At 40.7% G+C, this 72089-nt stretch overlaps 1 long non-coding RNA gene across 1 annotated transcript; it reads right to left on the bottom strand.

Moving 5' to 3' along the window:
• Nucleotides 1–21379: 21379 nt before the first annotated feature.
• On the bottom strand, nt 21380–62780 carry LOC142071571 (uncharacterized). The gene is made up of 3 exons (XR_012667681.1): nt 62707–62780; nt 34418–34518; nt 21380–24362 (listed from the first exon to the last, which is right to left on the bottom strand). It is a non-coding gene; the product is annotated as an uncharacterized LOC142071571 (long non-coding RNA).
• Nucleotides 62781–72089: the final 9309 nt, after the last annotated feature.

Here is a 72089-nt window from a genome sequence, read left to right as displayed (position 1 = left end):
GAGCTTGATCTATTTACCTTAACAAAGAAAAGGTTAAGGAGAGAATTGATCAGTCTTTAAGAACCTACCTAGAGAATAAATATTTGACAAAAGGCTCTTCTAGAGGACAAAAGTATAACAAGATTAAATGGCTGGAAGATTAAGCTATCAAATTCGGCTTGGAAATAAGGTGTAAATTTTTACAGTGATGGTAATTATCCATTGGAACTACTTACTAAGGGTTGTGGTGGACTCTCCATCACTGACAAATTTAAAATCAAGTCTAGATATCTTTCTCAAAGATATGCTCTAGGAATTATTTTGGGAAAATTCTATGCCTGAGTTACACATGAATCAGATCAGATGAACAGAATGGTCCAATGGTCCAGAATCTATGAATCAATAAAGTATGTTTGAGAGAGTAATTTCAGAGGACATTCCTTCTCAGATTATGGCACACTTCAGAACATTATTTATACAAATGCTCTCTGAAAGTATCATTGAATATGTTGTTTTAAGTGCAAGTGAATTTTAGATTATTCTCAGACTTTTATTCACATCTAACATTGAGAACTTTCCTTCTTACTTTTTTTCCACCTATGATTTAGGGCCTCTCAATTTCCCTTCTCTCATGAGATCCTTCCATTCTGGTTAATAACTCCTCTGGTACCATAATGAATCTTTCCCTCATCGGTCCTAATTTAAACTATTTTTATTGTTTTCTGCCATGCACGTTAAGTTAGCTTGGAAACTCCCCTGCCGGTTTGTGACCTTGTTCAAGAAGACAGTCTGTTAGTAAATAATCAAGTTCTTTTGCCAGCTGAAATCTGAAAGTGCTGCCCCATGATTGTATGATGAGAAGAGGGGGCAGGAAGAAAGACAGGAAACAAAACTCAAAGACGAGTGAGGTAATATCTTTTATTGGACTAACATCTGCTGGTGAAAGAGAGAAACTTTCAAGCTTACACAGAACTCTTCTTCAGGTCTGTAGGAAACAAAATGGTAATTTGGGATTTACCTTTAAATAACATTTGCTAATGAACTATTCCAAACACATTAGAAACCTGAGGGAATACTTTCCCTGTCTCAGTGGTTTAGATGTTGTTAGTTAACACTTTTCATTTGTTATAATCACTATGGTATTCAAAACATGAGTTCTGTGACTGCTAACAAGGGGGACAAGGTGGGTGGGGTAATAACTTTTATTGGACCAACTTCTGTTGGTTAGAGAGACAAGCTTTTGAGACACACGGAGCTCTTCTTTACCTCACCCACCTTGTCTCTCTAATATCCTGGGACCAACACAGCTACAACTATACTGCTAACAAGCGAGTTAAGGAAAACCTCAAGTCCCACTACTGTGTAGTGCCTAGCAATTTCAGGAAAAGCAAAAACTATATATTTAACCAAAGTATTTTTTTTAAGTATCAGTTTCATAAACCTACTTTTCTATTGCATTGAGCTTCACTTTTGGTACAAAAAAATTTTTTGGTTTTATGTATATATGTCAACTAGCAAAGGGCAAAATTCACAAGATTCAAAGGTTGGTGTGGGTCAAACAAACTACCCAAAGTAGGATGCTTTTCCAAATGTACCCATTGTGATACAATATTACAGCTACATATCAGAGCTCACTTAGACTGTATGTACTGTATGCTTAACCAATGGGCTCAAAGTAAACAGCATTAGTATAAAGAGGCAGCAACAATATGATGAGCAAGCACAAGTGTGATCTACATTGAGTGCTGTGGTCATCAGAGCCATCCTGCTGCCAGCAATTAAAAAAAATATATCTATTCAACCAGAAAGGCATCAGTTCTTTAATGCCTGGTGAAGTATTTGAAAAGCATCTGCTTACTCCAGTCATGGCAGTTGAACAAAATGAACCCCTTTTATGTGCAAAGGTGGATTATTAACATACCTCCCAGCAAAGTACAGAAGGAAAATAGACTTCTCCAGGTTCACTCATTCATTCATTAAAAACATTTGTGTTTTTATGTTCTTTTCACTTCTGTCCCTTGAATGCCTCAATTACTCTTGCTTGCCCTTGCGAACAAGTGGTATGAATTTTAACCAGCTGCAATGTAATTAGAGCTTTAAAAAAATACTTGCTGTTGAATCTCCTTTTATTAAGGGAACAGCTCATACCAACGCTGTGTGAAACTCCTGCCTTTGCGGAGCTTGGATGCCATTGCCGTGGACTGAAGCAAACATTTTTATTTTCATTTCCACCTCAGCTGACTTTCCTCTGCATTCCTCTCCCCTAGGTATGCCTGTGCCTCAGTTCTAAGAATAATTAGCAACACCCACTGGTCATAGGAGGGTTGCAGCAACCTAACAGCAGTATCTTGCCAACGCCAGCTGTGCTTCAGTATTTATTTATTAAGATCACAATATTTACAGAGGATGAACTTGCTGAGATGGCGTAAGGCTGAATACAATTGCAGCAGCTGAGTTTCAGCTTGATTTTTAAAAGGAAATACAACCCATGCTGGGTAACAGTTCTCTCTCAGAAGACAAAAGGAAAGCCTCTCATTCCACCTCCAAATTATGCTTTTTCTGAGTATTATGTTTAGAATCACTGCAAGTGGGAGGGGGCTGTTGCAGACATGCATTGCAGTGCCTATGTGATGAAATTTGCTTGTCCAATAGATTTAATGGGTGAGGCTAGAGATGTCAGAAATGCAGGAGAATGACACAGCAATGAGATAGGGAGGCAGACTTCCCATTTACAGGTTTCAGAGTAACAGCCGTGTTAGTCTGTATTCGCAAAAAGAAAAGGAGTACTTGTGGCACCTTAGAGACTAACCAATTTATTTGAGCATAAGCTTTCGTGAGCTTATATCATCTCATTACCTGTCTTGTCAAGGTTTGCCACTATGGAGTTAAGCAACACGTTTCCTGATAGACGAGGTGGGTGAGGTGATCTACTTTATTGGTGAGAGAGACAAGCTTTTGAGCTTACACAGAGCTCTTCTTCAGGTTCAGGAAAGGTAATCAGTGTCACAGTCAAGTACAAGGTGGGACACAGTGTTTAGCATAAGTATTTAACGCATATATCAAGGGACAATTCAAGGTGAAGTGGCCTGTTAACACCTCTCCAGTCATAACCAGCAGGCAGGGAAAAAAAGATGGGGTAGGGATTAAGTGGGTTACAGATTGTTGTAATAAACCATAAATCCAGTGTCTCTATTCAGTCCAAGAATTTTAGTGACTAGCAAAGTTATGAATTTAGGCTCCCAAGCTCGTCTTTTGAAGGTGTTGTGCAGGTTTCCTTTGAGGATGGGGACTGAGAAGTCATATATAGAGTGACTGTTTGGTGCAAATTGTTCACCCAAGGGCAATGTGGTGTTTTTGTCTTTCATCATTTTTCTTTGTGAGTTCATTTGATAGCATTGCAATTGTCTTGTTTCACCCACATAGTTGTTATTGGGACATTTAGTACACTGGATGAAGTACAATACCTGTTGTGATAGGCATGTGTAGGACCCATGGATCTTCAAAGGTCTGTGTGACTGAAAGAACCTTTGTATTCATACCCTATACACTACTGTAATAATCTTTGTACAAAATATGCCTTGTGAGGTATCATTTGAAAACTAATATCTCACTAGTCAATAATATCAAGGTGAAATGTATGTAGCAACATTATATGTAAAATTATGAAATCCCCCTCTATGATTTATTAGCACATGTGCAAAACCACACAGCCCTGTCAAAGCAGAAGTTATTCATAGATTCATAGATATTAAGGTCAGAAAGGACCATTATGATCATCTAGTCTGACCTCCTGCACAACGCAGGCCACAGAATCTCACCCACCCACTCCTGAGAAAAACCTCTCACCTATGTCTGAGCTATTGAAGTCCTCAAATCATGGTTTAAAGACTTCAAGGGCCCTACCAAATTTACAGCCATGAAAAATGTGCCACAGACTGTAAAATCTTGTCTCCCCTGTGAAATCTGGCTATTGTAGAGGGGTCTCAATATTACCATCCTTACTTTTGTGCTGCCTTCAGAGCTGGATGGTTGGAGAGCAGCAGCTGCTGGCCAGGCACTTAGCTCTGAAGACAGTGCTGCTGCCAGCAGCAGTGCAGAAGTGAGGGTGGCATGCAGTGTTCTCTCTAATTTTTTACATCCCCGTGAGGAATTAATTTTGTTACGTGCACCAGTATGGAGGTGATATGTGACACACTGTCTTCATATTGGTGCACATAACAAAATTAATGTGGTGGGGGTGGGGCCGAGGAGTTTGGAGTGTAGGAGGGGGCTCAGGGCTGGGGCAGAGGGTTGGGGTGTGGGGGGATGAAGGCTCTGGCTGGGGGGTGTGGGCTCTGGGATGGGGATGAGGGGTTTGGGGTGCAGGAAGGGGCTTAGGGCTGGGGCAGACGGTTCAGGTGCAGGGGGATACGGGCTCAGGGATGAGAGGTTTGGGGTGCAGGCTACCCCGGGGCTGCGGTGAAGAGAAAGGACTGTCCACCGGCACTCTCTCGCCACAGTAGCTCGGGGCTGGGGGAGAGGCTCCCCTCCTGAGCTCCTGCACAGGGCTTAATAGGCAGCTGCATGGCTGCACAGCCACGCAGCTTAGAGGGAGCTTAAGTGGCATGGTATTGGGGACAGTCATCACTTTTGGTGCGGTCAGGGCCAGCCTTATGGGTGGGCAACCAGCCCAGGGTGTCATAGTCAGGGGGGTGCTGTGATCACTCCCGGGTGCTGTGATCACTCCCTTCCACACACACAGCCAGTCCAAGGCCTGGAGCCAGGGAGGGGGAGGGGTGCCTGGGACAGGGGCTCCTACCATGTGTCAGGCACTAGCTGCTAGTCCCAGCCAGGCTGGGAAGGAACGGGACTTCCTCTTCCAAGCTGCAGGAAGCTCCATGGCTACTGGCTGGGAGCCCAGCGCTGAAGGCAATGCCGCTGTCAGCAGCAGCACAGAAATGAGGATGGCATGGTATGATACTGCCACCCTTACTTCTATGCTGCCGGCAGCAGTGCTGTCTTCAGAGCTGAGCTCCCAGCCAGCAGCCACCACTCTCCGGCTGCCAAGCTAAAGACAGTATCATCACCAGGAGCAGCACAGATGGAAGGGTGGCATGGTCTGGTATTGCCATTTCTAACTTTCTCTCTTTTACCTGAGTTATCTTAAAATCCCATCTGCTTTTGTTAATAAACTTGTGTTATTATTTTTTATCTAAATCACTACAGTGCTGTATTTAAACTGAACTGTTTGGTAACTCCAGTTAAAGTAGCAATCTATTGAATGATTACTCCTTGCGGGGGCAACAGATCTTAATATCAGGTTTCAGAGTAACAGCCTTGTTAGTCTGTATTTGCAAAAAGAAAAGGAGTACTTGTGGCACCTTAGAGACTAACCAATTTATTTGAGCATAAGCTTTCGTGAGCTACAGCTCACTTCATCGGATGCATACTGTGGAAAATACAGAAGACGTTTTTATACACACAAACCATGTGGGGGGGGTGTTGGGGGGGGAAAGAAAACCTGGATTTGTGCTGGAAATGGCCCACCTTGATTATCATACACATTGTAAGGAGAGTGATCACTTTACATAAGCTATTACCAGCAGGAGAGTGGGGTGGGGGGGAGAGAAAACCTTTTGTAGTGATAATCACCCATTTTTTCATGGTTTGTGTGTGTAAAAACGTCTTCTGTACTTTCCACAGTATGCATCTGATGAAGTGAGCTGTAGCTCACGAAAGCTTATGCTCAGATAAATTGGTTAGTCTCTAAGGTGCCACAAGTACTCCAGATCTTAATATCTGAATTGTCCAAGAGAGGGCTGAACACAGCAGACCAGATTTGGGGGGGAAAAATTGCTACTGGGAGCATGTTGGAGTCACCCTGCAAGTAGCAACCAAGGCTGGTGGAAGCCAGTATGTGACTGGTGTGTTGCTGACAGGCTGCTGGGGTCAGAGGTGCTGGAGCAGGTCTGGCTGCAGCTATATGCAGACAGTCAGGGTGTGATCTTCCTGCTGGCAGGCTGCTTGTGAGTAGTCCAGGTTGGGAGCTACAAAAGCAAAGCATGATGAGGCACCAAAGTTTGTGGGGCAGGTAGTGACACAACGCCTCACTGATCTGGATTGCATTCCAGAAAGTGTGAATGTGTTGTCGGGGGAGGGGGGGGGGTTTGATCATCATAGCAGTGGAGGTATGTCTACAGGTTTTTCATCTATTGCTCTGGCAGTGGGTGAAATGAGACAATCACTATGTTCTCAAATGAGCTTGCCGAGAAAAATGATAAAAGACAAGAACACCCTATCACCTATTTGTGAACACTTTTCAAACAGAGCGATCACTCTGTATCTGACCTTTCAGTCCTCATCCCCAAGGGAAACCTGCACACCTTCAAAAGACGAGCCTGAGAACTTAAATTAATAACTTTTCTAGACACTGAAAATCATGGACTGAATAGAGACACTGGATTTGTGGCTCATTACCGCAATATAACACACTTAACCCACAACCCCCACTTTTATTTTTCCTCTCTGCTATGACTGGAGAGGTGTTAATGGGCCACTTCACCTTGAATGGTCCCTTGAAATGTGTTAATTTATGCTAAGCAATCTGCTCCACTTTGTATTTAGCTGTGACACTCTGAGTCTGAGTCTCCCAGACCTGAAGAAGAGCTCTGTATAAGCTCAAAAGCTTGTCTCTCTCACCAACAGAAGTTAGTCCAATACATGATATTACCTCACCTGCCTTATCTCTCTAATAGCCTGGCTACAGACCAACCATGGCTACAACAATGCTGCGTACAATAGTATGACACGGTCTCCCACAGTATTCTTGTCAGCAAGTTAAGGAAGTATGGGCTGGATGAATGCACTATAAGGTGGGTAGAAAGCTGGCTAGATTGTCGGGCTCAACGGGTAGCGATCAATGGCTCCATGTCTAGTTGGCAGCCGGTATCAAGTGGAGTGCCCCAAGGGTCGGTCCTGGGGCCGGTTTTGTTCAATATCTTCATAAATGATCTGGAGGATGGTGTGGATTGCACTCTCAGCAAATTTGCGGATGATACTAAACTGGGAGGAGTGGTAGATACGCTGGAGGGGAGGGATAGGATACAGAAGGACCTAGACAAATTGGAGGATTGGGCCAAAAGAAATCTGATGAGGTTCAATAAGGATAAGTGCAGGGTCCTGCACTTAGGATGGAAGAATCCAATGCACCGCTACAGACTAGGGACCAAATGGCTCGGCAGCAGTTCTGCGGAAAAGGACCTAGGGGTGACAGTGGATGAGAAGCTGGATATGAGTCAGCAGTGTGCCCTTGTTGCCAAGAAGGCCAATGGCATTTTGGGATGTATAAGTAGGGGCATAGCGAGCAGATCGAGGGACGTGATCGTTCCCCTCTATTCGACATTGGTGAGGCCTCATCTGGAGTACTGTGTCCAGTTTTGGGCCCCACACTACAAGAAGGATGTGGATAAATTGGAGAGAGTCCAGCGAAGGGCAACAAAAATGATTAGGGGTCTAGAACACATGACTTATGAGGATAGGCTGAGGGAGCTGGGATTGTTTAGCCTGCAGAAGAGAAGAATGAGGGGGGATTTGATAGCTGCTTTCAACTACCTGAAAGGGGGTTCCAAAGAGGATGGCTCTAGACTGTTCTCAATGGTAGCAGATGACAGAACGAGGAGTAATGGTCTCAAGTTGCAGTGGGGGAGGTTTAGATTGGATATTAGGAAAAACTTTTTCACTAAGAGGGTGGTGAAACACTGGAATGCGTTACCTAGGGAGGTGGTAGAATCTCCTTCCTTAGAGGTTTTTAAGGTCAGGCTTGACAAAGCCCTGGCTGGGATGATTTAACTGGGAATTGGTCCTGCTTCGAGCAGGGGGTTGGACTAGATGACCTTCAGGGGTCCCTTCCAACCCTGATATTCTATGATTCTATGATTCTATGACCTGATGTGCATCTATTCAGCAAGTCAGTAGCTTTCTAAATCATCTGGAAAGAGTGGCTAGGCAATCTCAAGATTATACCTGCCTCACTAAGAGTTCTATATAGGATGAATTGAGTAGGTCTATAACCCAAGGACTAGATTCTACCTTTAAGGAACCACTGTGAGTAAGGTACATTTCATAGGGATGCTACTCAGAGGATGCATCAGGTGGCAATGTTGTACCCCTAGTTACAGACATTCATAGAATACAACCCCTGTGCATCCAGCCAAGTCTGCGTTCAGTGACCAGGATGGAGTAGCTCTGGCTGACTACTCCCATTCCTCTCTTCCAACTTGTTCCTGTGAATGGAGGAGTTAGCACTCAGGGGCAACCCTTCAATGCTTAGATTCATATTTCAGGAATCCCAAATGAAGCCCCTAGAGTCAAGGCACAATCTTGTCCTAAACCTTCCCATAGGTAACACAGAAATCCTCCTACATGAAAATTGAGTCCAAAGCACTCTTTAGCTGCAAAATTTCAAACACAGTACACATCCTGACATGAAGCTTTTTGCAATTTTTTATTTTAATTAAAAACAAATACCCTTAATAAAAGAGGCACTGAATTTGTTTTGCAAGGAGTGCACACCTCAGACAAGGAAGCCCAGGTATTTAGTAGAGTTGGTTGAGAAACAGGAAAGTGATTTTGTGAAAAATGTCAATTTTTTTGTGAAACCTCATCAAATTTGTCCATTTTTGTGAAAAATGTCATGCCTCTAAAAATTGTTCAAAGTTTTTTTTTTAAAGCAAAATAACTCCTGAAATGGTTATTGTAAACTTTGATTAATGAATACCCTGGAATTCTCAACTGTTTCAATAAGATTTTTGAGAAAAAGTTTAAAGGAAAAGGGAAAAAATCCATGAAAATTTTTGAAAAACAAGTCGTTCATCTTCAAGCACTTTGAAACAAAGAAAGGTTGAAAATTTGGAAATTGCAAACTTCATTTTGATATTCAACCAGCTGTACTGAGATTATTAATCCAAATTCTGCACTAAGATTCTTAATTTTGACATGGCCTTTACTGTCATGATCATCACAGTAGTATCTGAGCCTCAGAAACACTAGTACATGTATCTTCATAACATGCCTGTCAGATAGAAAAGCATTATTATCCCAATGTTAGCGATGAAGAACAAACGCAGACTAAGACAAGATACTAAATGCCTTCCAAGGCTGCCGAATTTCTGAGGCCTGTAGATAAATGATCTCTGTGGAGGACCTTTTGGGTGGTTCTACTTCAAATTATTCTAGATTATAGAATTTACTTGTGTTATTTGCAAATATTTTGCAAGGCCACTGCAATTCCTTTTTATATATATTTTTTTTCTTAAAAACGAAAAATTAGATACAAAGAAAAACTACATTAGGAGAATATTAAGGCCACACAGTTAAACAGTGAGAACTCAGGAAGTGCCAAAGTTAAAGTTGCATGTGTAAACTTAACTCTGTCTGTCTGTGTATACACATTACAATACAATGTTCAATGCTGTTGTCATGTACTGTTCCTGAAACACAGAGTTTTTTTTCCTACGGCTTTTAGATACACATGTACACCTTGTACCATTGTGCACTACTCTATGGATGACTGAAAAAATGGAAGTCTTTGGAAGTGATTTATACGAAAAAGTACACAGTAAATAGTACCTTCAGAACACACCGCAGATTAAGAGCCCAATCTCATTAACACTTAGGTTAAAATGTGAAAAAGCTGTGAGATGATCTTTTTGTGTATTAATGTAGGAAAAATAGTATATGATCATATTATAAAAGACTAAGGGCTGGTCTATAGGACAATTTAGTGCCTGGCAAGCTGGGATATGAATCTACAGCACGCCAGCCTGCTGTGTGGACCCTGCTACAGCACACTAAAGTTCTGCAGAACACTTTGATCTACTGTTGTTTGAAACAGCAGTGTGTCAAAGTGCACTGCAGAACTTTTAGTGCATGGCCCCGAGTCCACATGACCAGTGAGTGCCTGTCAGGCTAGTGCTCTGGAGGATTACACTCTAGCTTGCTGCACACTAAAAGTATGTCTACACTGCAATAAAAACCCATGGCTGTCCCATGACTCAGGCTCACACGGCTCTGGCAAAGGGACTGTTTCATTGCTGTGTAGACTTCTGGGCTCAGGCTGCAACCCAAACTCTGGGACCCTCCCACCTCACAGGGTGCTACAGCCCAGGCTCCACCTTGAGCCTGGAAGTCTACACCGCAATTAAACAGCTCCACAGTCAGCCTGAGTCAGCTGGCATAGGCCAGCTGTGGGTATCTTATTGCAGCGTAGACATACCCCAGAATCACCCTGTAGACTTGCTCTAAGACAATATTCATAAAGAGGCATAACTGAAATTGCATATTCAATCTTAACTTCGGTGTTTTCTGACATCTAAGGGTATGTCTACACTACGAAATTAGGTCGAATTTATAGAAGTCGTTTTTTTAGAAATCGTTTTTATATAGTCGAGTGTGTGTGTCCTCACAGAAAATGCTCTAAGTGCATTAAGTGCATTAACTCGGCGGAGTGCTTCCACAGTACCGAGGCAAGCGTCGACTTCCGGAGTGTTGCACTGTGGGTAGCTATCCCACAGTTCCCGCAGTCTCCGCTGCCCATTGGAATTCTGGGTTGAGATCCCAATGTCTGATGGGGCTAAAACATTGTCGCAGGTGGTTCTGGGTACATATCGTCAGGCCCCCGTTCCCTCCCTCTCTCCGTGAAAGCAGCAGCAGACAATCGTTTCACGCCTTTTTTCTTGAGTTACCTGTGCAGACGCCATACCACGGCAAGCATGGAGCCCGCTCAGGTAACCGTCACCGTATGTCTCCTGGGTGCTGGCAGATGTGGTACTGCATTGCTACACAGCAGCAGCAACCCCTTGCCTTGTGGCAGCAGACAGTGCAGTAGGACTGGTAGCCGTCATTGTCATGTCTGAGGTGCTCCTGGCCACATCGGCCAGGAGCGCCTGGGCAGACATGGGTGCAGGGACTACATTAGAAGTGACTTGATCAGGTCATTCTCTTTAGTCCTGCAGTCAGTCCTATTGAACCATCTTATGGTGAGCAGGAAGGCGATACGGATTGCTAGCGGTCCTATTGCATCATCTTCTGCCGGGCAGGCAAGAGATGAGGATGGCTAGCAGTCCTACTGCACCATCTTCTGCCAAGCAGCCATGACATGTGGATGGCTTGCAGTCCTTCTGCACCTTCTGCTGCCAGCCAAAGATGTAAAAGATAGATGGAGTGGATCAAAACAAGAAATAGACCAGATTTGTTTTGAACTCATTTGCTCCCTCCCCCCATCTAGGGGACTCATTCCTCTAAGTCACACTGCAGTCACTCACAGAGAAGGTGCAGCGAGGTAAATCTAGCCATGTATCAATCAGAGGCCAGACCAACCTGCTTGTTCCAATAAGAACAATTACTTAGGTGCACCATTTCTTATTGGAACCCTCCGTGAAGTCCTGCCTGAAATACTCATTGATGTAAAGCCACTCCCTTTGTTGATTTTAATTCCCTGTAAGCCAACCCTGTAAGCCATGTTGTCAGTCGCCCCTCCCTCCATCAGAGCTAAAGGCAGACAATCGTTCCGTGCCTTTTTTCTGTGCGGACGCCATACCAAGGCAAGCATGGAGGCTGCTCAGCTCACTTGGGCAATTAGGAGCACATTAAACACCACACGCATTATCCAGCAGTATATGCAGCACCAGAACCTGGCAGAGTGATACTGGCCGAGGAGGCGACGTCAGCGCGGTCATGTGAGTGATCAGTACATGGACACAGATTTCTCTGAAAGCATGGGCCCTGCCAATGCATGCATCATGGTGCTAATGGGGCAGGTTCATGCTGTGGAACGCCGATTCTGGGCTCGGGAAACAAGCACAGACTGGTGGGACCGCATAGTGTTGCAGGTCTGGGACGATTCCCAGTGGCTGCGAAACTTTCGCATGCATAAGGGCACCTTCATGGAACTTTGTGACTTGCTTTCCCCTGTCCTGAAGCGCATGAATACCAAGATGAGAGCAGCCCTCACAGTTGAGAAGTGAGTGGCGATAGCCCTGTGGAAGCTTGCAATGCCAGACAGCTACCGGTCAGTTGGGAATCAATTTGGAGTGGGCAAATCTACTGTGGGGCTGCTGTGATGTAAGTAGCCCACACAATCAAAGATCTGCTGATATCAAGGGTAGTGACCCTGGGAAATGTGCAGGTCATAGTGGATGGCTTTGCTGCAATGGGATTCCCTAACTGTGGTGGGGCCATAGATGGAACCCATATCCCTATCTTGACACGGGAGCACCAAGCCGGAGAGTACATAAACCGCAAAGGGTACTTTTCAATAGTGCTGCAAGCTCTGGTGGATCACAAGGGACGTTTCACCAACATCAACATGGGATGGCCGGGAAAGGTACATGACGCTGGCATCTTCAGGAACTCTGGTCTCTTTCAAAAGCTGCAGGAAGGGACTTTATTCCCAGGCCAGAAAATAACTGTTGGGGATGTTGAAATGCCTATAGTTATCCTTGGGGACCCAGCCTACCCCTTAATGTCATGGCTCATGAAGCCGTACACAGGCAGCCTGGACAGTAGTCAGGAGCTGTTCAGCTACAGGCTGAGCAAGTGCAGAATGGTGGTAGAATGTGCATTTGGATGTTGAAAGGCGCGCTGGCGCAGTTTACTGACTTGCTTAGACCTCAGCAAAACCAATATTCCCACTGTTATTACTGCTTGCTGTGAGCTCCAGAATATCTGTGAGAGTAAGGGGGAGACATTTATGGCGGGGTGGGATGTTGAGGCAAATCGCCTGGCTGCTGGTTACGACAGCCAGACACCAGGGCGGTTAGAAGAGCACAGGAGGGCGCGGTACGCAGCAGAGAAGCTTTGAAAACCAGTTTCATGACTGGCCAGGCTACAGTGTGAAAGTTCTGTTTGTTTCTGCTTGATGAAACCCCCCACCCCTTGGTTCACTCTACTTCCATGTAAGCTAACCACCCTCCTCTCCTCCCTTCGATCACCACTTGCAGAGGTAATAAAGTCATTGTTGCTTCACATTCATGCATTCTTTATTCATTCATCACACAAATAGGGGGATGACTACCAAGGTAGCCCAGGACGGGTGGTGGAGGAGGGAAGGAAAATGCCACACAGCACTTTAAAAGTTTACAACTTTAAAATTTATTGAATGCCAGCCTTCTGTTTTTTGGGCAATCCTCTGTGGTGGAGTGGCTGGTTGGCCGGAGGCCCCCCACCGCATTTTTGGGTGTCTGGGTGAGGAGGCTATGGAACTTGGGGAGGAGGGCGGTTGGTTACACAGGGGCTGTAGCGGCGGTCTGTGCTCCAGCTGCCTTTGCTGCAGCTCAACCATACACTGGAGCATACTGGTTTGATCCTCCAGCAGCCTCAGCATTGAATCCTGCCTCCTCTCATCACGCTGCCACCACATTTGAGCTTCAGCGCTGTCTTCAGCCTGCCACTTACTCTCTTCAGCCCGTCACTTACTCTCTTCAGCCCACCACCTCTCCTCCCGGTCATTTTGTGCTTTCCTGCACTCTGACATTATTTGCCTCCACGCATTCGTCTGTGCTCTGTCAGTGTGGGAGGACAGAGTGAGTTCAGAGAACATTTCACCAAGAGTGCATTTTTTTTCTTTCTAATCTTCGCTAGCCTCTGGGAAAGAGAAGATCCTGTGATCATTGAAACACATGCAGCTGGTGGAGAAAAAAAAAGGGACAGCGGTATTTAAAAAGACACATTTTATAAAACAGTGACTACACTCTTTCAGGGTAAACCTTGCTGTTAACATTACATACACAGCACATGTGCTTTCGTTACAAGGTCACATTTTGCCTCCCCCCACCGCGTGGCTATCCCCTCAACCCTCCCCACTCCCCGTGGCTAACAGCAGGGAACATTTCTGTTCAGCCACAGGCAAACAGCCCAGCAGGAACAGGCACCTCTGAGTGTCCCCTGAAGAAAAGCACCCTATTTCAACCAGGTGACCATGAATGATATCTCACTTTCCTGAGGATAACACAGAGAGATAAAGAACGGATGTTGTTTGAACGCCAGCAAACATAAACTGCAATGCTTTGTTGTATAATGATTCCCGAGTATGTGTTACTGGCCTGGAGTGGTAAAGTGTCCTACCATGGAGGACGCAATAAGGCTGCCTTCCCCAGAAACCTTTTGCAAAGGCTTTGGGAGTACATCCAGGAGAGCCGCAAAAGCCAGGGCAAATTACTCCTTTCACATGCTTGCTTTTAAACCATGTATAGTATTTTAAAAGGTACACTCACCGGAGGTCCCTTCTCCACCTGCCGGGTCCAGGAGGCAGCGTTGGGTGGGTTCGTGGGGTACTGGCTCCAGGTCCAGGGTGAGAAACAGTTCCTGGCTGTCGGGAAAACCGGTTTCTCCGCTTGCTTGCCGTGATCTATCTACAACCTCATCATCATCATCATCTTCTTCGTCCCCAAAACCTGCTTCCGTGTTGCCTCCATCTCCATGGAAAGAGTCAAACAACACGGCTGGGGTAGTGCTGGCTGAACCCCCCTAAAATGGCATGCAGCTCATCCTAGAAGCAGCATGTTTGGGGCTCTGACCCGGAGTGGCCGTTGGCCTCTCTGGTTTTCTGGTAGGCTTGCCTCAGCTCCTTAAGTTTCACACGGCACTGCTTCGGGTTCCTGTTATGGCCTCTGTCCTTCATGCCCTGGGAGCTTTTGACAAAGGTTTTGGCATTTCAAAAACTGGAACGGAGTTCTGATAGCATGGATTCCTCTCCCCATACAGTGATCAGATCCCATACCTCCCGTTCAGTCCATGCTGGAGCTCTTTTGAGATTCTGGGACTCCATCATGGTCACCTCTGCTGATGAGCTCTGCATGGTCACCTCTGCTGATGAGCTCTGCATGGTCACCTGCAGCTTGCCAAACAGGAAATGAGATTCAAAAGTTCGCGGTTCTTTTCCTGGCCAGTGCATCTGAGTTGAGAGTGCTGTCCAGAGCGGTCACAATGGAGCACATAGTACCCCAAATTCAACCCGGCAAGGCCGATTTAAGCGTTAATCCACTTGTCAGGGGTGGAGTAAGGAAATCAATTTTAAGAGCCCTTTAAGTCAAAAAAAAGGGCTTCATCATGTGGATGGGTGCAGGTTTACATCGATTTAATGCTGCTAAATTCGACCTAAAGCCTTTGTGTAGACCAGGGCCAAGTGCTTAACCATGTAACCTTAATGTTCTGTTAATACATTTTTTGTGTGAAATTGAAATGAGATAAGCACCACATGTCATCAAAAGTGCAATGATGCTGTCTCAGCTCCTGTTAACAATGGTTCATCTTTAAGTGACTACTTCAAATGCATATTTAAAGTTACTTAGGATATATTCTTTTTCCAAAGTGGGCAGCTTCTCTGACTTTAATCAGTATTAAGTGATTAGCATTCTTGAAGATGAACGTGAGAAACATTATTTAGTATGGTTCACCTGTCCTCCTGTGCTGTGCTGAGAATGATGTTAGTGCTTATGAGCCTTGTTAAACACTGAGAAGAGAGAGACATTACCATAGATTCAGTTACCATTAGATTTCTTTTAGTTAGTTACCTTATAAATTTCAATTTAATGGCTACTTCACAGGCAATATTGTGTACATACTCTCTGTCTCTGTCTCTCTCTGCATTAAGTAAACATTAAGTTTGTGATTTTTATTGAGGCTGTGTCAGGAGATTCAGAGTTAAGTCTCCACACAAACTGGCAGGTGGCTGGTTGGCTCAGGGCTCAGAAGCCCTGGGATATAGTGTTTTTCACAGCTAGATTCGGATTACAAAATCTGGCCCACATTGCTATCAGCCACAAGAAGTTACATTTAGACCTTGTTTTCTTGTATATATGAAATTAGTTGCTTTTAGATCATTTCTTTATGCTCAAGTGTCAACATCACAACAACAAATATCTCCAGCGAATATCATTAAAGTAGTAGGTTGTTAGCAGCCTCAATATAGAAGCCAAATATTGGGCTGGACCACTACATTTTCTTTCCCCCCACTTCTAGTCAGAGTTCAGGCACACAGGTGGGGTACACTATGGAAGCTGGGATATTTTTTATTTAATGAGAGAATGTGTTATGATTGCTGTTGAGGGCCCCACACACTTTCTAGAGGGGGAAGGGGTGCCTTTATAAATGAAATTTCATATATTTTATTTCAGTGATGTGGAATGTGATATACCTGTGGTTTGCATTAAAACTTTTGAAAGAGACAAAGTTGGTGAGGTAATATCTTTTATTGGACTTCTGTGTGTGAGAGAAAAGCTTTTGAATTTACATAGAGCTCGTCTTCCAGGTCTGGGAAATGTACTCAGTGTGTCATAGCTAAATACAAGTAGTTAATATATGTTTCCAGGGACCATTTCAGGTGAAGTGGCCCATTAACACAGGAGAAAAAGGGGGAAAAAAGGCAAGGGGAGAGGGCTGTTAATGGGTCATAGATTGTTGAAATAAACCATAAATCCAGTGTCTCTAATCAGTCCATGATTTTCAGTGTCTAGCCAAGTTATGAATTTAAGCTCCCAGACTCATCTTTTGAAGGTGTTGTCCAGGTTTTCTTTGGGGACGAGGACTGAGAGGTCAGATGTGGAGTGATGGCTTTGTGAAAAGTGTTCACCCACAAGTGATATGGTGCTTTTGTCTTTTATCATTTTTCTGTCGGAGTTCATTCGAGAGCGTAGCTAGCGATTGTCTCGTTTCACCCACACTGTTGTTATTGGAGCACGCAGTGCACTGGATGAAGTACACTGCATGTTGTGAAAGACATATGGAGGACTCATGGACCTTCAAATGTGTGTTGTGGAGGGTGTTGATCATTGGAGCAGTGGAAATATCTCTACAGATTTTGCATCTGTTGTTCTGGCAGTGGGCAAAACAAGACAACCACTATGCTCACGAATGAATAAGCTATCCACTATGAGCAGCAATGTACAAACCATTACAATGGAATAATTATTCAAAAAAGGGAAATGGGAGAATTCAAGTAGAAAGCAAACATTTAAAAATGTTAAATGATAATACATGATGTGACCATTCAGGAACCTGCAACCCAGTACATCGTGTTCACTATGGTATTTCCATATATTCATTACTTCAAGTCATTTTAAAACTGTATTTCTTCACACATGGCAAACCATCCATTCCTCATTCAGGACTAAATAGAATGTATTCAGTCTGCAGTTGTTGTTGTTGGTGGTGGTGTTTTAAAGCTTCTTGTGACCTATCTGTGTACAAATAAAACATCTGGCCAATTTCCTTAACATTTATGGTGGATTATCTATGAATGTAAATAGTTATGATTCTATAGGATATACTTAATGCATACTGTGTTGAGTACATATAATGACAAGTTTCAGAGTAACAGCCGTGTTAATCTGTATTCACAAAAAAGAAAAGGAGTACTTGTGGCACCTTAGAGACTAACCAATGTATTTGAGCATGAGCTTTCGTGAGCTACAGCTCACTTCACGAAAGCTCATGCTCAAATACATTGGTTAGTCTCTAAGGTGCCACAAGTACTCCCTTTCTTTTTGAGTACATATAGTTTACTAAATTCATTTAAATGACTCATCATCTATGTTCTGTCATAACCACAGCAGCACACAGTACTACAGGATGTTACTTATGTGTGTCTCCGGTTCAGAAAAACAGGGTATGATATTGTATTAATTGTGAAAGCATGTGATCATGTATTTAACCACATTACAATGGTAAAAGATTTTCCTTAAACTTAAAAGATGCGCATATCTTGAGATAGACCCCGAGCCTGAAAAGTTTACTCCTAAAATGTGGAAGTTTCAGAATATTGTGAACAACTGAAAAGGAGAGAGAGAATGGAAACCATTACACAACCTTAATTATACAGTGGTTGGTATGACTTCTGTAATAGTGCTCCTACCACACTATCTGACAGAGAATTAAAAAATAGTAAACTGTAAACAATAAGGCTACACATCAGGGAGTTCTGAGACATTGTGTAAAATGAGTGGTTTAATGGCATAAGAATGCTGAGATGTTTGGCTAGCCTTAGTCAATGTTTTCCAATAGGATGTATGTATTTTCAGGTTGTCATAACATTGGTAATATAAACTGTAATTTTATATCACACAAAATATTTCTCTTCTCAGAAGCATGTTTGTTTTTACAAGATTCTCTTATGCTGGATGATCTTCTAGATCTTAATAAGGATTCTATAGAAGTTAAAAAACCTCTACAGAAATTACTTTAGAAGCCTAGAAAATTTAAGAAATACTTCAATCTCGGCTACTGAATTTTATAGGTTTATTTAAACATTCTATAGAGAGACTAATCAGTCATTCCCTGTAATTCTACAGGAGTTTTTCTAAGGAGAGAAATACATGGGAAAACCAAGTAATCTTCATGGAACTGGCACTAGTTGCTCTGCATATTGTGTTCCTGATTACAGCTGTGATTCCTGGCTCTAAGGATGCCCTAGGTTTTCTCTTTAAAAAAGTCATATTTCATGGCTCCAATATCACAACCATGCATAGACATCTAGTGACACCATTTCTAGATCTGATTTTTTTCCTACTGTCAGGTAGTGGAGAACAGCAATATGTCGTATGTATTAGGATATGATTACGCTCACTATATTTCAAAGTAACAAATCAGTTTTCAATGCATCTTAACATATAGAATTGCAAATGAATGACAGTTAACTGTAAGAGAAAGGAGAGCTGTATGCAATGGGGTTTTCCATTTCAATGAACTCTGTGAATAGAGATTGACTTGAAAATCAAAAGGGACAGTTTTAGGGCCAACTGATATGGAATGTGTTTTCTTTTATCTTTTTCCCTCAAAGTCTGATGGACAGTTCTTATTCCAGAAAAGAAGGAAGAGAATCATTCTCATGCTTAACCACTGAATAGGAAGAATTATTATTTTGAAAACAGTGATCAATATACTTTTTTAAACCAAGGTTGGAGATGGAATCATGTGGGGAAACAAAATGCAGAAAAAACCCATGGCCTTTCTGAGTAACTGACCAATTATTTTTCAGTCAAGTGGGAAGCCAGACTTCAAGCTTCATGAGCATAGTGGGTTTTCCCATTGACTCAGTGAGCATGAAACCACTGCTTTTTTATTATTCTTGCAGTCTACATTAAATTAATGTACTCTAGAGGATTGTGCTGTTCACATACATAAACTAAGAATGATTACAAAATAGATGGACACCGTCTCATTTTGTCTGGAAAAAAAAAGATTTTTAAAATATCAGAAACGAATATAAATTGGATAACTTTTAAAAGTAATTAAGCATTTCAGTGATGCAGTTAATTTAAAACTTAATAAAGCAATAATTGTAGGATACATATTCATTAAAAAACACTTCATGAGTATATTAAATACATGTAAATGTTGTCACATTAGTCAAAAATTACACAAACAATACAAATGTCTTTTTAAATAATAATAAAAAAATCACACATTTAAAACAACCCATACCCAAATCATAATATAAATATGAGAGACCATCATCAATTAATTTGCTCCCATATATTTATGATAGGATCAGAAATGAAATTTATTGAAATCAATACACTGAAAATCTTGATTTATCAGGATTCTAATGATGAATTCCTTTGAGTCATTGAACAATTAGTTAATGTGCAACAGTCAGTTTTATTAACTTTAGAAACTCCATCACATTAAAAAGAAAATTTCAAGACAGGTAGGCCAGAAATTGGATCCACCATATACATGGTTTAAGTGAATAACAGTTAACTGCATGGTGCATAAAACTACAAGAGGTCTATAAAAAGTATACAGTTTTGATCTAGCCTCTAAGTCATATGTAATCACTTAGTTTCTCATTATGCCAGTTCCCCATCTCTAACATGCGGATAGTATTTATGTGTATTACAGGAGTCTTATGAGAATAAATCCAGACATATATGGAAGGTTCTCAGATACTGCAAAGATGATTCATTCTCAATGAAGGACAGGTAGGTGGGTGGGTGGAGGTCCTTGATTATATGTTGTGAATTCAGAAATAATAATATACAGCATCTATAATAATAATTTGCTTTTATATATCATCTTCTGTCCAACAATCTCAAAATTACTTACAAACAATAATGGTTTAAGTCACATGAAGAAGGAAGTACTATTCCCATTTCACAGAGGATGACTCACACAAGGGTAAGACCTGCATTTTCAAAAGTGGGCTCCTGTAATGAGGCAGTACTTCCTACTGGTCAGTTCAACTGCCAGGCTTTTTAAGAGTTGAAAGGTTTTGATTATAGATACAAAGACCTGGAAGATACTGGGAAAGAGAAAGTGGTCTAGGAGTAAAGAGTGTTTGGGAGGAAATCCCATTGCTCTTTCTTTAGGGGCCCAGGGTCAGGAGCCTTGCAGAGATGGCAGGGCAAAGCTCCCCTCTCACCCAACCAGCTGGGGATGAGCTGAGAGAAGGGGACCAACATAAATGCTGCCTCCTCCCTTATAGCAGGGCAGATACCTGCAGACATTGAAGGGAGTAAGGAGGCTCCTGCAGGGCCCTGATGGACAGACACCAGCAGGAGAAGGCTGCCAAACACTCTAAAACTGAGGACTATGTAGGGCCAGCCGGGGATAAGGTAGGTAAGGTCCTACAACCGAACTCCATGAGGAGAGCTAGGGACTTCTGGTAATGAGATGGATAATAATTACTTGAATTACCCAGCTCCAGGAAGAGGACTGGGGCTCCTGCCATAAGAAGACACAGACTGAGAAGTAGCCTTAAAACAATAATTGCTTTAATTACCCAGCTCCAGAAGGAGGGCTGGGGCATCTACCCTAAGGAGAGACATAAAGACTGAGAGTTAGCCCTGAGGGGACAAGAAACAGAGCTTAGAGGGCAGGCTTCAGAGGAACCCTGAAAGACCTTTTTTTATTTAGGACTTTTTGTTAAGGACTCTTTTGTATGACTTTTTCTAATAAAAAAGACCCTACAAGGTTATTATTCAGTTAAGCCTCAAGAATGCCTGAAATGGCATTATTGGCTTCCTGAGAAGAAAAACGGAGGCAGGGCATACCTGCAGCACCCCACAGACTCAGCAGTGGTTGCTACAGGGCAAGCGCAGCTATGACTGTTCCTCAGCCCTAGACTTGGTGCTGACTTTCAGTGGTGTTGAGCCCCAACCAAAGTCAGAAGGGGCTCAGGATCTCAGACAATGATGCCCTACATATTTTTATTTTTTTATTATTTTTTCCAAATTGTGTAGTCAATATTTGAAGACGTTTAAAAATTTGGTTTCAAATAACATATCCAATGGTCTGCCATAAATATAAAGGAAAGGGTAACAACCCTTATGTATGCAGTAACATCAAATCCCTCCTGGCCAGAGGTACAGAATCACTTACCTGTAAGGGGTTAATCAGTTCAATTAACCTAGTTGGCACCTGAGGAAAGAAGATTTTGTTTGTGCTCTTTTTTTTGTTCCCTCTTGGGACAAAGAGAGAGAGAGACAAAGCAGGTAACCCAGCTCCTACTGAAATGATACACCTAAAATTAAAGAAATTGTAAGTAATAACAAGGAAATGCATTAGATTATCTTTTGTTTTAGCTTGTGAATTTTCCCTATGCTAAGAGGGAGGTTTATTCCTGTGTTTTGTAACTTTGAGCCTGGAGGGGAATCCTCTATGTTTTAAATCTTTTTATTACCCTGTAAAATTACCTTCAATTCTGATTTTACAGAGGTGTTTCTTTTACTTTTTTCTTTAGAATAAAGTTCTTCTTTTAAGAACCTGATTGGTTTTTAGTGTCCTAAAACCCCAAGAGTCTGGTCTGTGCTCACTTTGTTAACCTATTGGTTGGCATATTATTTTCAAGCCTCCCCAGGAAAGGGGGTGAAGGGGCTTGGGGGGATATTTTGGGGAAATAGGAACTCCAAGTGGTCCTTTTCCTGAATCTTTGTCTAAATCACTTGGTGGTGGCAGCAATACCGTCCAAGGAAAAGGAAAGGATTTGTGCCTTGGGGAAGTTTTTAACCTAAGCTGGTAGAAATAAGCTTAGGGGGTCTTTCATGTGGGTCCCCATATATGTACCCCCAGAGTTCAGAGTGGGGAGGGAACCCTGACAAGGTCAGATAACAAATTAGGGGTAAATCTGGGGACAGAATTAAGGTCTTTGGACACCCAGGATTGTTCCTGTTCACAAGGCTGACTTTTCCTTTGGGACTGTAGTGACAAGGGAGCCGCAGGTAATCAGTCTGGCCTCAGAATTCTCATCAGAGCAAATCTAAACATGGCTAACAATATATGGCCTGCAATCAGCACAGTACACACTTTGGCAGCAGAGCCAGGTAAGAGCTGTGTTCTCAGATGAGACTTGTATATACTTATTTTGGGTGTTGTTTTGAATGCTGTGCATAGAAAATTGTGCAAAAATAATTTTGTGTTACATGATGCAATCAGAGCTGGGTATGACCTTCAGACTCTTGGGGTGTTTGGATGCAGAGTTAGGGGCTTGGGAACATCTCTAGATTCATCAGATGGGTATACCTGTGGTTTTCCCTTTTAACATTTCCAGCAATAAATAAAACTCACCCAACCATCACTACAAGAAAAATTAATCATAAATCCCCAAATGGACTAATAATTTTGCCAAATGTCACACCAAAAGCATCCTCCTTGGACTTAAAACCCATGTGATCAGTTTTCTCCACAAAGGAACATATGTGCTTATAAACTAATCACTGACAGAGACCTCACACTGACTTTATGAATGTGGTGTTATAATATATATATGCGGATGATATGAGAGAGAGAACTCTGATCTTAATTATTTGACTCACCATAACTTCAGTTTAGAATGCAAATTAAGTATTGGAGCAGTTTTATATTTGAAATACATAAAAGCATTATAAAAATCTGTTTGGCTTCTGTTCTAATGGGCTTTAAGTTGGCATCTTGCACTTTCATTTATTAAATTCTGACACCTTCTACCATTTTAACAACATTATTAGCCTCCTTACATGAAGTAAATGGTCTTCAAAGCTATATAAATTAAGTGTCTGATAATGTGTTCAAATGGGCAACCTAGGAACAAAGACAAGAATCAATGCTAGAGTTCAAAAAATGTCCACTAACAGCCAGCATTTAAAAAATGAATATTTTAATTGTTGATACATTTTTGCAATATTTTCTAAGTGCTGTATATTGTCTTTGTATGAAAACTCTTTTCTGTTAAAAAGATGTGTATACATAGAATTAAAGAATGACTGGATATTAGTCATGACACTTCATTGTATGCTGCCATAGGTATCCCAAAAACCTAATCCCCAAAAGATTTAAACTGTGATAGGTTAGGATTGGAAAGTGAAAGATTCAGTTAAGAAATCAATCCTTTTCAAGTTATGAAGTGGGCAAGTATACAGATATTATTTAGAGATGTTTGAATTGTTTATGAAAAATTACATATGGATCATATGCAGTGAGGGGGACATCTTAAATTATATTCAGATGAATGGACAGATGTAGCCAAAATAAAGCTGCAACTCTATTAGCTTTAAAAAGCCAATGGAAATTAGATGAGATTTAAATCAGCTGTATGCTACCCAGCAGTCACTCTCCATTGCTGGCTTCCAATACTGGACCCACAGAATTATGGTCCTCATAAGCCATCAAAGGGGATGAAATGCAGTTTCACCCAGAGACAATAAGGGATTTGGCTTTTCAGCCAAATTCACTTGCCAACCCCTCACCCCCCAGCATGCACAGAGATTAGAGGAATAGACAAAGAAGGGTGTCTCAAGATGCACAAACCCTCAGAGACCTCTCCCACTGCCTGTTTAACATGCCAAGTTGCCACAACAGTTAGGCTGCCAGCTTGGTTTTGCAATTACCAGCATCTGTGATGGACTACTGGAAATAAACATTTAATATAAACTGTAAGAAAACCAGGCATCCTGGCTGCAAACAGGAAGCTGGAAAAACCCCAATCACATTGGTCAGTTTTGCATTTTGGCAGAAATACCTTTCTAGCCCTAAAAAAGGAGATTGGCAAAAGCCTTCAATATTCCAGTAAACCTGACATCAAACCAAAGCAGCCAAACGCAAACCATACGTTGGAAAGGTGGGTAGCAGCAAACTTAGGCTGCAGACCTCACCTGGATGGGAGACTCCAGGGACAATCAAATGAACCATTAGACCTCAGCTCCTCCCAGCACTATAAATGAGTCAAAAGGTGGGGAGGAAGCCTGTACATACAAAGTCCACTCTTCTCACCATGCTAGAAACCACACCCAAGAAGGGAGTGGGAAGGAGAGAATTGCTGTCTTGCAGTTTCACCAGCTATGGGCAGGAAATGTTGCAGCTGGCGTTGGAGAAGTCGCTGTATGCCTCATCCCCAATTGTCCAGTCCAATTTCCATCCTGGCTAGCAGGGCAGACCTTTTCAATAAACAACATTCTGTTATATAGGGTGTATATTAGGGCTGTCAAGTGATTAAAAAAATTAATCATGATTTAAAAATTTAATCATGATTAATCAAACTGTTAAACAGTAATAGAATACCATTTATTTAAATATTTTTGGAAGTTTGCTACATTTTCAAATATATTGATTTCAATTACAACACAGAATACAAAGTGTACACTGCTCACTTTATATTTATTTTTGATTACAAGTATTTGCACCATAAAAAAACAAAAGAAATAGTATTTTTCGATTCACCTAATACAAGTACTGTAGTGCAATCTCTTTATCATGAAAGTTCACCTTACAAATGTAGAATTATGTACAAAAAACTGCATTCAAAAATAAAACAATGTAAAAATTTAGAGCCTGCAAGTCCACTCAGTCCTAAGTCCAATCGCTCAGACAAACAAGTTTGTTTAAATTTGCAGGAGATAATGTTGCCCGCTTCTTGTTTACAATGTCACCTGAAAGTGAGAACTGGTGTTCTCATGGCACTGTTGTAGCTGGCATCACAAGATATTTATGTGACAGATATGCTAAACATTTGTATGCCCCTTCATGCTTCAACCACCATTCCAGAGGACATGCGTCCATGCTGATGATGGGTTCTGCTTGATAACAATCCAAAGCAGTATGGACCGATGCATGTTCATTTTCATTATCCACCAGCAGAAGGTTGATTTTCTTTTTTGGTGGTTCAGGTTCTGTAGTTTCCGTACCTGAGTGTTGCTCTTTTAAGACTTCTGATGGCATGTTCCACATGTTGTACCTCTCAGATTTTGGTTGGCACTTCAGATTCTTAAACCTTGGGTGGAGTGCTGTAGCTATTTTTAGAAATCTCACATTGGTACCTTTGCGTTTTGTCAGATCTGCAGTGAAAGTGTTCTTAAAACAAACAACATGTGCTGGGTCATCATCTGAGACTGCTATAACATGAAATATATGGCAGAATTTAGGTAGAACAGAGCAGCGGACATACAATTCTCCCCCAAGGAGTTCAGTCACAAATGTAATTAATGCATTATTTTTTTAACTTTCGTCATCAGCATGGAAGAATGTCCTCTGGAATGGTGGCCGAAGCATGAAGGGGATACGAATGTTTAGCATATCTGGCACATAAATACTTTGCAATGCCAGCTGCACAAGTAACATGCAAATGCCTGTTCTCACTTCCTGGTGACATTATAAATAAGAAGAGGGCAGCATTGTCTCCTGTAAATGTAAACAACTTTGTTTGTATTAGTGATTGGCTGAAGAAGAAGTAGGACTGGGTGGACTTGTAGGCTCTGAAGTTTTATATTGTTTTGTTTTTGAGGCCAGTTATGTAACAAAGAAAATCTACATTTGTAAGTTGCACTTTCACAGCAAAGAGATTGCACTACAGTACTTGTATGAGGTGAATTGAAAAATACTATTTTTTTTATCATTTTTGCAGTGCAAATATTTCTAATAAAAATAATATACACTTTGATTTCAATTACATCACAGAATACAATATATATGAAAATGTAGAAAAACAACCAAAATATTTAATAAATTTCAATTGGTATTCTATTGTTTAACAGTGCGATTAGAACTACGATTAATGGGTAAGGGTAAAAGGAGTAAAAAACAAGGGTGATGTCATTGTAGCGATAACATGTAGACCACCTAACCGGGAAGAAGAGGTGGATGAGGCTTCTTTTTAAACAACTAATAAAATCGTCCAAAGCACAGGACATAGTGATGATGGGGGTATTCAACTACCCAGATATCTGCTGGGAAAATAATACTACAGGGCACAGATTATCCAACAAGTTTGTGGAATGCATAGGATATACTTTTTTATTTTAGAAGGTGAAGAAAGCAACTAGGGTAGAAGCTGTTCTAGATTTGATTTTGACAAATAGAGAAGGAACTCGTTGACAATTTGAAAGTGGAAGTCGACTTGGGTGAAAGTGATCATGAAATTACAGAGTTCATGATTCTAAGGAATGGTAGGAGGGAAAACAGCACAATAAAGATAATGGATTTCAGGAAGGCAGACTTTAGCAAAGTCAGGGAGTTGGTAGGTAAGATCACACAGGAAACAAGTCGAAGGGGAAAAACAGTTCACAAGAGTTGGCAGTTTTTCAAAGAGACATTATGTAGGGCACAAGAGCTTACTATCCCACTGCATAAGAAAAGATAGGAAGTATGGCAAGACACTGTCCTGTCTTAACCGGGAGACTTTCAATGGTCTGAAACTCAAAAAAGAATCCTATAAAAAGTGGAAACTGAGTAAAATTATGAAGGATGAATATAAACAAGTAACACAAGTATGTAGGTTCAAAATTAGAAAGGCCAAGGCACAAAATCAGATTGAACTAGCTAAAGACATAGAGGATAACAAGAAAACATTGTGCAAATACACTAGAAGCAAGAGGAAGACCGAGGACAAGGTAGGTCCATTACTCAATGAGGGGGAAAAGACAATAACAGAAAATGTGAAAATGGCAGACGTGCTAAATGACCTTTTTGTTTCAGTTTTCATCAAAAAGTTTAATAAGCAATGGACATCTAACATAATGAATGCTCATGAAAATGTGGTAGGATCAGAGGCTAAAATAGGGAAAGAACAAGTTAAAAATTACTTAGACAAATTAAATGTCTTCAAGTCACCAATGCCTGATAAAATATATCCTAGAATAACCAAGGAGCTGACTGAGGAGATATCTGAGCCATTAACGATTACCTTTGAAAACTCATAGAAGATGGGAAAGACGCCAGAGGACTGGAAAAGAGCAAATATAGTGCCCGTCTATAAAAAGGAGAAGAAGGAAAACCCGGGGAATTACAGACCAGTCAGTTTAACTTCAGTACCCAGAAAGGTAATGGAACAAATAATCAATCAATCAGTTTTCAAACACTTAGTTTGATACTATCTCACATGACCGTCTCATAAACAAACTAGGGAAACACAGCCTATATGGAGATACTATAAGGTGGATGCATAACTGGTTGGAAAACCATTCCAAGAGAGTAGCTATCAGTTATTCACAGCCAAGTTGGAAGGGCATATTGAGTGGGATACCACAGGGTCTGTTCTGGGTCTAATGAAGATATTGAACAGAACCAATGATTTAGATAATGGCATAGAGATTGCACTTAGAAAGCCTGTGGATGATACCAAGCTGGGAGGGGTTGCAAGTGCTTTGGAGAATAGGATTAAAATACAAAGTGATCTGGACAAACTGGAGAAATGGTCTGAAGTAAACAAGATGAAATTCAATCAGGACAAGTGCAAAGTATTCCACTTAGCAATGAACAATCAACTGCACACACAAAAAATGGGAAATGACTGCCTAGGAAAGAATACTGCAGAAAGGGATCTGGGAGTCATAGTGGATCATAAGCTAAATATGAGTGAACAGTGTAACGCTGTTGCAAAAAAACAAAACAAAACAAAAAACCCGGACATCATTCTTGGGTGTATTAGCAGGAGTGTTGTAATCAAGACACAAGAAGTAATTCTGCCACTGTAATCTGTGCTGATAAGGCCTCAGCTGGAGTATTGTCTCCAGTTCTGGAGCCACATTTCAGGAAAGATGTGGACAAATTGGAGAAAGTCCAGAGAAGCGCAACAGAAATGATAAAAGGTCTAGAAAACATGACCTATGAGGAAAGATTGAAAATATTGGGTTTGTTTAGTCCAGAAAAAAGAAGACTGAGGGAGGACATGATAACAGTTTTCAAGTACCCAACATGTTGTTACAAGGAGGAGGAAGGTAAATAGTTCTCATTAACCTCTGAGGCTAGGACAAGAAACAATGGGCTTAAATTGCAGCAATGGAGATTTAGGTTGGACATTAGGAAAAAATTCCTAACTGTCAGGATAATTAAGCACTGGAACAAATTGCCTATGAGGTTGTGGAACCTCTGTCATTGGAGGTTTTTAAGAACAGGTTAGACAAACACCTGTCAAATATCATCTAGTTATTACATAGTCCTGCCTTGAGTGCAGGGGACTGCATTAGGTAACCTATTGAGGTCCCTTCCAGTCCCACCCTTCTATGATCATAATAGTTCTATGATTCTATAGATTCTATAATTCTATAATTCTATGATTATTGTACTGTGACCAGATTGCATACAATGAAATTACCTCCAATAAAATATTGCAGGAGAAATTGTGATCATTTAACCTGTTTCTAATAGTGGGGTAAAATAAGAGCTGGCAAAATAAGACTCATCCGGTAGCCTTTATGTTTGCTAATCCAGAATTCACTGTTGTGGATCTCTAGTCCTTGATAGCGATCTATACAATACATATCAAACCTAACAACAAATTGTAAAAATGTAGGGCTAGATGGGACCTTGAGAGGTCATCTAATCCAGCCCACCTCCCACTGCACTGAGGCAGGACTGAGTATATCTAAATCAGTGGTTTTCAACCAGGGCTACACAGAGGTCTTCCAGAGGGTACATAAACTTATCTAGATATTTGCCTAGTTTTACAACAGGGTACATGAAAAGCACTAGCGAAGTCAGTACAAACTAAAATTTCATACAGACAATGACTTGTTTATACTACTCTTTAGACTATACACTGAAATGTAAGTACAATATTTATATTCAAGTTGATTTATTTCATAATTATATGGTAAAAATGAGAAAGTAAGCAATTTTTCAGTAATAGTGTGCTGGGACACTTTTGTATTTTTATGTCTGATTTTGTAAGCAAGTAGTTTAAGTGAGGTGAAATTTACAGAAGACAAATCAGAATCTTGAAAGCGGTGCAGTAGTCTGGAAAGGTTGAGAGCCATTGATCTAGATGATCCCTCACAGGTATTTGTCTAACCTGTTCTTAAAAACCTCCAGTGATGGCAATTCCACAGTCTCCCTGGGAAACCTATTCCAGAGCTTAACTACCCTTTTAGTTAGAAAGTTTTTTCCTAATATCTAACCTGAATCTGCCTTGCTGCAGATTAAGCCCATTACTTCTTATCCTACATTCAGAGGACATGGAGAACAATCGATCACTGTCCCCTTTATAATATCCCTTAATATACTTCACGGGTTTTTGTTTGTTTGCTTGGTTTTTTTTAAATAATCAGATCCCCCCCCCCCACGCAGTCTTCTTTTCTGAAAACTAAATATGCCCAGTATTTTAACCTTTTCTCATAGGCCAGGTTTTCTAAACCTTTTATCATTTTTCTAGTTGTCCTCTGGACTCTCTCCAGTTGTCACACATCATTCCTAAAAAAGAAAAGGAGTACTTGTGGCACCTTAGAGACTAACAAGCTTATGCTCAAATAAATTTGTTAGTCTCTAAGGTGCCACAAGTTCTCCTTTTCTTTTTGCGAATACAGACTAACATGGCTGTTACTCTGAAACCTATCATTTGTAAAGTGTGGCACTCACAACAAGACACAATACTCCTGCTGAGGTTTTACTCACCAGTGTTGAGTAGAGGGGGAAAACTACCTCCCATGTTTTACATATGACACTCCCGTTAATACAAACCAGAATACTATCCATTTTCTCCACTGCATCATATTGTTGGCTCATATTCAATTTGTGCTCATATTCAATTTGTTCAATTCATATTCAATTCAATTCAATTCAATTCAACTATAACCACCCAGATCCTTTAGAGTAGAACTGCTGATTACTCAGTTATTTCCCATTTTGTATTCGTGCATTTAATTCTTTTCCCTTCCTACATGAAGTACTTTCTGCTTGTTATTATTGAATTTTATCTTGTTGATTTCAGACCATTTCTCCAAGTGACCATGGTCATTTTGAATTCTAATTCTGTCCCCCAAAATGCTTGCAACCCCTCTCAGCTTGGTGTCATCTGCAAATTTTATAAGCATACTTTTCACTCATTTATTGAAGTAATGAATGAAAGTGTTGAATAGTACCAGACACAGGACAGAGCTCTGCAAGGCCCCACTATATATGTCCTCCCAGACTGACAGAGAGCCATTGATAATGACTCTTTGAGTATGGTTTTTCAGCCAGTTATACACTCACTGTATAGTAAGTTCATCTAGACCACATTTCACTAGTTTGCTTATGAGAATGTCATATGGGACTATGTCAAGATTCTTACTAAAATCAAAATATATTAAATCTACTGCTTCCCAAGACACTAGCCCATAAACCTGTCAAAGAAGGGAATTAGGTTTGTTTGGCATGATTTGTTCTTGAAAAATTCATGCTGGCTATTACATATAACCCTATTATCCTCTAGGTGCTTTCAAAGGGATTGTTTAACCATTTGTTCCAGTATCTTTTTAGGTATCGAAGTTAGGTGGAATGGTTTATAATTCCCTGGGTTCCCTTTATTCCCCTTTTAAAAGTACTCCTTTTCTTTTTGCGAATACAGACTAACACGGCTGTTACTCTGAAAACTATCTTTTCTCTTCTCCAGTTCTCTGTGGTCTCATCTGTAATCCATGAGTTCTCAAAGATAATCACTAATGTTTCCGAGATTGTCTTGACTAGTACTCTAGAGTGAATTTCATCTGGCCCTGCCTTCCTGAAAATGTCTAGCTTATCTAAATATTCTTTAACCTATTCTTTCCCTATTTGGGTTTGTCTTTCTTCCCCCTTGTTGCTAATATCATGTTAGGCATCTAGTCACAACTAACCTTTTTAATGAAGACTGACGCATAATAGGCTATTAAACATCTCAGCCCTCTTAATGTCATAGAATCATAGAATAACAGAGTTGGAAGGGACCTCTGGAGGCCATCTAGTCCAACCCCCTGCCCAGAGCAGGACCAATCCCAACTAAATCATCCCAGATAGGGCTTTGTCAAGCCTGACCTTAAAAACTTCTAAGGAAGGGGATTCCTCCACCTCCCTAGGTAATGCATTCCAGTGTTTCACCACCCGCCTAGTGAAAAAGTTTTTCCTAATGTCCAACCTAAATCTCCCCCACTGCAACTTGAGACCATTACTCCTTGTCCTGTCATCTGCTATCACTGAGAATAGTCTAGATCCATCATCTTTGGATCCACCTTTCAGGTAATTAAAAGCAGCTATCAAATCCCCCCTCATTCTTCTCTTCTGCAGGCTAAACAATCCCAGTTCCCTCAGCCTCTCCTCATAAATCATGTGTTCCAGACCCCTAATCATTTTTGTTGCTCTTCGCTGGACTCTCTCCAATTTCTCCACATCCTTCTTGTAGTGTGGGGCCCAAAACTGGACACAGTACTCCAGATGAGGCCTCACCAGTGTCGAATAGAGGGAAACAATCACGTCCCTCGATCTGCTGGCAATGTCCCTTCTTATACAGCCCAAAATGCCATTGGCCTTCTTGGCAACAACGGCACCCTGTTGACTCATATCCAGCTTCTCGTCCACTGTCACCCCTAGGTCCTTCTCTGCAGAACTGCTGCCGAGCCATTCGGTCCCTAGTCTGTAGCGGTGCATTGGATTCTTCCGTCCTAAATGCAGGACTCTGCACTTGTCCTTGTTGGACCTCATTAGATTTCTTTTGGCCCAATCCTCCAATTTGTCTAGGTCCCTCTGTATCCTATCCCTACCCTCCAGCGTATCTACCACTCCTCCCAGTTTAGTGTCATCCGCAAACTTGCTGAGGGTGCAATCCATACCATCCTCCAGATCATTAATGAAGATATTGAACAAAACCGGCCCCAGGACCGACCCTTGGGGCACTCCGCTAGATACCGGCTACCAACTAGACATGGAACCATTGATCACTACCCGTTGAGCCCGACAATCTAGCCAACTTTCTACCCACCTTGTAGTGCATCCATCCAGCCCATACTTCTTTAACTTGCTGACAAGAATACTGTGGGAGAACGTGTCAAAAGCTTTGCTAAAGTCAAGGAATAACACGTCCAGTGCTTTCCCTTCATCCACAGAACGAGTTATCTCATCATAGAAGGCAATTAGATTAGTCAGGCATGACTTTCCCTTGGTGAATTCATGCTGACTGTTCCTGATCACTTTCCTCTCGTCTAAGTGCTTCAGAACTGATTCCTTGAGGACACGCTCCATGATTTTTCCGGGGACTGAAGTGAGGCTGACCGGCCTGTAGTTCCCAGGGTCCTCCTTCTTCCCTTTTTTATGTAATGTCATACATTACTAAGTCTCCTTCCCAGCTAAATAGTGGATTTGCACTTTCTTTCATCTTTCTCCTGCTCCTAATGTGTGTCTAGAACCTCTTCTTATTGCTTTTTATGTCCCTTATTATGGTAACTCATTTTGTGCATTAACCTTTCTGATTTTTGTCCCTAGATGCTATTGTGCTATTCCTTTGTACTCATCCTTAGCAATTTGTCAATGTTTGCACATTTTGCAGGATTCCTTTTGGAATTTTCAAGTAATTAAAGAACTCCTGATAGATGCATGTTGCCTTCTTACTATTCTTCCTATCTTTTCTTCACATCATGACAGGTTGATGTGGTGCCTTAAATATTATATCTTAGAAACTGCCAGTTCTCCTGAACTCCTTATCCCCTTAGATTTTCTTTCCATGGCACCTAACGTATTAAAGTCTGCTTTTTTTCAAGTCCATTGTCCTTCTCTTGCTGTTCTCACTACTTCCTGTCCTTAGAATCTTGAAATCTATCATTTCACATTCACTTCCACCCAAATTGCCTTCCGCCTTCAGATCCATTACCATCTCCTCCCTGTTAGAGAGAATCAAGGCTAAAATGACTATCTCCCTGGTTACTTCCTCCACCTTCTAAAACAAGCAGTTGTCTCTAGCAAGGTCCAAGAACTTACTGGAAACTTGTGTTTTGCTGCAATACTTGTCCAACAGATATCTAGGTAATGAAAGTCCCCTATTACTGTTAGCTCTTGGATATTTGTTATTTGCTTACATGATTGCAGGAAAGTCTCTGAACAAAAATGTCAAGTTTCTCTGCTCTTAAAACAAAATCTCACTTGGAAGCTTCATCAGGAGATCTCTTATAGTGCCAAAGCTGTGTTATTGTACAAGAACAGGCAACCACTGATTCAATGTGTGATTGTGGATGCTAAGGAAATATGTATCTTAGAATATGGGAGGTACGATGAAGTGGAAATTTTCTGTATTATTTTTGTGAATTACATGCATGGCAGTGATTTACTTGACTAGGGATTGCTACCCAAAGGGAGCATAAGAGTTAAATCTGTTATTGGAGGCACAGCAGGAGAGCGTGTGTCCTGTAACTGTCTGGGATGGAGTGAATGGGTTGTTAGCACACTGGCTAAAAGGGACACATATCCGTGGAGAATCCTGAAATACAATGGGAGCCTCAAGGACTGAATAATTAACACCTACCAACTGGAACCTCTGGCAGGCAGAACAGGAGCACAATGGACCAAAAGATGTCAGGTGGTTGTGTTAAGTACTGGCCTCTGGATAGACACATAGTCCCGCTCTTGTGGGACTGAAAGAGATGGTGGAGAGAGCCACAAATAGATTCCACTGCAGCTTGGCTGGCATGGACTATGCCTTAACCTTTATTTATCTATGCTAACCTAAGGATTTCCTGATGCTATGTTCCAGATGACTAATAAAGCCTACTATTTTGAAAAGGCTGCCTGGTGTCACTGCAAATACTTGCTGCGGTGCATTGGTCCCTGAAGAGTGTAAAGTCTCTGACCAGGAGTCTATCTCAATTGGACTCTCAGTACAGAGCTCACAATGTGAAACAGGAGTTCTGGTGCCCATAAGCTTAGTCTCAGAGGCACTGAGGCATAATTCTGTATTCAGGGTAGGGTTTGAATAGTGGGGGAACATTACTGAACATTGAGGGATTGGGGAAACATTGAACAATGAGGATAAAATGAAATGTTGAATAGCTGCTCATTTGCAGAGCACCATCCATTCTGTGCACTGAATGAGGCAGAGGGTTCTGTAGAAAAATGTGTGGTTATGTAATTAAAGACTGAAACATAATGCATGTAATAGTAATACTAATAACTCCTAGCTCTTACAAAGAGTTTTCATCAGTAGATCTCAAATGCTTGACAAAGAAGGTTAGTATCATCCCCATTTTACAAATAAGGGAACTGAGGCACACAGAGGAGACAGTACCTTGTCCAAGGTCACTCAGGAGGGTCAGTGTCAAACACAGGAAACCAGAACTCAGGTCTCTTGAGTCTCAGTCCAGTGTTATGTCTGGTAAGCCGCACTACCTGTTGTGCATAAGAGGCTGAATTAAGGTTGAATAGGCATTATGGCATTTCCTAATTTTTGAGTGCTTGACTTTGAAACCTTAATTTTTGATGTAATTTTTTGTATGTATGAGATTAGATGATCCAAAATCAACACTATAGCACAATTTAAAGCAATATGCATATGAGATATTATAGAAATCAACTTTAAACTGCAAAGACATTTGTCTCCAACATGAAAACATATGCATTAAGGAAACATGGGTTACATTTTTTAGGGTACATTAAAAAAATTATTTATCCCTCAAGACCACAACTTTTTTGGGGGAATTATTTTCAGAGGCAATTTGAACTTGAAGAATTTGTGTGGTTTTCAATAAAGTTTAATTTCTAATGTAATTTCTCATTGAATTTCTGAGTTTTTAGGAAGCTGGCCATTATATACAAAGCCAATACACTGGAGAGACTTAGATGCCCAAACATCTTTGATGATCTGGCCCTAACTCCCAAATAATAAATACTTTTGAGGATCTGGGTCTTAGCCAATACAATATACTCCATTTGCATTTATCTTCTTTGATCTGTATCACAGTGATTTTATTACCTGTAGTCAATAGCTATAACTGAAACCCATGCATTACAAAAGTAAGTGGAACAAGTAAATTAAATTTTGGGACTCTTTGTAGTATAGTTACTCATGTGCAACTTCCATGAACTTGACTGGGAGCTGCACATGCATATATGTGAGTAAAATATACCATTGTTGTGACTTGCCCAAAACACTGTATAAATACGTGCAAAAAGAATGGCAGTCTAATTAGTATACAGTTCAAGTTTCAAATTTTATTTGCTCCTTCAGCCTTCTCTGGCTCAGTTTTTGATCTTCCTCTAATCTCTGTGCTCTCACTCAGAAGTGGCTGAACTCCAGCTATTTCTAAAAATAAAAAAATATAAAAAAAATAACTTTCAGCTGACAATATTCAAGATTTCTTGTATGCCTAGAACAAAGAGTACTACTGCACTGGGGACTACTTAAAGGTCAATTTTATAGTATCAGATAATGTTAGAACAAAGCAAATAAACAGGATGTTCTTGGATGAAATGACTCAGAACATTTTAAAGCATACCGTATTAAACAAATCATACCAGTCTTCAGCACATCATTATCTAAGCTGCTCATGACCTTCATCAAAAAGTGGATGAGTTAATTGCCTAACCTGTATTCTCCCACAAAGAAAAATTACAGGTCATACCTACACTCATCTCCTAAAGCATTTCATCCATTGTGCTAAATTCTACTTTTGTTCATAGCTGTTCAGCAATTCTTTAGGCAACAGTGCTCTGCTAGCTTTAATGTGAGTGCAATTTAACCTAATATGTGCCCTGGAATAACAAGCATAGGCCCTAATCCTGCGAACACTAACATGTGCTTAAGTTTACACAGTGCAAATAGTTCCATTCGCATCAATGGGACTACTCAGGAAACATAAAGTTAAGCACTTCCATTAATCTTAGCAAAATTGAAAGCTTAAACTCTGTGTAAATTAAATGGGACAGACACAAACATTTACAATCCATTTATTAGCCCTTTATTAGAATGAAGAGTGCTAAAACCTAGGAAATAGAGCTGTAGAGAGCTGCAGAAATATTTCCTCAATTTTTTTGCAGTTATGTTTTAACCATATTTATGCCCCTGAAATACTGTGAAAATATTATTTTTTATGTGAGAACTTATGCAAAATATCACTATTTCTTGGTTTTGCTGTGTTTTTTTTCGAATGACCCCAATTTTTGCTTGAAAATTTAATGAAAAATGTTGAATTTTCAACAAAATACAAAATGTTCACACTTCAAATATTTCCGATTTCATTGTGAATGCTTTGACCACCTCTGAAAATGTAACATTTTTCATCACCTTTGTTGTCAAGAATAGGTTTTCTATGGGTCTGTACTGTCTGTCATAATCAGTCTATGCATTATATAAAATAAGCTTGAGCTCTGATCCTTCAAAAACGTATACATATGGTTAATTTTATACACTGTAGTCCCACATGAAAACACAATATGAACAGTTAAGCTTGTGTGTAAGCCTTTACAAAATAGGAGCCTAAGACCCAGATCCTGCAAACACTTCTGCATTTTAATTTAGCTTTAATGGAACTTCTCAAGTTCTTAAAGTTAAGCATGTCTCTAAAGTCTTTCATAGACTGAGAGTTTGGTATTCACAAAAATTTGGAAGCAACATTAAGTCTATGCTCTAAAACCAAAACTCTCCCTAGGAAATTACACTGGATTTCCCTTTGATGTGCTCTGATAATATCAAAACTTAACATCTGAAGTATAGCTTATGAAAATGGATCAATACAAAGGCTGTGTTGTCTAGTGACTAGTGCAAGCAACAAACATCCCGGTTGTAAAATTAGGCAGAATAATGGATCCAGTACTCCCTCCAACTGATTTAGGGAAATATGGATTCTGATCAAATTCCAGATTCAAACTTGATGACTTTAGCTAATCTCTGCTTAAAACAGAATGTTTAAGAAAACCAAATACTTCACCTGAGAGGCAAGGCATGTAAATTACAAAACCAAATTCCACCTGTAAAGCAAATGTGGAAACTTTCACTTACCTGGGTATTGTCAATATCATAGAATCACGGAATATTAGGGTTGGAAGAGACCTCAGGAGGTCATCTAGTCCAACCCCCTGCTCAAAGCAGGACCAATACCAACTAAATCATCCCAGCTATGGCTTTGTCAAGTCAGGCCTTAAAAACCTCTAAGGATAGAGATTACACCACCTCTCTAGGTAACCCATTCCAGTGCTTCACCACCCTCCCAAAGAAATAGTGTTTCCTAATAGCCAACCTAGACATCCCCCATGGCAACTTGAAATCATTGCTTCTTGTTCTGTCATCTGCCACCACTGAGAACAGCCAAGCTCCATCCGCTTTGGAGTCCCTCTTCAGGTAGTTGAAGGCTGCTATCAAATCCCACGCCCCCGCTTCTCTTCTGCAGACTAAATAACCCCAGTTCCCTCAGCCTCTCCTCATAAGTCATGTGCCCCAGCCCCCTAATAATTTTTTTTGCCCTCCCCTGGACTCTTCCCAATTTGTCCACATCCCTTCTGTACTGGGGGGACCAAAACTGGTTGCAATACTCCAGGTGTGGCCTCACCAGTGTCGAATAGAGGGGAATAATCACTTCCCTCATTCTACTAATACAGCCCAATATGCCGTTGGCCTTCTTGGCAACAAGGGCATGCTGCTGACTCATATCCAGCTCCTCGATATCCAATAGTCTCTTTGGTTCTTGATACATTGAGCATATAGCGGTGAGAGTGGACACAAGATAGATATACGTTTTCAGTGTCAGATGGGTAAAAAAAGGCCAATGCCATTTTGAGCTTCAGATGCAAAGGCATATGTTATGAAGAAAAGAAGCAATAGCCTCTCTTTACATAGTTGTGGTTAAAGTAGACCTTGGATAATGATGGCATCACTGCCTAAAATATCTATAAGACCATGGACCACAATCAGATATCCACCCCAAACACACCACCAAGCTCATCCATTCCATCCTCACTCATAATTTCACATTCAATAAACCCTTTGCCCAAACCATGGGAACAGTCATGGCTACTAGGATGGCTCCCCAATATGCCACCCTCTTCATGGTCCACTTCAACAGAGTATTTCTAGAAAAATGCACCATGAAACCAATGTTATACCTGAGATACTTCAATGATATTCTCATCCTCTGGACAGATGACCTACACTCCCTCATAGATTTCCACCACAAATTCAGCAACCACTACCCACCAAACATCCTCTAGAATACTCTCACACTAACATCAACTTCCTGGTCACCATTATCAGCTTCAAAGACTGGAAACCTACAGACAACTATATACAAGAAACCCACTGATCACCACACTTACCTTCACATGTCTATAACCAGTCTGAATACACCAATAAATCTACCCAAGTGCCCAGATGCAGATACCACACAATATGCTCTGAAGAGAACGTTTGGGATACATCCTTTGACACTCTTAACACCACCTTCACCAAACAAGGACATTCTGCCAGAGAAGTAGATTGCATCATGGAATGGACCACACAAATATCACAAAAGAACCTTCTTCAATACAGAAAAAAAAACCCTCTTAACACACACCCCGAGTTGTCACCTACTACTCCACAGTAGAATCCATAAGGTGGATCAATAAACAGTTACAATCCATACTCAGTGGGGACCACGTCCTGAAATAAACCTTTCCTAAACCCCCTCATCTGGCCTCCAAAACCCTCCCCCACCACCCTCACCAAGTTCATCATCAGTAGCAAGCTTCCCATAGACCAGGACACACCTATTCAAAGTGGCACCAGACCCTGCCAATACAACATATGCAAAACCTGTGGACACATCTCCCAGACAGAAAACACCGTTCAGGATCCTTGGTTCCTACATATGCAAATGAAGTACCTCATCCAGTGCACTGAAAGCTCCAATAACAGCTATATGGGTGAAAGAAGACAATCATTACGGTCTTGAATGAACACACACAGAGAAATGTTAAAAGACAAAAACACCCTATCACTTGTGGGGCAGCTCTTTTCACAAAACAGTCACTCCATATTTCTTCTCAGTTCTCATCCTCAAAGGAAACCCGCACAACACCTTCAAAAGATGAGCCTGGGAGATTAAATTCATAATTTTGCTTGATACTAAAAAATCATGGACTTAATAAAGGCAATGGATTTATGATTTATTTTACAACAATCTGAAACCATCTAACTCTCCTTTGTCCTACAACTGCAGAGGTGTTAACTTCCCACTTCATTTGAAATAGTCTCTTGCAACATGTTAACTCCTTATGCTAAACAATCTGCTCCATGTTGTATATAGCTGTGACACTGAGTGCCTTTCCCAGACTAGAAGCAGAGCTCAAAAGCCTGTCTCTTCCACTGATAGAAGTTGGTCCAATAAACGATATTACCTCATCCATGTCATCTTTCTGGGATAATCTGGGAAATTCAGTGTATTGCAGTGATATTAGGCAGGGAAGAACAACAAAACGGAATAGCAGAGTGTATTGAATAAATTATGAGAAAAATAAATGTCCTGCAACTATGTATGCCTTTATTTAACTTTTTAGCATGTGGGTAGTCCTAGTGAATGCAAAGGGGCTAATCATGTGCATATATGTGTTTATCGTATCCAGCCCTACAAGGGCTCTGTCTGTTTATCTTGGCTAAAAGTGACACAGCAGGGTCATAATAACAATCTACAAATATTTGAAGCATGTAACATCGAGGAGAAAGAGGAAATATTTTTTGTGATATGCGGGGGGGGCTAAGGGAATGAAACTAAACCAGAGAAATTTTAGTCCGGATACCACTAAAAGCTTCTTCAAAGTGAGAGCTGTTACATTGTGCAATAGTCTTCCTAGGAAGTGGTTAAAGCCCAATCTCTTTTAAGATTAGAATGGTCACAAAGAAGAAAGAAAACTGTCCTGAACAATCCTGCATTGGCAGGGAGCTGGACTGGATGATAACTGCTATAAATAGCTGTCATTGTGGAAGCAGCTTCTATAACCGCATGTCCCACTGACGAGAGCCACCAGCAGTATAAAGTAATCACACAGAAGAAAATTCGTATTCCAATAGCCCACCAGCCAGTGCTTCTTTCCCCAAATATTCTGCCCTGTGTGTGCAGCAGCAACTGGCAATTTTATTAGAAGCTTCTATGAACAGATGCTCATCTTCAACTCACTTCCAGCAAGTCCCTCCCTGCACCAGCTTGAGCTTTTAGTAGCACATTCTGGGGCATAATTGTACATAATTCCACCCACATCACAGAGCAGGAAAGGGAAGAAACAAAAGCACAAAGATGCAGTTAAATATGTCAGGAAACTGTTTATTTCTGCATCGCCTGATTCACCCCCAAACAGTAATATATTAGATCTGTTCTGCAAAATATTGTTAGCCCTGAATTAAAGGGTTAATTATCTGAGTCTACAGCACATGGATTAATTTAAATATTAGATACCTATTATGATGCTGTTAGCTACAACTGTCTGGAAACAGACAAAAGATGATGGATTGTTGCAACTAATACAGTGCACCTGCATTTTAAATGTGCACCTACCAAATTAAATGTACAAATGTAATAAGAAAAGCCAAAAAGGAGTTTGAAGAACAGCTAGCCAAAAACTCAAAAGGTAATAACAAAATATTTTTAAGTACATCAGAAGCAGGAAGCTTGCTAAACAACCATTGGGTCCCCTGGACGATCGAGATACAAAAGGAGCACTTAAGGACGATAAAGTCATCGCAGAGAAACTAAATGAATTCTTTGCTTCAGTCTTTACGGCTCAGGATGTTAGGGAGATTCCCAAACCTGAGATGTCTTTTGTAGGTGACAAACCTGAGGAATTGTCACAGATTGAAGTGTCACTACAGGAGGTTTTGGAATTAATGGAGAAACTGAACAGTATCAAGTCACCGGGACCAGATGGCATTCACCCAAGAGTTCTGAAAGAACTCAAATGTGAAATTGCGGAACTATTAACTATGGTTTGTAACCTGCTCTGCCCAGTAGGCTAGATGACCTATGTCCCAGTTCCTAAGCATGTGACAATATTGGGGTCAGGAAGTAGTAAGCTACTGTACCCAATGACAGGAAGATAGCTAATGTAACACCAATATTTAAGAAGGGCTCTAGAGGTGATCCTGGCAATTACAGACCGGAAAGTCTAACGTCAGTACTGGGCAAATTAGTTGAAACAATAGCCAAGAATAAAATTGTCAGACACATAGAAGAACATAAATTGTTGGGAAAAAGTCAACATGGTTTCTGTAAAGGGAGATCATGTCTTACTAATCTATTAGAGTTTTTTGAAGGGGTCGACAAACATGTGGACAAGGGGGATCCAGTGTACTTAGATTTCCAGAAAGCCTTTGACAAGATCCCTCACCAAAGGCTCTTACATAAATTAAGTTGCCATGGGCTAAGAGGGAAGATCCTTTCATGGATTGAGAACTGGTTGAAAGGCAGGGAACAAAGGGTAGGAATAAATGGTAAATTTTCAGAATGGAGAGGGGTAACTAGTGATGTTCCCCAAGGGTCAATCCTAGAACCAATCCTATTCAACTTATTCATAAATGAGCTGGAGAAAGGGATAAACAGTGAGGTGGCAAAGTTTGTAGACGATACTAAACTGCTCAACATAGTCAAGACCAAAGCAGACTGTGAAGAACTTCCAAAAGATCTCACAAAACTAAGTGATTGGGTAACAAAATGGCAAATGAAATTTAATGTGCATAATTGTAAATTAATGCACATTGGAAAAATAACCGCAACTATACATACAATATGATGGGGGCTAATTTAGCTACAACTAATCAGGAGAAAGATCTTGGAGTCATTGTGGATAGTTCTCTGAAGACTTCCACACAGTGTGCAGCAGCAGTCAAAAAAGCAAACGGGATGTTAGGAATCATTAAAAAAGGGATAGAGAATAAGACAGAGAATATTTTATTGCCCTTATATAAATCCATTGTACGCCCATATCTTGAATACTGTGTACAAATGTGTTCCCTCATATCAAAAATGATATACTGGCATTAGAAAATGTTCAGAAAATTGCAACTAAAATGATTCGAGGTTTGGAATGGGTTCCATATGAGGAGAGAGTAAAGAGGCTAGGACTTTTCAGCTTGGAAAAGAGGAGACTAAGGGAGGATATGATAGAGGTATATAAAATCATGAGTGGTGTGGAGAAAGTGAATAAGGAAAAGTTATTTACTTGTTCCCATAATATAAGAACTAGGGGCCACCAAATGAAATTAACGGGTAGCAGGTTTAAAACAAATAAAGGAAGTTCTTCACTCAGCGCACAGTCAACCTGTGGAACTCCTTGCCTGAGGTGGTTGTGAAAGTTAGGACTATAACAGGGTTTAAAAGAGAACTGGATAAATTCATGGAGGTTAAGTCCATTTATGGCTATTAGCCAGGATGGGCAAGGAATGGTGTCCCTAGCCTCTGTTTGTCAGAAGGTGGAGATGGATGGCAGGAGAGAAATCACTTGATCATTACCTGTTAGTTTCACTCCCTCTGGGTCATCTAGCATTCGGTCACTATCGGTAAACAGGATACTGGGCTGGATGGATCTTTGGTCTGACCCAGTACGGCCATTCTTATGTTCTTATTTAATTAGAGTCTGATCCTGAAATGTGTTCTGTACACTACTTCCATTTATTTCAGTTGGAGTTATGCAAGTGGAGGGCTAAATGTCAGTTATATGAAAGATATCTGCCAGACTTCTTCCCGGAATATTACTAGCCTTATCGCTTACAAAGTTCTTTGAGATCCTTTTATGAAAGGCAACTCATATAAAGTTTTAACAGTTGTCAGGAAAACTCCCATGAATTACAATAAATTAATCAATTAGAGTGAATTCAGATTAGTTATTTAACAGCAATTTTAAACATTGTGAAATATTATCAATGGTCCCCACAATGGACTCTGCATTCAAATCTCCATTTAAAATATAAGTTGGGTGTGCTCATTAAAACCACTATCAATTGCTTTACAGTCAGAACTACTGCATTTCTACAGATGAATTCTTTTAAAAATACACACACACACAAATCCTGTCCAAAATGCCAGTTTTAATGACCCACACTTTAAAATCAATGCTCCATTCATATTCAATCAAAACTGTTCCTGTAATACATAGAATTTCTGATAAGCAAGACCCATAAGTTGTCGAAGGACAACCAAAAAGTATATTTCTTTCATTCACTTCATCTGTCAGAAGCATAAAGATAATTTCTGACCAGAATCCTATAGAAGATTGTGCAAAATTATTCCGAAGGGCCTAGATTGAACTGTTATTAAATGTGGGCAGCTACTTCAGAGATAGAAGCACTAGCTCTGAAATGTGAATTCTTAAATGTACCTTAACAAATCATATTTCTGACTAGTGATACACCAAAGTTTTGATTTCACTATTTAGAAACTCAAAGATTAAAAAAAGCAGCAAACATAGGAAGGTCTGAGGACGGAGACTGCAAGATTATGAAACAGTGCAATGACAATTACCCTAAACAGTATTTGTAAACTGTGTGAAATCTGGACTCTGGTACGTAAACTCAGTAAGAACTCTTGAGGGTAGAGTATAGGGGACATAAGAGTTTCATGCATTCATGAATATTTTTAGAAATTCTGACCTGAAGATTCCATTTTATTCAAGTTTCAGAGTAACAGCCGCGTTAGCCTGTATTCGCAAAAAGAAAAGGAGTACTTGTGGCACCTTAGAGACTAACCAATTTATTTGAGCATAAGCTTTCGTGAGCTACAGCTCACTTCATTGGATGCATAGTGTGGAAAGTATAGAAGGGGTGGAGGGATAGAAAACCTTTTGTAGTGGTAAACACCCATTTTTTCATGCTTTGTGTGTATAAAAAGATCTTCTATACTTTCCACAGTATGCATCCGATGAAGTGAGCTGTAGCTCACGAAAGCTTATGATCAAATAAATTGGTTAGTCTCTAAGGTGCCACAAGTACTCCTTTTCATTTTATTCAAATGAAGGAAGAGCCTAGTACACATATGGGTAATACAGTATATATTGGTTGTAACATACAGAAGTAACCCAGGATTAGTGAATACTAAGGAGCTGTTGGATAGGAAAAAGTGTGTTTTCTTGAAATGGGCAAAGTAGTTAAATATACCCCCCTGTGACAGATTTCTATTACCAATCTGCCGCTGCGTCAGGTGATCAGGCTGACGCAGGATCGTTGGCGGGGGAGATGACGAAACACACCAAGTGCCTAAATTTTAAAGCTTTAATGATTAAAATAATAAAATAACAGCAGAGAGTGATGGGTGCTCCCCACATCACTCAGAGGAAGGAAGAAAGCGTTTGTGCCCCAAGCCCTAACGCACTTTCATACTCACACATGCACTACCCGAGACTGGCCAGGCCTGGGTGTAACGTAAGAAGAAGAAAAAAAAGGGTGGGGGGGTGGTTGGGAGTTCTTGTCCTGGGCCCAGGTCATCCAAGGTCCGCTGCAAATCTCTGAATTGCTCCAGCTCTCAGGAGGGTTTTAAGTCCTGGGCTCCTTTGGGGATGTTCCATTCTGCGACCTCTGTTCCTGGTGCTCTTTGTGCCAGTCCAAACTGGCTTTCTGTGGTCTCTTTCCCTTTCCCAAAACACCTAGGCTTCAGGGACGCCTGGCTCGTCTCCCCCTCTTGTTGTCTCGTCTGTGTTTTCAGACTCTGCAGCTCTGGGCTTTGTTTTCTTCTTCACTGGCCTTGCTGTCTTGCAGGTGTGGGTCTGTGCAGTTGGATTTTCTTTCTCACAGATGCTCGGGCAACTTTCAAGCCCCCGTCTTTCCCAAACATCAGCTGTGAGCTGCGACCTTGTGCTGGCTGGGGCCAGCATCTTATCTTCTAATTGAGCTAGCTGAAATGTTGAATTAACTTGTTCTCTGTTCTCTTCTTCTCCCCCCCCCCCCTTCTCGGCCTCTTGTACCCTGTAAAGGAAACTTCCACTCCCCACTCACACACCTTTGACCCTCCCCAAAATGCTTTGCGATGCTTGCAACAGCATTAGCAATATACAGTGCTGATCTGCCTTCCCAGGGGACTCCCTGAGGGGAGGGGGCCATTGGGTTGTGACACCCCCACCCCACCCTCAGTTAAATCCAGAGCTGTTATAGATATCAACATCAGCAACTTTTGTATGGAATTACGTGGTTAGACTTTAATGGATTACTACAGAGTGGTCAGTATCCATAGGTCTGATGGATAGATATTACAGACTTCCTGTGACAACAATAGTGCATGGAATAAAATACATCCAATTCCGAATAGTCCATTAACAACATATGGAATTCCATAGTTATGGAGCTAGGACCAGAGAAAGGCACATGTGGCTTCAACAGAGGTAAATGCTTTATCAGAGCCAGATTTAGGAAATCTGGGGTCCTGCACACATGCCCTCCCCAAACCCTTCCTCTGCTAAGATGCTTGTGGCATACAAGAACCTTTAATTGGGCTGGTGAGGCCCTTCTCTTTGGATAGACTCCCTGCCACTGCAAACTTCCCAGACCACTGCTCCCTGTCTTCAGGCAGTCTGGGGTCCTTCCTGGAGAACTAACGCTTCAATACTCAGCCATCCAAACAGAGGGGGTGAAAGCACCCCAGAAAAGCCAGAATGGGGTGACATCAGCAAGGGGTGTGGATGTGCATGCATGCGTGTGCGCACGCACACACAGTCCCTCCCCCTTCACCTGCTGAGCTGATGTCATTGGAGCCTCCTGCTGGCAGCAATGGGTTTCAGAATCAATGGCCCAGTAAGATGATTGGAACACTTCATGACTCTCAGAGCTACTGTTACAAGCTGTCTGTAGACTCAGATAGACATTACTGTATGTCAAGGTTCCTCCCCCACTCTGAACTCTAGGGTACAGATGTGGGGACCTGCATGAAAAACCTCCTAAGCTTATCTTTACCAGCTTAGGTCAAAACTTCCCCAAGGTACAAAATATTCCACCCGTCGTCCTTGGACTGGCCGCTACCACCACCAAACTAATACTGGTTACTGGGGAAGAGCTGTTTGGACGCGTCTTTCCCCCCAAAATACTTCCCAAAACCTTGCACCCCACTTCCTGGACAAGGTTTGGTAAAAAGCCTCACCAATTTGCCTAGGTGACTACAGACCCAGACCCTTGGATCTTAAGAACAATGAACAATCCTCCCAACACTTGCACCCCCCCTTTCCTGGGAAATGTTGGATAAAAAGCCTCACCAATTTGCATAGGTGACCACAGACCCAAACCCTTGGATCTGAGAACAATGAAAAAACAGTCAGTTTTCTTACAAGAAGACTTTTAATAAAAATAGAAGTAAATAGAAATAAAGAAATCCCCCCTGTAAAATCAGGATGGTAGATATCTTACAGGGTAATTAGATTCAAAAACATAGAGAACCCCTCTAGGCAAAACCTTAAGTTACAAAAAAGATACACAGACAGAAATAGTTATTCTATTCAGCACAATTCTGTTCTCAGCCATTTAAAGAAATCATAATCTAACACATACCTAGCTAAATTACTTACTAAAAGTTCTAAGACTCCATTCCTGGTCTATCCCCGACAAAGACAGACTATAGACAGACCCTTTGTTTCTCTCCCTCCTCCCAGCTTTTGAAAGTATCTTGTCTCCTCATTGGTCATTTTGGTCAGGTGCCAGCGAGGTTACCTTTAGCTTCTTAACCCTTTACAGGTGAGAGGAGCTTTCCCCTGGCCAGGAGGGATTTCAAAGGGGTTTACCCTTCCCTTTATATTTATGACACTGTATCACTTACATTTGGCTAGAGACTTAAAAAAAATAAAATAAAAACTCAGATTCTGATGTCATCAAGTGACTCCTAGAGGAGGGATCCTAGAGATACATTTACAGGGCCTGTGCCTATATTTGGTCATGTGCTTTGTTAGTACTGACCAGAATTGACACAAATTGCACCAGGTATAATGAGACCAACAGATTCAACTATTTACGTGTTTTATTGCCAACCGTAAGCAATATAAAATATTGACTCAGCACCTCCCCCCCCAAAATCGTGAGATTGGCTTGAAATAATGAGTTTTTTAAAACAAACAAATAATACGTTTTGCATTCTTTTTATTTGCCTTTCTGTTTTGGAGACTTTAAGGTTCACGTAGTCACATTTTCACACTTTTCTCCACAACCATAAGGGCTAGAAACCTTTTTAAAGAAAGTTTGGGTTCTTACCTAGTAGCACGATTACAGGAGTTGGGCCTTCAGGGAGAACATCAAATATAGTGAAACGCACAATAAAACTGAGACTGTTGGGAACCCTGGAAACCACCACCACGCTGACAAATAGCTAGTTACAATAGCACAAACATTAATGCAAAAAAATATAAATGAAACATGTTTTTGCACTATTGGGCCCTGTGATGATTAAGAAAATCTTTACTCATATAATCTTCACTTATCAGAAAACAAGAAACTGAAATGTTATTTTAGATGCACGAGCACATTGCATATTAAGTCATCCTAAATATGTAGTTGAAATTCTCTTTAAAAAATATGGAGTTGTACATGTGATTTTGTATATTGGATAGAAAGTATTAGCAGTGTGTATTTTTAAGAAAGGACTGCCTAGTAAAGTGTATAAGCCCTGAAGAGTAGGAAGGTCATTATATGACCTTTGATCACAGAACAGAGCAGACATCCTTACTCATAGTAACAGCAAGTATCAAGTAAAGGTTTTTCATATAGTGAAAGAAGTTGTGTGAACGTTCAGCTTTCCATAAAATACTAACACACAGCCTTGAATCAAACCCCAACTATATCAGATAATGCATGGTTTCCATAGTAACTCAAGTATTTCAAATAAGGGGGAAAAGTAGACCAAGATATAATCCTCCCCCTTCGGACAAGCAGAAAAAGTAATAATACAAACATGCAACATGAACAAAATATTTGATGGTGTGATGTGGTGTAAAGTTGTATTGGCTAGAGATTTAAAAAAATAAAATAAAATAAAAACTCAGATTTTTAGGGAAGACCTGGATAATAGGAGTGTTAATTATGAGATCATCCCAGATTCATAGCAATAAAAACTTAAAAGCATCCCCCACACCATTACATATTCCCTCTGTATGTATCTCTGTTAAGTTAGCAACTGAGAAAAATGAAAACAAAGGGATATATTTTATGTACAAAGCACTGAAGACATCCCTGCATTGCCTGTTCCAGTTTCATACATATCTGACATATCAAATCCTTGGAAATCTTCCTAAGGTCTGCAGCCTCATTGCTTGGAAACTGAAACATTTACATGTATAACGTTCATATTACCAGTCCCCAAAAGGAGATAGACATTATTGGCATGCATCCAAATTAATATTTTTATTGTGGTATTAAAAAAAAAAGATAATAAAGCCCAGCCAACTTAGCCCATCCTTGAGTAGCTGTATATTTTTCTCACTGAGCAAAACTCCTATTTTCCACACTGGTCTAATATGTAAAAATATTCCATTGTCTCTGCAAGTCTTCAGAGAATATGTGAAATAAAGCACTTTGTTTCAGATCTGAATATATTCCCGGGGATTCATGGACCAACTCTGGCATGGCAATCCTAAACAATGAAAATGAATAAGCTCATCTGGAGGATGAGGGGAGAGAAAAACTTTATAAACATTGAAGCTTATTGGGTATTAAATAGGCATAGATATATGTCATGATTGCTTTACAAGGCCATGTTTCTAATTATCTTTTGACTGCTATTGAGTAGTCACCATTTGTGTGCGCATGTGTGTGTGTTTTGCTTGCTCCAAGACAGAAGTGACAATTTAAATGTTATATATAAGAAAAAAACAGAATCATCATTTTGTCTGACAATTAAGGTTGTATCTGTACACACCCCACACAACCAAACTTTTGAAAGAATAAACATTAGAAGCTAAGGAAAAATTCTACAGCATCCCTTATCACTTTCACATTGTCTACAATGTTGACAATATTACATTCCAACACTCCATAAAGGAATTCATGCTTATCTCCAACAGATTCCAAATAGCAATATGGACCACAAATTCATGAAACTTGAGTTCTAATTTAAAATCTTAATAGTGACCTTATGCTGTCTTATATCAACAGATCAGTGCATTCAACTGTCACGTATCTATTTTAACATTAAGTTATTCTTCTTTAACATTTCTGAAATTGCCATTAAGGTTTTTCAGTAGACAGTGAGTCTCATGAAGTTGAAGTGTGTCTATATAGCTTTTCAGTAGCTGTTGGACATAGAAGTGAATGCCTTATGTAGTGTAAGTGGCAAGAAATAAAGCAAACTTCCCCCTTAACTTCCTATGGTCATACTTTTCAGGATTTTAATGGGTGGGGTACATCCTGATGCAGCTTAACTGACCAGGCAAATGAAGATCTTGTTTGCGCTAAATTTCCAGGGGCTGTTCTTTTCATACAGGAGTGGTGTACCTGGGTGGGATTTGAATCAGACCCCTGTACCACAAATAGTTGGACACCCAAGAAGTGTCCTTCCTCATAAGACATAAGGATGTAGGAACTTTTTCTCCAAGAATGTAGGATGTTTTTAGATAAAAGTGGCTGAACCTGGAAAACACCTGTTTTGGGGGTATGGCAACCTTTCTGCTCCTATTCTGAAAGCTAACAGACCTCTGGGGGGGTGGAGAGGTGAGGAAGGAAGATTGAGTAAGTGATTAATAAATCTCTAAAATAACACCTGCACATAGTGGGATTGCCAGAGACTGGCAGAAATGGAAATGTGAATTATTTTTCATCATCTCAAATCAAGAAACATGTTCTAGGAAGAATATACAGTTTGGGAGAATTTGCTTTTGATTCTGGAACAATGTTTCCTGTAAAATATGGCAAGTACTGGCATTCCAAGAACAGTGCTGTTCATTTGAGAGTCCCTGGGAGGCAAGGGGAAATATTTGAAAGAAAGCAAAAGCATTTGGGATTTTAGTGCAGCAACATGCTGAGGTAAGGCAATGTCTGGGCTATCTGTGAGCTTTAGTAAACGTTCTACATGTAAAGAATCAGCTACAGTCCAAGGTATTGCTTTTTCTTTGTTATATACTGTCACAGTTACTAGGTGAAGTGCACCTATCGTACTTCCTGGTCATGTCAAGTGCATCCCCCTCCCAGGTCTCAAACATTTTGAGATCACCGGGCTCAGGGTAGAATAATGTGATTCTTCCACTCTCGGACTGCGCCCTGAGTTACAGTCCCCTGGTACTGACCGTAACTCAGGTAGAGGCAGTTCTTTTTCCTCTAGGGCAATGACAGTAGTCATCAGTGACTGAACAATATCCTTAAATCAAAGTATCATTCATTGAGAACAAAAATATTTCAGAGAAAAGATACCTTGAAAACAATAAGACACACTCTAAGCATGTCAAATTTATCAAGGCCATGTCTACACTAGAAAATTAAGTTGACATACAGCCACCACTGTAATTAGACCGCTGTTGCATGTCCACACTATGTCATCAGAGCGCATCCACAGTAGCAGATCTTGCATTGACACAGAGAGCAGTGCACTGTGGGTAGCTATACCACTGTGCAACTCGCTACCATCTGCTGCAGGGTATTTTGGGAAGGGTTTGTAATGCTTTATGGGGACAATTTCAGCATATCAAGATGCAGTTTTCTCCATCCCATTATTCCATGGGTTTCCTAGTACATTTCGGGCTACTTTTCAACAGCCCCTGTAGCCTGCACGCTGGCCATCTGGGTCAGAAAGCATGGATACTGGACTGCTCTCCAGTATTGTGGTGTGCATGATGAACACAACTTGCCTGATCCTGCAGTATTTTATGAGCTGATGACAATGTGGAGGTGCCTGCCTTGCTGTGTGCCATGGAAGGAAACAATTCAAGATAGCTATTAGCATTCATGGACCAGCTGCACACAATGGACCGTTGGTTCTGGGCTCAAGAAACAAGTACTGAGTGGTGGGGATCTCACTGTTATGCAGGTAGGGGATGATGAGCTGAGGCTGCAGAACTTTCAGATGCTCAAAGCCATCTTCCTGGAACTGTGCGTGGAGCTCACCTCTGCCCTCTGGTGCCCACAAGGACACCAAGATGAGAGGTGCACTCATGGTACAGAAACGAGTGGAGATTGCTGTGTGGAAGCTGGCAACGCCAGACTGCTACTGATCAGTTGCAAATCAGTTTGGAGTCAGGAAATCCCCCATGGGAGTTGTGATGATGCAAGTGTGCTGAGCCATTAATCAATGCTACAATGCTAATGCTAATCAACTAGATCAATGCTAATCTCCTGCTACAAAGGACTGTGACTCTGAGAAATTTATGTGAAATAGTGGATGATTTTTCAGCTATCGGGTTCCTGAACAATGGTGGGATGATAGATGGCACGATATCCCTATTTTGTCCCCAGACCACGTTACGATGGAGTAGAGCAACAGAAAGAATTACTTTTCTATGGTATTGCAAGCACTGGTGGATCACCGGAGTTGTTTCACCAACATCACTGTGAACTGGTCAGGGAAGGTGCATGACGCACTCATCTTTAGGAATACTGGCCTGTACAGAAAGCTTCAAGCAGGGACGTTTTTTCCCCAGACCAGAGGATTACCATTGGGGACGTTGTAATGCGAATAGTGATCCTGGGTGACCCAGCTGTTAGAGGGCTTATTCCTTCACCCACTTACTTCCCTGGTCCTTCTCACATGAACAGAGAGCAACAATACCCGAAGTCCAAAGGTGCAAACAATTCGATGTTTATTGGGGTGAACTTCCAGCAGGCCTGATTCCAGTTTCCTTCCTTAGTATCCTCCTTCCCAGCTCTGACACCACAGAGCCTTACACCTGTGTCCCTGTTCCCATTCCTACCCTTAGCCAAACATGATTCCAACTTCCTTACTCCCATTCCCTGTTCCCATCTCCCCCTTTAGCAAAACATGATTCCAATTTTCTTACCCCCATTCCCTGTTCCCATCTCACACACCCACATGCCCACCCCCACCCACACCCAGTCACTTCCTCATTGACTACAGATTATATAGTAAAACTTGAGTTCTGCTTAGCTATACCTTAACCAATCATTTTCCTGAAATTTAACTAACCAATCCTAACATATTGTAACATAATTATGTAACCAATTATATCCCACCACCTTAATTAGTTTACACCCAGCAAAATTAATTATACAGCAGACAGGAACAATCACAAAACCAGACAGAGATTATACAGAAAACAACAGCAAAGTGGGAACTATAATGACAAGACAATACAGAAGTGAGGATTTCACATCCCAGCTATTGATAAGTGAGTTCTTGCCAGACAGGATGCTATCAAACTAAGTTTCCTTTTACATTTTCTAGGCACTTCCCTTTCTCTGGAGGTGATAGGAACTATCAGGACAGGATTGTATTCCTAACAGCCGAATAGCACCTTATTTCAGGTTTCAGAGGAACAGCCGTGTTAGTCTGTATTCGCAAAAAGAAAAGGAGTACTTGTGGCACCTTAGAGACTAACCAATTTATTTGAGCATGAGCTTTCGTGAGCTACAGCTCACTTCATCAGATGTATACCGTGGAAACTGCAGCAGACTTTATATACACACAGAGAATATGAAACAATACCTCCTCCCACCCCACTGTCCTGCTGGTAATAGCTTATCTAAAGTGTTCAACAGGTGGGCCATTTCCAGCACAAATCCAGGTTTTCTCACCCTCCACCCCCCCCCACACAAATTCACTCTCCTGCTGGTGCTAGCCCATCCAAAGTGACAACTTTTTACATAATCAAGTCGGGCTATTTCCTGCATAGATCCAGGTTTTCTCACATCCCCCCCACCCCCATACACACACAAACTCACTCTCCTGCTGGTAATAGCTCATCTAAACTGACCACTCTCCAAGTTTAAATCCAAGTTAAACCAGAACATCTGGGGGGGGGGGGTAGGAAAAAACAAGAGGAAACAGGCTACCTTGCATAATGACTTAGCCACTCCCAGTCTCTATTTAAGCCTAAATTAATAGTATCCAATTTGCAAATGAATTCCAATTCAGCAGTTTCTCGCTGGAGTCTGGATTTGAAGTTTTTTTGTTTTAAGATAGCGACCTTCATGTCTGTGATTGCGTGACCAGAGAGATTGAAGTGTTCTCCGACTGGTTTATGAATGTTATAATTCTTGACATCTGATTTGTGTCCATTTATTCTTTTACGTAGAGACTGTCCAGTTTGACCAATGTACATGGCAGAGGGGCATTGCTGGCACATGATGGCATATATCACATTGGTGGATGTGCAGGTGAACGAGCCTCTGATAGTGTGGCTGATGTTATTAGGCCCTGTGATGGTGTCCCCTGAATAGATATGTGGGCACAATTGGCAACGGGCTTTGTTGCAAGGATAAGTTCCTGGGTTAGTGGTTCTGTTGTGTGGTATGTGGTTGTTGGTGAGTATTTGCTTCAGGTTGCGGGGCTGTCTGTAGGCAAGGACTGGCCTGTCTCCCAAGACTTGTGAGAGTGTTGGGTCATCCTTTAGGATAGGTTGTAGATCCTTAATAATGCGTTGGAGGGGTTTTAGTTGGGGGCTGAAGGTGACCGCTAGTGGCGTTCTGTTATTTTCTTTGTTAGGCCTGTCCTGTAGTAGGTAACTTCTGGGAACTCTTCTGGCTCTATCAATCTGTTTCTTTACTTCTGCAGGTGGCTATTGTAGTTGTAAGAAAGCTTGACAGAGATCTTGTAGGTGTTTGTCTCTGTCTGAGGGGTTGGAGCAAATGTGGTTGTATCGCAGAGCTTGGCTGTAGACGATGGATCGTGTGGTGTGGTCAGGGTGAAAGCTGGAGGCATGCAGGTAGGAATAGCGGTCAGTAGGTTTCCGGTATAGGGTGGTGTTTATGTGGCCATTGTTTATTAGCACTGTAGTGTTTGGAATGTGAGGATGTGACTGTTTGCTTCCCAGCTTATGGCTGCCTCTGCTGCTTAGCCAAAGGCCTTAGCCTAAGAACAGGGCCTCAGACTGTCACAGTAAGAGAAGGCCCTTACACCAGCAGACAGTGATTTTGATTCTTTCTTTTATACCTCTATCACTAGCCAAGTGATAAGAATACACCTAAATTCTTAGAGTATAGGCCTTTACAGACAGGCCTGAATATCTATATCCTAACACCAGCCTACTCCTTGCTCCCAAGACTTAGAAGCACTTCAACAACAGATTCAGCAGGTGCAGAATGACTGCTGAATCTCCTTTTGGCTGCTTAAATGGTCAGAAGGTTAGACCTCAGTGAGGACACTCTCCTCATGGTCGTAGCTGCCAGCTGTGTGCTTCAAAATAGCTGTGAAACAAAGGGGAATTAGTTTACCAAGGGGTGGAGTGTGGAAGCTGAAAAGCTGTCTGCTGATTTTGAGCAGCCAGATACCTGGAGCTCAATGATGAACTATTCAGACCAGGAAGGACCACTTCTTTCTTCTCCTTATGTAGTTGAGCTACTCCACCATTGTGTATGAGGAGATCTTCAAAGCCTGTAGTTGATATCTCACTCCTGAGGGTAACCAATGCTGCAAGGGAGCAGCTCCTGCATGCGTGTGGTTGCAGATTGGGTCTGTATGCTACTAGTCTGTGTGCTGCAATTGTCCCTGCTGAAGTAATTGACAAGTGGCATGACAAAGTGTCCTACCATGGGGGAAGAAACCAGGCCTCCCAAGAAACCTTTGGCGGAAGATTGCAGATTACCTCCAGAAAAGTTTCCTAGAGATCTCTATGGAGGATTCACGGGACATCCCCCTCTGCCTAGCTGTACAGGGGAATGAGAAGCAGATAGCAACTTTCCCTCTATTGGTTATTTCACTTCCTCTTCTAGCCTGATTATAAAAGCAGTGTGTTCCGGCAATATTGAAGCAAACTAAGTACTTATCAGAGATTCCCTCCCCTGCATCAGGCTAACCAGCGCTGGACTTCTGGGAGTGGCTAGACTACTCTGGAGTCAAAAAGAGCTCCTGGCTTGCCACGCCACCTGATCCTCCATCTTCCTCCACCTCCACTTCCTCATCCAGCACCTTGTTCTCAGGGATCACTCTGGCGGCATCTGACTCCAGTCTGGCCTCCCTCCAAAGGATCCATAGGGGCTCTTGGTGGTGGAGGTGGAGTCGCCACTGAGGATGGCGTGCAGCTTCTTGTAGAAGCAGCATGTCTACGACGCCACACAAAAGTGTCTCTTTTCTTCCTTGCCTTCTGGTATGCCTGCCTCAGCTCCCTTATATTTACATGGCACTGCTGCATGTCCCTGTCATAGCCCTTCTCCTCCAGGCCCTGAGCGATCTGGCCATAAATATCAAAGTTCCTGCAGCTGGATCAGAGCTGTGCCTTCACAGCCTCCTGTGCCCACAGACCCAAGAGATCCACGACCTCTGGTGTACTCCAGACAGGAGGGTGTTTGCTGTGTGAAGCCGGCATGGTCAGCTGGGCAGTAGCTATGTTAGCCCTCCACGCCGAGGAAATGGGAAGAGCAATTTCAGAACTTCCCAGGGCTTTAAAATGGGAGGGGCATATACCTGTGACTGCAGGGCAGCGGAGTTCAAAATGGTGACCAGAGAGGTCACAGTAAGCATTGTGGGACACCTTCTGGAGGCCACTTAGGTCAATGCAGGTGTACACTGACACTGTGTCACTCTGACTACATTGCCCTAAGCCTGTGCCTCTTGTTGAGGTGATTTTATTAGGTTGGCATAGCAAGCAAGTTACAGCAGAGGGAAGAGCATTGTAGTGCATACCCCTCAATGGTTACGTCGACTTAACTTTGTAGTGTAGACAAGCCCCAATGTCTAACCATCTTCCACATGGTGACCCTATTAGAACTAGCTTCTTATAGCTTCCACTGAGCCTCTCTTTGTCCGCCTGTCAGAATTCACTAAGAAAACTCATTGGGCATCCCCTGGAGACTCACCCCAGCTACCCTTCACAGGGATCAGGATACTTCTTAACTTTTTATAGCCCTATTGATCTCTAGCCTCCCAGTCTGGGAAAATAAGGCTTGCAACCTAGTAGAGACCAGAGACATGATTCTTGAAGGTAACAGCTTGACTTATTGTCTTTCAATTGTGTGTTGGGCTATCCTCATCTGGATCTGTTGTGTGGCTGTCCTGTTTGCTCTTCCACAGTCCCCTATTAAGTGAGATCAAATAACTTCATATAGGAAATTCTAATAACCCTCTGTAGTTTACAGCAACTTTACCTAACTGACTAGGTCACGTGCAATATTCATACCATTATTATATATCAGTGTTCATAGATTAATACATAGCAGCTCCATGACTGTTGCCATACACTATACAACTTCAAGTGTGCTTCAATTCATGTTGACATATGAAGCTGCTGGAGAAGCTTGGGGGGGAAAGGAGGAGGGCCAGAAACACCATACTGCATGCACTCTTGCTTCCACAATAAAAATCTTAGTATTGTATTGCTATGTAAAACCCCTACTGAGAAAGTTTTGAAAACTCATGATTTTTTGGAAGAAAATGGAAAACAAATTCTCTGTGTTTTAGAAAAAAACAAAGACATTATATATGCAATATGTCTACTTCCTAAAATGGAACTCATTGAATCATCCTTCCTTCTATCTATATTCAGACATTTTACATGTCATTCTTCTGTGCCTTAAAGTACTTTAGTTTGAAAATCTGAATGTTTGAACAAGGTCAGTGCTTTCAACTGCTCAGATTTTCTCAGAGACATCCTGCAGGTGTCAGACCCTTACAGTTTTTGCCCTGAGGCTGAAAAAGGAATTGTTCCCCATAGAAGTAAGAGGAGGCCTCAGAAAATGTATGTTTCTTGCCTCTATAATAGTATTGTATATCAAGCAATGCAACATAAAACCTGACACTGTGGTTGCATCTTATAAAAATACATTATTTCAAGCTCTACAGGGTTCTTCTCCAGGTCTGGGAAAGGTACTCAGAGTGTCACAGCTAAAAATACAAGTTGGAACAGATTATTAAGCACAAGGAGTTAACAACATGTTACAAGAAACTATTCAAAATGTAGTGGGCAATTAACATCTCTGCAGTCATAGAACAAAGGAGAGTTAGTGGGTTGCAGATTGTTGTAATGAGACATAAAACCAGTGTATCTACTGAGTCCATGATTTTTGGTGTCTAGCAGAGATATGAATTTAAGCTTCCAGGCTTGTCTTTTGAATGTGTTGTGCAGGTGTTGTTTGAGGAGGAGGACTGAGAGATCAGATATAAGTGATTGTTTTGTGAAAATTTTTTGCCCACAGGTGATATGGCATTTTTGTCTTTTATTATTTTTCTGTGTGAGATCATTCAAGAGTGTAGTCATTGTCTAGTTTCATCCACATAGTTGTGGGGGGATTTGATGTATTGGATTTGATGTATTTGATGTATCACATGTTACGATAGGTATGTGTAGGATCCACAGATCTTGAAAGGTGTGAAGTGGGGGGTATTGATCATCACAGTAGTGGAGATATGGCAGCAGGTTTTGCATCTGTTGTTCTGGCAGGGTCTGGTGTTGTTTTGAGTTAGTTTACCCTGGTTTAAGAAACTTAAACCACACTCACCAAACAAGGATATTTCATCAGAGAAGTAGATCATATCATGGAATGGGCCACTCTAATTCCACAAGAGAACTTGATTCAATACAAAAACCCCAAAACAAAACAAAACAAACAAACAAACAAACAAACAAAACAGACCACGCACAGGGCAAAATAAAAAAATAACATCCCATACTTGATGGGGACTATATGCTGAAAGAAATCTTTCCTGGACCCCCTAGTCTGGCCTTCAAACAACCTCCCCACCTCACCAAGCTTAAGAGAAGCAAGTGCTCCACAGATCAGGACATACCAACTCAAAGTGGCATATGTCCTTTGATTACCCTTCCTAGACCCAAAGAAGAACTTTGTGACACTTGAAAGCTTGTCTCTTTTATCAACAGAAGTTGGTCCCATAAAAGATATTACCTTACTTGCTTTGTCTCTCTCATATCCCGGGACCAACACAGCTATAAAAACCCTGGGGGCAAAAATGTGTGTGTGCGTGTGTGTGTGTGTGTGTGTACTACAGTCATTATATTTGTAAGAGTCAAAGAGATCCCTTTACTAGTATTCAGACACCATGGTGATGAGTGTGATATAAATGAATTATGGACCTACAGCTGGATTAGATTAGATGTAGATGAACACCGTCATATATACAATTTTAGTAGACCAGTGGCCAAAATTTTCAAATGTAACTAGTGATTGGGTGGAGGCGGGGGGGGGAGGGCTCTATTTTTAGGTATCCAGGAAAGGAGCTTGGTTTTCAGAAAGTGAGGAGCACTCATTTACTGAAAATCAGGCTCCTCAGATGTCTCAGCTTATGTACCCCAAATCCCTAGTAACTTTTGAACCTTTTCTTGTTAACCAATAGCCTCCTTATCCCTGAAGAGATTCTAGAACCTAAACAATCTGCAAAGTAGGTTACAAAAAGAAAGCATGCCTCTTTTAAATTAAACTATTTAATGGAAGGGAGGGAAGGAAGTTATTATCTGCCACATCACATATAAATTTGTGCTATGCTATTATACTATGCTAATATAGTACCTTCTCTCACGTGTGTGCATTATATATTTTTGAAGTATACTAAAATATATATATATACACACGTTAAAGCTAACCCATTTTGTCATGGGGGAAAGGTATGGTGAAGTGGTTTGAGCACAGAACTGCGAATTAGAAAAGTCTGAGTTTTACTTCTGACTCCTTCTGAGGAAAGACACTATACGGCTCAACCCTGGACTACTGAAATCAAGAAGAATGTTGCGATTGACTCCAAAGGGATCAGATTCAGAGCCTTCAGACCAAAATTTGCAGAAGTGGCCACTTATTTTGTGTGTCTGTTTTAGGATGTGCAACTGGAGACGCCTGATTTTCAGTGTTACTGAGCACTCAGAATTCTAACTGAAGTTGATGGGGTCACCCCCATAGACACTCTTGAAATGGACACCCAAAATTGAGACAACTAAAGTTAAAGGTTTTGCTGGAGGATTTTACTCTCCTACTCTGCCTCAACTTGCGTTAGACATGGGGATAATGATTGACCTGCCCACCCCACAGGATTGTTTTGAAGATTAATATTTGTAAACAGACTATATAAGTTACAAGTATTGTTATTAAAATAAAAATCATTGACTTATAAAGAGCCCTCTGAAAGCATTACTAGCTATAGAGAAACTTGTGTAGTCTGCAATTGTTCATAGAGAAGGTTACCTTTAAGGGCAAAAGTGCTTAATCTAAATACCTCCACTATGTGTTATTCAACTTCTCTAACAATATATAAGTTAGGGGAAGTTAGAGAAAAAGAATCAATTATAGTGTTGCCACTCTAGGTCCATTCTTTTTTGGCCAAAAGCATCTTTTAAGTATTGTGAAATTCTCCTAGCACAACTGTGTTTTTTTTAAAAAAAAAAACAAACAAAAAACCAAAACAAACCAAGCAAACAACCAAAACAACCAAACACAGAACCATTCAAGTTCCTATTTTTTTCATTCTTGGAAAGTAATTGAAAAATGTTTCTGATCAGAGAACAGGCCTTGACCAAAGTCCTGGATTCAAAGCTTATGGGAGATGGTGTTACTGAATCTGAACATCCATCTACAATCCATTTTATTATAATGAGGCAAACCAAAATGTAATGTCGGAATATCTCTGAACTTTGGGATGTTTAAATTCTAAGTCCTAATTTTATAAATTGGGTTAATTTCTACTACCTTTAAACATCTTTGGTTGTTATGAAAGGCAAACAGATGAGAAGATGCAAGGCAGCAAAGATTATCTTAATGTCAAAGTACTGACCCTGAAAAGAAAACTACCGTGTCAGCAAGAAAGATTTCACAGCAACATCCTTCAGGCTTTGGAAATGGTAGTTACTGAGGGGGCAGCATTTGGACAGATACCAGAATACTACAGATGAAAGATAAGGTTACCTTAAAGCTCCTTTTGTTCCTGAATCAAATATATTCTGATCAGAAACAGTGAGAGGTAGAAGCACAGATGAATGATGATGACTCAAGGACTCACCAGTCAACTGCTATATTGGACGGGGTCTGTGTCTGTGTGTGTTTGTGACACCAGTACTGGATGAGGCCTCTCAATGCTGCTGTCATCATAATAATAATAAGTATTGGTGAGTGTTGATGAGCAGAGATTTTTTTTTAAACTGGTCCATGAGTAGTTAACCAAATTTGCTTTGGCCATTCTCATAACCCTACCGTGATCACTTTTCAGTTGATCTGTATTGGCACAAATATTCATGGACAGTACATGTTAAAATCATATGCATGAACATGAAAGAAACCGAATTTCAAAGGCCTACTTCTCTGGTGGTGCAACTCCGTGTACGTCAACGGAGGTGTGCCAGCAGAGAATTTGGCTCTAACTATGCACACATGAACAGTTGGCTTCCAGTGTTTACGGCATCCAAACAGGGAACAGAAACGGTACCGTGTGCCTTACCTGGGCTACCACAAATCAAGTAACACAGTTTGAATTGTGAATACCAAATACCAACACCTTCCAGAGAGTTAATAAAATATACAGTCACATTCAAACATACTTTAAATAACAAATACATTTAAAGGAATCTTTATCTGCTCCACGGGGAAGCTAAATTTGTCAGATAAATTATTCAATGTGCTTTATTTACTTATATCTAGGGGTGGGGTTAGCAATACAGGAAAGAAGATAATTTACAGCAGCAATACAGAGTCGTTTCCCAGAAAAACAAGCAAACATAACTGAGGTAAACAAAGAGAAGGTGAAAAGCAGTTTAGCTATGAAGGTGAAAGCAGTTTAGCGCAAAATATTGTGTGCTTCAGAAAGCAAAGGCAGTTTCTGTAACCAAAATGCAACTGAGACCATAATTCAGTTATTGAACCCTGTATTCAGGCCACATTTTAGTGGCTTTACTTAGCTCTGTTTGAAAAATACAGGAATATAAGCTACTTCCAGCATACCCTGGACCTTTGTGAGATGCAGCCAGTCCCTGTCACAAATGGAGAACCATAGGAAAAGAGAGCGAAAACTATTAAAAGCCACACAGAGCATTACTGCTAGACATCCAAATAAATTTGAGTTATGCTACTCACAGTGAAAGAGTGAGACAGCTGTAGAATAGATACTTGGTCATTCCTCTTGTGTTACAGTTGGAGATGCAAGGATCCATTGGGAAGCATTGCCAAGAGGATTATTGTATCTGCCCAATGCTGGTGTTGGATGTTCTGCATTTTCCATTTCAGGCTAGTAGACTTTAGCTGAATGAGCCATTGATCCTACACTGATGATATTGCTATGTCAGTGATGCTCAATTGAAATACCCTTTATAATGATTTTGGGTTCAGATATGGCTTTGTTGCTGTTCAGTGTCCTATGCTTGCTTCTAGCTGATGTTCTCAACTTTTTCATATAAGACCATTGCAAACTACCACTGTCAGCAAGGTGAAGTAGTCTGCTCAACTTGTGATTCACATGGCCTAAAAGAGAACCAATCTAACTTGCAAAGCCAAGTGAAAAGGATTTCCTTATGATGTGGGACAGTAAGTTCATAAGTGAAGACCTTCTGCCCTGTGGAAGAACACTTTTAAAAGCCTTTGGCTGTCACCTATAGCACTGTCTTCTTGGCTCTACCCATATGTACGTATTGTATCATCTGAATTTTCCACTTTTTTCCAGGTATCTGAACTTCCTGGAAGAATTCTGTGTCCCAAGGGATGGGTGAAAGGGCATGGGGTTGAGTTACCTATGAGACCTTCCACTACCTCTATTTCTTGGGAGGCCTCTTGGCTGTTCACCAGTGTTCTGCAGTGTTTAAAGTGGTCTGAAAAAAGCGTGTGGGGGTATGGGGGGGTGCTCCCATAATCTGGGAGTAGCAACTTTGGTAGCACAGTGCTTAAAGTGAGAAACCCAGCTTGATTTTAAAATTTTATTTTTTGCCAGGTCTGTGACTTCTTATGACCCCCTCTCCTCAACTCACACTTTGATCACTGGTGTCTACTTCCATCTTTTGTAACTCACCCTCCACTGGTAAAAGATCCTTATGTCCTTGGCTTTGAGACCAAAAATGGGGTGTTCCCAGCTCCAGAACATCCTCCTCACAGATGTTCCTTTGTGAAGTTAGCTGTGTTCCTTTTCTCATTGATGAAACTATGTGGAAATTGCAAAATTATAGCCACATTCATTGTTAAATAAGTTTTATTTGAACTTAGCAAAAAACCTAAACAAAAATAAGCTATTTTCTCATCATATCTACTTTTTACCACTTCATTGTCTGGGTGTTTGGGCAACTGTATCTTAATAGCCGTATCCATCAGTCACAGAGGAGTTGTTTGACAGAGCAGTTCCATTCTCACCTCCCACCTTTACTTTTTTTGAACTGAGGATAGAAGCATACATCTGTCACTCATCTCATATATCATTACTGATTGGCCCCCAAGGTAGTCAGGGGTTCTATGACCTGCTGTTAGAGTTATAATATCTGCAGCTTCAGAGCTCGCTGACTGTGTGTGTGTAGGTAATGTGCATGTGCTCGTTATTACAGTATGTATTGGTTTCCATATGTAGTAATCACCCTAAAACAACATACCACACTGCAGCAGATGGAGCCCCTCAGGTGATGCTGAATCCTACATCCTCCTGTCCTCAGAGTGCAGCCACAAGGGTCCTTCTGCCTGTTACAAGATGGGAGTGGGAAAGTCAGGGCTTGGCCATTATGGAGTTACCACTATCTGTAGTTAGATTGTTTTTGTATCCAGGAATTGATAAGCTTAAAGTTTCAGGTTTTTATTTATATATTAACTGAAGCAGAATTTTATTTTTTTCCATAATTCTTTAACTAAAGACCCATGGATGCCTCTTGGAGTACACTTTAGGAGGAGATGATTTTGCTTCTATATATCAGAAGAATCTACATTTATTTCTTCCCACTTTTTACTATTACTAGGGATATTTATACAAAATCTGTATATTTGCTTTTTAGAGTTCACCTGCTCTGTTGGTTTCCCCTCACCTGAAGTCATTAAATTCCATTTGTATCATGACCCAAATGGTTGCTATGGAAATGACTGTTGTCATAAACAGGCAATTAGGACTTCAGGTGTGGAATAAGAAGCAGGTGAATGCTTAAGCAGCTCACAAATGATCCTAGAAAGGAACATGATGTGGCTTTCCCCATTTTCAATTTAAAACCTTTTTTTTTATTCCATATTTTTCAGATTTACAGGCGGCTGTTTAATAAAATGTGAATTGGATTTAAATTGCACATCTCACTGTAACATATGATTGTACATCTCATATTTCACAAGATGCTCAATCCATATTTCTAGTGTTTTAAAAAAGTAGGCAATCCTGGAAGAAAGACAATTCTTGCAAGACTTCCAGGACAAAGATATTGCGATAACATAGAGGGAAAAAACTGATTATTTGTATCCTTATTTGAACCAAACCTTAATTCTCATTTTTTAAGACTCTTTTCTTTTCATGTAACTATTTTACTTACTAACATTTTACTGTCTTGCACCCTCATTTTCATAAAAAGTATATATATTGGGTTCGGTTCTCCACTGTTTTACTCCAGTTTTACATCAGTGCAATTCCATTGAAATCCAGTCCAAAATTATGCTAATTAACTACATATTACATGTTATTCAATCCTAAATACATAGGACAACAAGCTATAGAGAGCTAGATTGTGCCTTCTAGAGCTGCATTGCCTGAAAGAGAGCACAGGTAGGCTTGCTGGAGGCACATAGAAGTTGTACCCTACCAGTATAGATTTTTGTTGGATGGAGCTTACCTTATCCTCACCAATGAAAATAGCTAGTGCATAGTGGAGTGGAGCCATGGCTCAACCTTGTCCATGCTCCCTTTATAGTCTGTGTTCCCCCAGGGGAATAGAGACTCTTGTTCCCTTCATCTATTCAAGGGCAAAAGCTCGATATGGTTTATGTTTATTTCTCTTTCCTTTCATTATTATTTGAATGTATTGGAGACCATTATTTTTATTTCAGAAAGTGGAGAAAGCTACTAGGGGAGAGGCTGTTCTAGATTTGATTTTGACAAGTAGGGAGGAACAAGTTGAGAATTTGAAAGTGGAAGGCAGCTTGGGTGAAAGTGATCATGAAACGGTAGAGTTCATGATTCCAAAGAATGGTAGGAGAGAAAACAGCACAATAAAAATAATGGATTTCAAGAAGGCAGACTTTATCAAAGTCAGGGAGTTGGTAGGTAAGATCCCATAGGAAACAAGTCTATGGGAAAAACAGTTTGAGAGCATTTGCAGTTTTTCAAAGAGACATTATTAAAGGCACAAGAGCAAACTATTCCACTGCGTATGAAAGACAGGAAGTATGGCAAGAGACCACCCTGGCTTACCCAGAAGATCTTCAATTATCTGAAACTCAAAAAAGAGTCCTACAGAAAGTGGAAACTAGATCAAATTACAAAGGATGAATATAAACAAATAACACAAGTATGTAGGGACAGAATTAGAAAGGCCAAGGCATACAATGAGATGAAGCTAGCTAGAGACATAAAGGGTAACAAGAAAACATTCTACAAATACATTAGAAGCAAGAGGAAGACCAAGGACAGGATAGGCCCATTACTCAATGGGGGGGGGAGAATAACAGAAAATGTGGAAATGTCAGAAGTGCTAAATGACTTTTTTGTGTCATTTTTCACCATAAAGGTTAGTAGCAACTGGACATCTAACATAGTGAATGACAGTGAAAATGAGGTAGGATCAGAGGCTTATATAGGGAAAGAACACATTCAAAATTACTGAGACAAGTTAGATGTCCTTAAGTAACCAGGACCTGATGAAATACATTCTAGAATACTCAAGGAGGTGACTGAGCCATTCGTGATTATCTTTGAAAAATCATGAAAGACTGGAGAGATTCCAGATGACTGGAACAGGGCAAATATAGTGCCAATCTATAAATAGGGAAATAAAGACAACCCAGGGAATTACAGACCAGTCAGCTTAACTTCAGTACCCTGAAAGATAATGGTGCAAATAATTAAGCAATCAATTTGCTAACACCTAGAAGATAATATTGTGATAAGTAACAGTTAGCATTGATTTGTCAAGACAAATTATGCCAAACCAACCTAACAACATTTTTGACAGGATAGCAAGCCTTGTGGGTAGGGAGGAGAAAAGAGATATGGAGATGCACACTGAGTAGTAACTTACTCCACTATTAGTCAATGGGACTACTTGCAGAATAATGTAGTACTCAACAAGAGTTAGTAGTAAACAGTGATGGGGAGAGGTCAGTTATATAGACTAAGCTGAATCACTTAGTAAAGTGAACATATGTTTGAATACAGCCAAATGCAAGGTCATATATCTAGGAACAAAGAATATACATCAAAATTACAAGTGCAGTAGAATGCAGTGACACTGGAAAGGACTTCTAGATCATGGCAGATAACCTCCTAACAATGAGCCCTCAGTGCAGTGCTCTAACTCAGAGGGCTAACCTGATCCTTGAATGTAGATGCAGAAGAATATCAAGTAGGAGTAGGGAAGTGGTATTACCCCTGTATATGGCATTAGTGAGACCATTATGAGAACACTGTGTCCAGTTCTGGTGTCCACATGTCAAAAATTGAAAGGGTTCAGAAAAGCAGTATGAGAATAATGCAAGGTCTGGAAAACTGCCTTAAAATATAAGATTCAATCTATTAAATGTAGCCAAGAGAAGGTTAAGATAGGACTTCATCATTGTCTACAAGTACCTATATGGGAAAGAAATTTCTGATACAAGATGACTCTTTAATCTACCAGAAAAAAGCACAATGAGACAAATTAAGAGTACACATAACAGTGCAAATTTTAAACAGCAAGAGTAAGTAACCATTGGCATAACTTACCTCGGGTCCAGACCTGGTAGATTCTCTATCACTTGAAGCCTTAAATCATCACTGGATATCTTTCTAAAAGATATACTATCACTCAAATAGAAGTCACAGGTTTGAGTCAGAAATTAGGTGATGTTCTCTGGACTATGTTAAGCAACACATCCGACTAGATAATCATAAAGTCCCTACTGGCCTTGAAATCTATGAATATGGCCCTAAATTATTGTGTATTTTATTATCTATATCTCAAATATTCACAGGTTTCAGAGTAGCAGCTGTGTTAGTCTGTATCTGCAAAAAGAAAAGGAGGACTTGTGGCACCTTAGAGACTAACAAATTTATTTGAGCATAAGCTTTCGTGAGCTACAAGTGAGCTGTAGCTCACGAAAGCTTATGCTCAAATAAATTTGTTGGTCTCTAAGGTACCACAAGTCCTTCAAATATTCATATACACCAGTACCTGCCAGTGCTCTAATCTAGGTTTCTACTGTCTTATCCTTGCAATATATAGGATCATTATGTCCACTAATAACAAGAGTAATAACAATATAGACATAGACATAGATATTTAAATATGGAAGCAATTCCATACTATGTTGGAAATGTGACAAAATACAATTTTAACTATCCCTTAATCCCATTTTTTGTAAACACTGGGACATGCAGTACAACCTACTGTTTTGAAGAACAGCTGTTTGAATTTACCTCACATGAATAAAGATTTATACCTGGTGTCTATTAAAAGGCACCATTTGGTATCATCATATTCTTCCCCCAAAACTCTTTCCCATACATTATTTGTGAGCTATATTGGTAATTCTCCTGATCATTCAAGAATTTATAGTTCTTAGACAATCTTATTTCTTGCACTAAGAGTATTTTAATGAGCTTAAAAATGAATGACTCATGTAACAGTAAAGAATCTTTTACTACTGATTTTACACTGTATTTCCAAAATCTCTCTTGAGTTCATATTTCTTCATAATATATTTAAATGTGACAAATATGTCTTCAGTGTACATGTCTTTCAGATAGCTTATTCCTTTATATTGTCAATATTTCCAATTTCCCTCTTATTTCAATTCTCCACATATTTTTTTCAGGCCGTATTATGGAAAGTCTATGGACCAAGTCATTCTCAGGCTGCTGGTGTCCTCCTCCTCCTATCTTTTCTCTTTTCTTTCTACTCCTCAGATAGTCTTCCTCCTTACTAGAAATGTTATGTAGAAGTTTGACATTGTCTCGTACTGTATGTCCAAAATGTGATTTGATGAATTCTCTCATTGTTGTCTCTCAAATAATAACTAGAATAAGACAAATTACTTGACTTGATGACTTGAGAAATAAAAATAATTTCTTTTTTTCCTTTATGGCTATTACATTTGTATTAAAAATTATGTGGATTCACCTAAAAAAAATGTAGAGTGAATTTTCACTGTTAAGCATCTTTCTGTATACTGAAGAAAAATAGTCGTATTATACTCATAGGCTAAGTATCCTTATTCATAATCACATCTGGATTAGGTTTAATCTCAGGTTTTTGATTAGAGTCTGAATCACAGCTATGTTTCAAGATCCAGATTTGACAGTACCAAAAATCTTATGAACTGTTTTCATGAGATTTTGTATCAAAGTGGCAGAAATCTCATAAAATCAGATGTTGTCATTAGATTTTCACTATCTTTGGGTGGATATCCCATGAGAAAGACTGTTCTTTTGAGATTTCATCCTTATTTGATGCATAACCAAAAAAATAGGCCCCTTCTGGTTTTGCTGCCATCCCAGAACAAAATGGTAATAGCTTGTAATGTAATGGTGCAGGTAGATATGGAAATTAAAATCTGACCTCTCATGCTCAAAATGTGGCAAGATCTAGGGTTAAAGGTTCTGGTGGAGGCATATCTGAAATTTAATACAAAGCTATTTAATTTAAGATGGTAACATTGAAAACTAAATGGATGGCACCCAGGACATTATAAAGCTATGATTTTCTAAATATTTGTACATTCTTTTCAACTATCTTTTCCCTTGTAAATAGTGAGGCCCTCCATTTTAAAAATATGCCTCAGGGGTCAGCAAAGAATCAGTTCTCAGTACTCTCTAAGTACTGAAAACAAGCACTGAGAGAAAAACAAACACCCATACATGTAATTCTGCACACTGAGAGAGGGGAAAAGGGAAGAGTATTTTAAGTGTCAGCATTGACCTCATCACTATGTTATATTCAGCCTCCACACTACAGGCAGGCAATGCATTTTACTACTTTTCTAAATGAAAAGTGTCACTCCTGTAACAAATTCATTACTTACAGGCAAATCCTCACATTGTTTTATTATGGAGTGCTAGAAATAGAGGTATTTGAGTTATTTTTAGGAAATTTGATATTTTTATAAATTTTCGTTCTTTCTTTCTTTTTTCTTTCTTCCATTCAACTAAATGCTCTTCATCGCTTGAAGAAAAATTGCAATGCAAATAATATGAATATGTTCATATACAAGGATTATTAAAGGCAAAAACAGAGGGAGAGAGAGAGAGAGTTATTGGCTTTTCTAAGGGGTTTTAATGTTAAAAAATAGCAAATTAACCATCAAATCTTAAAAAACTATGAGGTCCTCACTTCATGGAGGATATTGGCATCTCCTGGGACTGTGAGAGCTGCAGCTCAATTTTCAGCTTCTTGTTATATCACATTCTCAGGCCTCCAAAGAAATAGGATTAGTACAGGACCTAACAGTGCAGAGATATTTTGCTGTAAAACATAGTAGAAAAGATATTAGGGGTCTTGATAGCTTGCAAGTGGCCTCCCCTCCCCCCAAGTTCACCTTACATACATACAGTGGTATGTTTTCATACTTACCAGAAGAGATTATAGTTCAAACAATGTTCACAGACCTTACATACAGGACTGAGAGGTGAAACAATGTTTGGGTACATCTACACAGCAAGAAAAGACCAGTGGTAATGAGTCTCAGAGCCCAGGTCAACTGATGGCCTAAAATAGCACTGCAGACACTGGGGCTGGCAGTGAGATCCTGGAGCCTGGGCTCTCAGCCTGAGCAGCTGCCCTGCTATTTTTAAGCCCTGCAAGCCTGAGTCAGTTAACCCAGGCTCTGAGAATTGCTGCCACTGGTCTTTTCTTTTCTTTTCTTTTTTGCAGTACAGAAGTACCCTTTGAGGCACAAATCAGAAGAACAGCCCAGCAGACTATACTAACATTTTGAAATAATACTATGCATAATACTCTAATCAGAATAGGGGGATGCACTAGATGACCTCTTGAGGTCTCTTCCAGCCCTACATTCTAGGATTCTATATTAATCGCATGAAATCTGTCATAGCTACGACAAATCCAGAAGACTTTGCCATTTCAGCCCCAGATCAATCAGTCTTTCTTTAAATTCAATTCTGCCAGTAGTTCAACAGGCTGCAGTTGTAATACTTCAGTCTTGATTGTAAGAACAGAGCATTTACTTGACTAGAGACAAAGTTTTATTATCACAGATGAAAAGATGACACATTACATATCGGCACATTCAGCAATCAGGGTCTTTTGAAAGCCTTTCTAATCTACTGCATTTCAGTGGAAAAATGTGAAACTTTAATAGACTCCCATTTGCGGTTTCACTCAAGTGATGTCTGAAGTGAATATTTGACAGTAGATAATTCAAGTATGAGGCCACTTGCAGTCAGCTTAACTTAACTTGCCAAGCTTCACATTCAGTCTTAAGATGTTGCCACAGGTAGACGGATGCATGTCCTGAAGACTGCAGACGTTCATAGAGTTCAATGACGTAGGATGTCATTTGCAGATGGAGTTTAGGTGGTGGAGTAATATTCATGGGCTGCCATGGAGCCACTCCCCAGCAGGGGGGATGGATTTTCCAATGCAAAACAATACCCTGGTTACATAAGGCAGCTAATACCACAGCTATGTAGCAGTCATGTTCTGCGGCAAGCAGCCAAGACAATATTCTCATGCAGATTTGAGCCTGTCAGAGTGCAGTGAACCTGAAATTGGTACAAGAAGAGCAAATGTGGGCCTCTTTCGGCACAACAAGCCTCACCCATTCCACTGTTTAGAGAAATTAACTCTGAACTTTGATCATATTTCTTTAGTGAAGAAACACTGACTAACAATACCCTCCCGCTAGGGGTGAACCCCTCGCCCCCAAATGTCTGATATAGTTTCAGTTGGTAGCATAAGAGTACAGTACAAACCACTCGGTAGGCTATTGTATTATTTGCATAACTGCTTTTATGAAAGTACAATTGCAAGTTACAAACCATATTTTCTCTGCTCATATAGAAGGGAGGTTTTAAGAACTGCATACAGCAGGAACACACTATTACTGGAAGATCATTTGATATCAGTGTAATGAAAATGCTTGGCTGAAGGGGATGTCAGGGAAGAACTAGATTCATTTTCCACCATGGTTTTGATGAATTGGACGGGGGGAGGTGGAAGTGGGAGTGGATTGCTTTCAAACAGAGATCTCCTCCACTAATGTACCTGAAATATATACAGTGAATATCTCAGTGAACATTCTCCTTCTAATTAGGATTAAATCTTTGTTCTTTACATCAGCATGAGTTTTATTTGAATAACATCAGCAAGGTTTGGTCCATGGCAGATTCAAGGGATCAGAAAAAGTCTGAGAGAAAAAAAGTCCCTTTTGGATTTAAGTATGCAGCAGTTTCTTCTGCACAGTATTTTCAAAAACAGCACTATTGGATATGGTTCATTAGACAAGCATTCATAACAGATTCCTGTTACATCTACTGAAAGTAAAATGCTTTGATCTTCCATCTAATAGCAGATTTTAAGACTGCCCACAATACCATGCATTCTAGTGGTAATTTACCATTAATTTTCCCATTCCGTTTGTATTGCAAAGCAGCACAGGGGGTTGGCTTACCTCTAACTTATGTTGTCAGAAGAATCAGGGGGTGCTTCTGCTGGCAGAATTCATATGAATTTCTGCTTCTTTCCAGATTCAAAACAGAAAGGTGATATGTTTCTGTATCTATTTACTGTATCCATTCAGCTACTTAACAACCATATCGGCTTCCTGAACTGTACTGAATCTATTCATTTATTAAACTACTGCATTGGTTTACTGATCTACAGTATTCAATTTACCCACACTGTACCTGCTAACTAACACACTATGTTCATTTATTAAACTACAAGAATTCTTCTCTCTTGTAGTATATATATTTGTTTGTTACCCCTTTTTTTCTGCTGCTAAATAAAACTGCTGATTGATAAGCACAGTTCACCTGACAGCCTATGGATAGCATGAGCTTTTCCTCTTCAGAGTACTTAACTTGCCATAGTTTAAGCAGACTACTATCGATTCACAATGAGAAACTCACTAAGTTTTGGCCCAAAAGGACTGAGGATATGTTGAATCTGATCCAAAATGTTTAATCAATGAACCAGCCAAGTCAGAAAACAGGCAAATCTATCTTCTCAGAAAAGATGAATCCTCTGATTTAGGACCTGACTGTGGGGGTAAACACCTGACACTCTGAAGATGAAATCTTGGGCTTTGCCACAGGACAGCTGCCCTTTATGGGGAGTTAGGGTCCAGGCTACCCATGACAGCTTAGTGAAGGCTCCACCTAGTAGCAACTGCCTGCCCCCAAGTGACTGATTAGTAAATGAGCACCCGGATCTAATAAAGGTCACCTAAGGTCAGTTTGAACTCTTGAGGGAGAGGGGAAGCTCCTGTGGAGAGGAGCTCCCAAGAGAGGCTTGAGTTAAAGGGCTGAACAGAGGAACCTCAAGGACAAGATCTCTGGGGATCTCACCAGAATGGGGAGCCTGTAAGAGGTGCTTCTAGAGAGGGGAGCCTCACAGATGGCTGATCTGAGCCAGGGGAGTCTCCCAGACACTGGCTGGAATTCCAGCCTGGCAAGGACCACCTGCTGTCCCTGGAGAAGAATTGCAGTGTTCAGACCTCCTAGGACCCCTGACTCCAATACCAGGGCAGAGATTGGACATGGGAAAACCCCTGGGGAAAGAGCCTCGGTAGAGGAGAGCATGGGACTCCAGTGGGGGACAGATGAATTAAGATGGCCTTGTCAGCCAGCTGA

This window comes from Caretta caretta, chromosome 3, assembly GCF_965140235.1.
Source record: "Caretta caretta isolate rCarCar2 chromosome 3, rCarCar1.hap1, whole genome shotgun sequence".
Classification (NCBI taxonomy): Eukaryota; Metazoa; Chordata; order Testudines; family Cheloniidae; genus Caretta; species Caretta caretta.
Note: the sequence above shows the minus strand (reverse complement) of the source record. Positions and strands in the feature narration are given on the sequence as shown.